The sequence below is a fragment of the Capricornis sumatraensis genome, chromosome 2, assembly GCF_032405125.1.
Source record: "Capricornis sumatraensis isolate serow.1 chromosome 2, serow.2, whole genome shotgun sequence".
Lineage (NCBI taxonomy): Eukaryota > Metazoa > Chordata > Mammalia > Artiodactyla > Bovidae > Capricornis > Capricornis sumatraensis.
In genome coordinates, this window is record NC_091070.1 from 120,746,269 (window position 1) to 120,815,379 (window position 69,111).

Sequence of the window (69,111 nt, forward strand, 5' to 3'; positions counted from 1 at the left end):
TCTGAGCTCTCAATGTGGGGGGCCCAAGTTTGATCCCTGGTGGGGGAACTAGAGCCCAGAAGCCACAACTGTTAGGGGAAACACACTGATTGAAACCGCCCACCCTGGCCAGGCACCATAGTAACCATTTGCATGAGCTGTTTTACCACAGGAGGTCCTGGTAAGGAACAGGGAACTAATAAGCCTCCACCAACCAGAAGAGTTCCGGAAAGGTCAAAAGGAGACACCACATGTCCCGCCACCTCCCAGAATCCTTCTCTCTAGCATCCATCTTGGCTGAACAAGGCATGCACCACCAGGAAGGACTCTGAGTCAGAATGATTGGCTAAAGACAACCCAGAAACTAATCCCATCACCATAAAACCCGAGACTGCGAGCCACGCGGCAGAGCAGTTCTCCTGGATTCCCTTACCCTACTGCTCTCCACCCGGGTGCCCTTTCCCAATAAAATTTCTTGCTTTGTCAGCACATGTGTCTCCTCGGACAATTCATTTCCGAGTGTTAGACAAGAGCCCAGTTTGGGCCCTGGAAGGGGTCCCCCTTCCTGCAACACAACTAGAGATTCTGCATGCCAAAACTAAAAAAAGATCACATGCAAGGGAGATTGGAGATTGCATGTGCCATACCCAAACACATAAGTAAAAGTAAATATTAAAGAAAAAGGAAATTCTTTCCCAATTTTAGTAAGCAATGTATAACAGTGCCTAAGAGCAAATTCTGAATCCAGACAGCCCAGTTCAGATCCTAGGTCCATCACTTACTGTGTAATCTTGGGCAAAGTATTAATCTCCCATTACCTCAGTCTCCTCGTCTGTAAAATAGGAATAATCATTGTATCTATCTGATAGAGTTGCTATGAGATTAAAAATGTAACATATATGAGGCCCTAGAACAACCCTCAGCACATATTAATGTTAATAAATATTTGCTGTTATTATAATGATGCTTATCAGACAATTTTTATTGTTACTTCTCAGGGCAAGGACCATCATACTGTTACCAAGCCCAATCTCACTCTGCTCGCTGCACAATAGGCCAATGAATCCAAGAGACAAGGCTAGCGCCTCAAAATCACCATCTTGTTGGGGTCTGGATGCCAGGTTGTTTTATAGATTAGAGAGAAAGAAGCAATGAGGAACTGAAGTCAAAAGGCAGAATAGAGACGGAGATGCAGTGGGGAAATAAAATGAAAGGGTCTTCAGTCTTGCAAAACATCTTCAAGGGAATGTCCAGCCTTCAGAAGGGGTGTGTTAGTCTCTTCTATTCACAGGTGGGCAGGGACAAACTAAACAAAGGCACTTTTAGTTTACAGTCAAGCAGAGGGGCAGGGTCCTCCAGGCAAGGCATTGAGTATAATTATAATAATAAAAGCAAGTCAAAGAAACAGTTTTCAACATGGAGTCAGAATTGGCTTCCTTCCTGCAACAATACCTTATTATACCTTATTCAGCTTTGTATCCTCAGCTCTTAGGCAGAAATTTGGCATAAATATTTAGCTGCCTGTTTTCCCCATCTCTAGCCTTCCCACCTCCCAACCCAACCTGGCCTTTCTACAGTGCCGTCAAAATAATTTCCCTTTCACAGCTATGATACTTTTCCTCCCTTTGCTAAAGCTTCTGATTATTCTCTGCCACCTTCAAATTCCTAAGCCAGGGCTTCTGTGGTGGTTCAGTGATATAGAATCCAGCTGCCAATGCAGGAGACACAGGTTCAATCCCTGATCTACGTGCCTCAGAGCAACTAAATTTGTGCACTAGAACTACTGAGCCTGTGCTCTCGAGCCTGGGAACCTCAGCTACTGAGCCCACATGCCCTAGAGCCCCTGCTCAGCAACAAGAGAAGCCTCAGCAATGAGAAGCCCACACAGCAACAAAGACCCAGTGCAGCCAAAAATAAATAAATAAGATTACTTTTTCAAAAAAAGAATGAAATTTGTAAGCCAGTATAATTAACCCCAAATTCTTTTTCCATTTAAAGTGCTTTACATTCCACTTTGTATCAAACAGTGGTGTTTGGGGTATCTTTCCATCAGTCTATACCCATATTTGTACATGAGCACCTGAAAATCTGTATAAATGCAATCTAGGGCAGTATTCAAGAGAATGGCCTCGGAAGGCAGAGGGACTGACTTTGGATCCTGATTCCAGCACTTACTACAATGTAACTCTGGACAAGTCCCTTCACCTCTCCAAGTCTGCTTCCTTGTGTGTAAAATGGAGGCAACAATAGTTCCTACTTCAAAATAAGGTATTTAACGTTTGGTCTGGTATCTGGCACGCAATAAACAAATAAATTTTAGCTGTTGCTAGAAAACCTTCTAGGCAGCATATTTGTATTTCTAGGCAGTATATTTGTATTTCCCCAACTCCACAATCCCCTGGGTTTGTTCCCCCAGGACCCACCAAAGCTGGTAGTAGGGAAATGCAGGCTGCAAAGGGCAATGATCACAAAATCAGGCTTCCCAGATGGCTCAGTGGTAAAGAATTTGCCTGCCAATGCAGGAGACCCCAGAGACATGGGTTCTGTCCCTGGGTTGGGAAGATCCCATGGAGAAGGGCATGGCAACCAACTCCAGTATTCTTGCCTGGAAAATTCCCTGGACAGAGGAGACTGGTGGGCTACTGTCCAGGGGGTCACAAAGAGTCAAAATGACTGAGCTGCATGAACACATGAGGAGGCATCACTGCTCTCCTCTTTACAAAAAACACAATGATGATGAGACTGGAGAACTGCAGGTCAGGACTACAAACATAGTTTTGGGTGTAATGTATCTGCTGCGCAAAACAAAAAACTGTGCATCCATTCAAAGGGTGGTTAACCTTGAGTCCCTGACCTCTTAAATTAGATGCACCACTTGGCCTGTACCTGTGTTTTCATGGCAGAAGGTTCATTGTTTTCATTAGACTCATGACCTTAAAAAGCCTTAACCAAAAGGGAGAGGAACGCTTGACCGTTCAGTACAATGTTCTCTGAAACGAAAAAGTCCAGGCGGGAATTCAGCACCCCTTGGAGAAGTCAGTCAAAATTCCATTGTTCACTAACTGCAGAACTGCTGCTGCTGCTGCTGCTGCTGCTGCTGCTGCTTCAGTCCTGTCCGACTCTGTGCGACCCCATAGACGGCAGCCCACCAGGCTCCGCCGTCCCTGGGATTCTCCAAGCAAGAACACTGGAGTGGGTTGCCATTTCCTTCTCCAATGCATGAAAGTGAAAAGTGAAAGTGAAGTCGCTCAGTCCGACTCTTCGCGACCCCATGGACTGCAGCCCACCAGGCTCCTCCGTCCATGGGATTTTCCAGGCAAGAGTACTGGAGTGGGGTGCCATTGTCAGTCAAAATTCCATTGTTCACTGACTGCAGAACTAAGGGGATGCAAAAGCAGCAGCGACTCTTTGGAAGGAAGGTACTTGCGGGAAACTAGGAAGACTAAGGGCACTTTAGCTTTATGTGGTACAGCTGCTGAGGTTAAGAGGCCTGCATCAACTGAGGAATGTGAGCTTGTGCTTGCGGGTTTCTTCAGAGTGTCTGCAAGCACGTGTTGGGTGGTGGGGAGTAGGGGGAATAGTTCAACTTGTTTTTCATCAAAAGCTGGTAATGTGAGTTTCCAGCGACTTCCATCACTACTACCTATAATTTTCTAGCTATTTTATCATCCATTGAATCTTTTCTTCCAGTAGCTCTGACTCCCGAAGGCAAAACTGAAACACGGAAGGAGAAAGCAAAGAAAGCTTCAAAAGGAGGAGAGCGTCCGGTCTTTCGTCCTGCGGTCCCTTTAAGAGAAGAACCTCTTGGGACCGGCAGTCCCAACCGACCCCAGTTTTAACCGAAACCTAACCCGGACTTCCCCCTCTTGACTCAAATAAGACCAACTTTGGATTTTCCCTCCCCTATTGACCAATCAGATTCTGTTACCAGGCAGATTTTAGCGGCCGCCGGTGCGAGCCCGGCGCCGTCTGTCTCCGGGTGGCAGCAACGACCAATCGTAGAGCAGGCCGTCCGAGTATCTAGGCAGATCGGGGCCGTTCCAGCCATTCAGAAAAAAGGAAATAAAGCAACGCACGAGCCCGCTGGGCCAGGATCGTGGGGCTGGGCTGGAGTGAAGGTGGCTACGAGGTAGTTTCTCTTTCTCCCTTACCTTTATTGTTGCTTGTTTTGGAAGGTGACTGTTCAAAGGTAGGGAGGGGGCAGTATGAGTTGGGAGGAGAGCAGACAAGATTCTGGCTGTATTTTCAACTGCTTCTTCACCCATGTGCACGTGCCCCGAATCTAGGACCCCTTTCCCGCAACCGGGTTTTCTACGCCCAGCACAGGAGTTCCGCTACCCTGAACCCCCTACTTTGCAGCAACGCGGGATTGAATGGAGGGGGAAGGGAGGGAGTGGGGGCGCGCGTCGGGAGGGGAGGTGAGGGCGATGACGTAGGGGCCGACGACGTGGGGAGGGGGAGCTGCGGGGGAAGCCGTGGCGAGATTAAGTAATGAGAAGTTGGGCCCAGTTTTTTCCAAGCCTGGAAGGGCAGAAAATGTTCGTATCCTTTCTGACCTCCCAGGCAAATTCAGTGGTGAGGAGTGTATTAGAGAATTAGACAACTTTATCTTGTGGTGGTTGTTGAGGGAAAGGAGGGCAGTATGGGGTCAGAGGCAGAAATGAAAATGTTTCTCTAACGTGGATTTCCAATCCCCCGTATCTCTTCCTTTACAGTTTTCCACATTTAGGAGACTGCAGAAAGGTGGGGCAGATAGAATGGAGATCTCTTTGGGTATATATGGGCCTGAAGAAGTAATGGAATAATTTCAAATTATAGAAAAAGACCACTGGGGAAATTCCGAGGCTTTCTTTCTGTTTTTCTGTCTTTCTGGGTAGAGAGGTGAGGAGTGCCCTGGGACTTCCAGCGGGGAAGGGAAATCTTGTTAAATCTTCTTGTCCTGTCTTCTCTCAACTCTAGCCCTCATGCCAGGATGGCAGAAGATGAACCTGATGCGAAGAGCCCAAAGACTGGGGGAAGGACTTCCTCAGGCAGTGCTGAGGCGGGGGAACCGACCACCCTTCTTCAGAGGCTCCGAGGTACCATTTCGTAAGTACTCATCACCATCTCTAAACCTTGTTTCAGACCTGGGTATAGATCCCTATAGCACTTCTCTTCCTCTGAATTAGATGACCTGCACCTCCTCAAGCGAGTGCATCTGACCAGGGGAGATTTTCATCATGGTAGCAGTTCTTGAGCACCTGCTAGGCTTTTCAGACCCCTTCCTCTCCCTGGCAGTCATCCACAGGGATGGGGAGAAATCTTTTGTATGACCTCCAGCTTTTTCCTCTTCTCTACAGCAAGGCCGTGCAGAACAAAGTAGAGGGGATCCTGGTGAGTATTTTGGGGAAGAAGGCAAGAGAGATGGCATTGGTGGGGGGGATGAAGATGGTACGGATATGGGTTAGAAAGGTTTATGCAAGGGAGTCAGTGCTGTCTACCCTGTCAGAAGATAAATGGCTTTACAACTTGTTATCGCTTTGACCTTGAGCATCTCACTTCATCTCTGTGACCTCTTGTGGAGAAGCCCAGTAGGAATCAGAGCTGATCCCCGCCACTCCCCTTCTCACCTTGGTAATCCTTAAGGGCTCCTCAGGGCACGTTGAGCACCTAGCCTCAAATCAATTCTAAGGTCCTTTGTCAGCCTGACACTCACTCACTCAGCTAGACTGTTTAGTAAGGATCAGAGGATCCTACCTTGGGTATTTCTTGACCTTATGATTTTTCCTGCCTCTCTGTTCCTCCTTACCTCAGCAAGATGTACAGAAATTCTCAGACAATGACAAGTTGTATCTCTACCTTCAGCTCCCCTCGGGGCCCAGTACTGGAGACAAAAGGTAGGTTTGGTGCTGGAATTTTAGATATCAGAGGTGCTTATTTTTAAAGAAAGGGTCCCTAGGGGTGGTCCCTGGTGGTCTAGTGGTTAAGACTTCACTTTCCAATGCAGGGGGTGCGGTTTCAATCCCTGGTTGGGGAGCTAAGATCCCACATGACTCCCCACCAAAATGTAAACACCAGGAGCAGTATTGTAACAAATTCAATAAAAACTTTAAAAAAAAAGAAAGGCTCCCTTAAAAAGGGCTTGGTGAATAGGAAAAGTCATAACAGCTCTCCTTAGTTGGGAGTAAAAGTTGCTGTCCTGCCTTGGTTTACCAGGGAAAGGTGAATTCTGGATGCACTGATTCAGTCCAGCCCTACTGAGTGATAATCTGGATGGAACCAGGGCAACTGTTGGGATGTTAGTAATATTTGTCTCTCTTATTTCTCTTGCAGCTCAGAGCCAAGTACACTCAGCAATGAGGAGTACATGTATGCTTACAGGTGGATCCGCAACCACCTAGAAGAGCATACTGACACCTGCCTGCCAAAACAAAGTGTTTATGATGCCTATCGGTGGGTGGATGGGAGGGGGTAGATGGGGTCTGGGAAGGTGGGCCTAGGACTATCCCCTCCTCCCTGGAGAGGCCCCTGCCTTTATGGAGCCTAACTTCAAGGGTTTCCCAACCTTGATTCCCAGGGACCCTCTGAACCCACCCACAAACCTCCTGCTCTGAGTATTCTTCCCACTCTGTCCCTGCCTCATTCAGGAAGTACTGCGAGAGCCTTGCGTGTTGCCGCCCGCTCAGCACAGCCAACTTTGGCAAAATCATCAGAGAGATCTTCCCTGACATCAAGGCCCGAAGGCTTGGTGGCCGGGGCCAGTCCAAGTATCCTTGACTGGAGAGGGTGGGCTGGAGGACCTGGGGAAAGAAACTTAGGATGAGGATGTGAAGAGCTGGAAGTGGAAACAGCCCAACCTTCCTACTTGGGCACCTCCAGTGTGTTGGTTACCCTTTAACTTATGTCAGATATTGCTACAGTGGCATACGAAGGAAGACCTTGGTATCTATGCCACCCTTGCCCGGACTTGACCTAAAGGGCTCTGAGAGTGTAAGTAACAACCCTCTGACTACACTCTTCTCCCCAAGGTAGATGGCAGAAGACTTCGGGAGATGTTTTGAGGCCTGACACAGCCTAGGTCGTTTGGCACAGTTTCTCAGTCTATAGGATATGCCCTTCTGCCTACGCTATGGCTGAGGCAGAGGAGGAAGAGAATTTTTGGGTTTCTGGGATGGGATGATAGAAGCTACTGCCATCCCTAGTCTGGTCTTACGGTCAACACTGGTGCCTGAGAGGGGCGGAAGGGCCTTTGTTCACAGTGTAATTGGGCGTGTCCTTCCCCTGTTTAGCCAGAAATGGGCCCAGAAGTAACCCCAGCACCTCGGGATGAGCTGGTGGAAGCAGCCTGTGCCTTGACCTGTGACTGGGCTGAACGAATCCTGAAACGGTCCTTCAGTTCCATCGTTGAGGTTGCCCGCTTCCTGCTACAGCAGCATCTCATCTCTGCCCGATCTGCACATGCCCATGTTCTCAAAGCTATGGGACTCGCTGGTGGGTGGACGCTGTATTATGTTCTGAGAAACCTTCAGCCACTTTCACCCTTAAAGGCTCTCCCACAGATGAGGAGAGAGACACCTTCTGTTCCTAGAGACCCTTCCCAGACATGCCTTAGCCCACCTCTTTCTCCTGCCTCTCTACCAGTCAGTTAATCAGAATCACCTCCCTCCTCCATTTTGTTCCTTCCTCACCTCTTTTCCTTTTCTGGCACCTCCGCAGAAGAGGACGAACATGCCCCTCGGGAACGATCATCTAAATCCAAGAATGGGGTAGAGAACCTGGAGGGCGGTTCTCATAAGAGACCAGAGAGACAGGCCCAGGTGAGGAAGCTGATGCCCTTGACCTTACTCCCCTGGGCTGGGGGTATAGTATACCCTTCGCCCAGTGGGTTCAGTACTTTTTCACGTCCTGGTCCTATATTCCCTCCATTGTCCAGTCTTCCCACTTACTATGTTCTTCTCTTTACTTTTTAGCCTCCTAAAGAGCTAGACCCCCGGGCTGGGGCTGGCCCCTCTGCACGTGGAGATCGAAAGAAGAGTGTAGTGGAGAGCCCGGCACCAGTAGCCAATAACCCGCAGGTTAATGCCCTAGTGGCGCGGCTGCCTCTGCTCCTCCCCCGAGCCCCTCGCTCACTTATTCCGCCAATCCGAGTCTCTCCACCCATCCTGGCCCCCAAACTTTCTTCAGGCACTCTGAAAATGGCTGCACTGCCTCTGCCCAGTAGGGCTGGGGGACCCCAAGCAGCTGTTCCCATCATTAACATGATCTTACCAACGGTTCCCGCTTTGCCTGGACCTGGACCTGGGCCTGGGCAAGCTCCCCCTGGGGGACTCACTCAGCCAAGGGGTGCAGAGAACAGGGAAGTGGGCATAGGTGGTGACCCGGGACCCCATGACAAAGGTGTCAAGAGGACAGCTGAAGTGCCTGTGAGCGAAGCCAGTGGGCAGGACCCACCAGCTAAAGCCACAAAGCAGGATCTAGACGATACAGGAAGTGATGCCAAAAGAAAACGGGGGCGCCCTCGAAAAAAATCAGGTGGAAGTAGGGAAAGGAATTCTACCCCCGACAAGTCAGCAGCTGCTGTGGACTCGGCCCAGTCCTCAAGGTTACCACGGGAGTCATGGGCCTCTGGAGGGGAGAGCAACTCAGCTGGAGGGTCAGGGGGGCCAGGGCCAGTGGGAGAGGCTGAGAAGGGGGTGCTTGCCCAGGGTCAGGAGGATGGTGCTGTTTCCAAAGGAGGAAGGGGCCCCAGTTCCCGTCATGCCAAAGAAGCAGAAGATAAAATTCCTCCTGTCACCCCCAAAGTGAGCGTCATCAGGGGCAGTAGAAGCCAAAAGGAGGCTCTTCATTTGGTCAGGGGAGAAGTAGACACCTCCGCACAGGGTAATAAAGACTTAAAGGGGCATGTGCTTCCGAGCTCCATTCCCCATGAGCGAAAAGACCCCAAAGCAGCACCCCCATGATAGGTATGTGGGAAGGAGTGTTTATAGCCCTATGTTAACTCTACCTGGCTGCCTAGAAGAGGCCCTTCTTTGCACTTGCTTCTCACTTGGCTCTTCATTCTCTTCTGTATAGACAGCTGAGGCACCCTGTCTTACACAGTGCCTGATTTTTGCCTCTCACCTTTCCAGCTCAGTCCCCTTCGCTTTAGAGTCACTAATCTATAGTGACCCCTCTCCTGGATCCCTGCACTGTCTTGTGCGAATATAGGGATGAAATACAATGAATGCCTAGGCTTGGAGTCTTTGGGTTTTAAGTCATAGAAAACCTAACTCAGACTGGCTTAAAAACAAAGATTTATTCGCTCATGTGACTGGCAGGCCCAGAGGCAGGGCCAGCTCCAGGTAAAGCTGATCCAGTGACTCTGTAAGTCTCTAAATACCTGATTGCTTTTTCCCCACCACTCTACCTTCTGTAGGATCATCTTAAGCCTGGTCCATCTCGTGGCAGCCAGCACTCCTGGGATTCCATGTTTCCTCTCTCATGTCCCGCCAGAAAGAGAGGGCATCTTTGTGCCAGGAATCCTAGCAATAGCCCTAAGATTCACTTCGGTGAGGTCAGCCTGGGTCACATCCCTAGCCAGTCACTGTGGACAGGAGATTGGTATAATAAATGCTAATTTGCTTATTCACGCTACATCATGGCCTGTACCTTTTGAAAAAAAAGGCAGGATCAGCCTCCTTAGAATCACATAGATTCCTCAGTGGGGACTGGGAGTGGGGAGTTCCCGGGGAGTCACCTGACACCTGGCCACTGCTATGAAGTAGGTGTGGTTTTAGCTTGCTAGGCTGAGACCAGTTATCTTCCTTCCTTTTTTTTCCAAATAGTCTTGAATTTTCCTTACAGCTGCTGTAAACCTCTTTCCTCTTCTTCTGGTCTCAAGGAATGAGAGGGAACGCTTTCTCATTTGGAGACTAGCTCTTTAGTCTCATCTGGATAACAATCCCCCTTTTTCTTCCACCTCCATCCTGAATTTTAGTTTTCTCCTCATTCCCAATTCTCCACCCTACTGCCTCTTTGACCAAGTAGAGTGAGATCTACTCCCTAGTCATTTCATTAAATTCACTCTGTATCCACCAGGTGTCAGTCTCTTGTCATGTAAGTGTCAGGATTTAGCCGGACCGGGATTGTGGGTTTAGGCTGTGTGTATGAAGGAGGTAACTTGCCTATCAGGGAGCACCAGTAGGAAGGGAATCCAGGTATATATTTGGGAAAAGCAGTAAACCAACCAACATTATTAATTAAGGACCTACTTTATCTTCTGCATAGGGTAGCTTCCATCAGGGATTCTCCGTTTTCTTTCAGGGAGCCTTCATTCATTTGTTCATTTATGTCCACCATTGCAGATTTTTAAAAATTATATGTAATGTTTGATATCTATAAAGAATATATTTAACATGAATAAGTTATGAAGCATAATAAATGACCCATTACCCAATTTGTACATTAAAATATTAGAAATACTACTGAATTTCTTGTGTTCTTCCCCTAGCCTAAGCTCCTGGCTCTCCCTAGAGGTCACCACTATCTTCAATTTTGTGTTTATTAACTACCTGCAATATATACATTATATGTATATATATATATCTCCATTTATGTATATACCCTTTAAAAATGGTTTTGCTTTTTAGCTTTACAAAATTTTATTCTCTAATACTCCCCTGTGGTTTGCTTTTTTTTCCCCACATAACATTATTTCTAAGATTCATCCATGTTGTAGATAGCTATTATTCGCTCATTTTTATCTATATAATATTTCAAGTGCATAAACCACAATTTATCCATCCGTCAGTGGACATTTGGGTTGTTGCCAGTTTTTTGCGGTTATAAATAATGCTGCTACTAACATTCTTGTACAAGTTAGTGCCTTTGTTTTTAGTAAGCTTTCTAAGGCTTCTGAGATGGTTCCTTTGGTCTGTACACCCTCTGAGTTAGAAACTGTTTCCTCTTGTCTCATTCTCTAAAAATGTTTATATTAGATTGAAATGAACCATCCTTTGATCATTTGATAAAACTTACTTGGTAAGCCATCTGAGCCTGGCATTTCTTTGTGGGAAACATCTTAACGATTAATTCAATTTCTTTAATAATTATAGGCTATTTGGGCTTTCTATTTCTTCTTGAGTCAATTTAGGTAAAGTGTTTTTCTAGAGTTTTGTGCATTTTACATCATTTTTTAAAAATGAAATTCCTTCCATGTTCTTTTTCGCCTTTGCTCCCTGGGTGGTCTTGTCCTCCTTTGCATTTCTGCTGTTTACTTGTGCCTTCTTTTTTTCCCCTTTGACCAACTACACCAGAAATTTGTTTTACTTGTTTGATTTAGCTGCCACTCTGAGCTTTGTTGATCCTCTCCCTTAAATATTTGTTTTCTACTTCATTAATTATGGATGTTATCTGTGGTATTTCCTTCTGCTTTCTTTAATTTTATGTTCTTTTACGTTGACTCTTTGCGACCCCATGAACTATACGGTCCATGGAATTCTCTAGGCCAGAATGCTGGAGTGAGTAGCCTTTCCCTTCTCCAGGGGATCTTCCCAACCCAGGGATCAAACTCAGGTCCCTTGCATTGCAGGTGGATTCTTTACCAGCTGAGCCACAAGGGAAGCCCAAGAATACTGGAGTGGGTAGCCTATCCCTTCTCCAGGGTATCTTCCCGACCCAGGGAATGAACCGGGGTCTCCTACATTGCAGGCAGATTCTTTACCAACTGAGCTATAAGGGAAGCCACAAATATTTGTTTTCTACTTCACTAATTATGGATGTTATCTGTGATGTTTCCTTCTGCTTTCTTTATGTTCTTTTACATCTTAATTTTTATCTAATTAATTTTCAAGCTGTCTTTTTTTCTATTACAAGTTTTCAAGGACCCACTTCCCTGTATTCTCCACATTTTTCTGTTTAAAAATATTTATTACCTAGTTCGAAGAATATTTAAATTACCTTTATGACTTTTTTGATTCATGATTTAGAAAAGTTTTCTAAATTTCCAAAATCTAGATATTTAAATTTTTATCTTTTTGATACTAATTTTCAGTTGGATCATTTGTGCTCAGGAAATGTGGTCTCTGTGATAGCAGTTCCTTGAAGTTTGTCAGGATTGTTATATTCTGGGGCTTCCCGGGTGGCTCAGTAGTAAAGAATCTGCCTGCCAAAGCAGGAGATGCAGGTTTGATCCCTGGGTTAGGAAGATCTCCTGGTGAAGAAAATGGCAACCCACTCCAGTATTCTTGCTTGGAAATTCCCATGGACAGAGGAGTCTGGCAGGCTACAGTCCATGGGTTCACAAAGAGTCAGACTCAACTTAGTAACGAACAACAGCAATTTTATATTCTGTAACTTACCTTGGATATCTACCTGTTTTGTTGTTTTCCGCTGATTTTCCCATAGCAGCTTGTTCTCTGGTATATTTTGTATTATTTGGATTTTGAGCTCCTATTTTGTTAAACTTAATCTAAGGAAATCCAGTGGACCTAAATTGGGGGTACTTTCGTTCAGAGAGAATTTGCACTTGTTTCTGCCAGGTGACAAAGGGTGCTCCTTACCTGGGGCTGTGTTAACCCTTCAGGAGTCCTGATTTAACTCAGGAGTCCCAGATATTCTCCCCTGCTTTGGCTGGGCCCAGGGTTTAGCCTCTGCTCATGATACTGATGCTAGCATTTGTCCCCAGAGCAAACCTGCTTCTCCTGCTGCATGTTACTTATTCTGCATAAGTGTTCAGCTCAATGTTATTTTTCCCCCGTCCTTTAGTGATCTCTTCTACTTTCTGATGAGCATGACAAACATGTTTACTCTAATTTATCCAGGATCCAGTGGTATTCTAGTGTGAGAGCCCTTTCTCTTCTCCATGCTGCCAGAAGTAGAAGTCCATTACTGTAGTTTTGGCATTTTCCTTCTTGTTAAGAGCTCGGCACTTGTTGGAAGCTAGCTGACTTAGCACCATCCTTAAGTCAATAATGATCTCAGCACAGTGTGAGTTATGTTAGCAGTAAGCACAGAGAGCGGTGGGAGCCCAGAGAAGTAGACAGGGATCAGAAATGACTTCCTAGTAGAGGTGAGTAGGACAAGGACAACTCATAAAGCAAGGACAGAACAACAGAAGACATGATACAAAGAACTGAATCATGATACCCACTCTGCTGCCTAAGAGCTGTAAATTCAAAGAGATTGAGTAATTTGGGAAGGCTTCATGGAAAAGGTAGCCTTGAGTTAAGCCTTTAAGTAGAGCTTAAGTAGATAAAAAGAAGAGGAAGTCATTCCAGGAAAAGCAGGAGTTTGGGGATGTGGGATGTGAGTAAAGACATGGCAGTCTAACCCAGTAAAAAGACCTGTTCAGCAGAAAGGTTCTGTATGAACAAGAGAGAGAAATCAACTGGAAGAAGAACGCACAACAGTTGAATGAATGGGTAAAAGTTATCCAGTAATGGAATTGAAAGTAATCCATTGATTGAATGAACGAAAGGTATGAAGTTTGCATTAGAGGATGGAGGAGCTGAAGTCAAAAAGAACTCCCCAGACAGCTGTTGCCATTATCTATGTGGGAGGAAATGAGGGACTGGACCAGGTTGCTAACAAGTTGGAGGTGATAGGCATATGGAAAAGTAAACCACTGGTGATAGGATAGAAGCTTCTATGGGAACAGTGCCCTCACCACGATTGGGTTTGGGGATATATCCATTCACTTTAGGAGACCAGACCATTGGGTGATTTTATGGCAACCCACTCCAGTGTTATTGCCTGGAGAATCCCAGGGACGGGGGAGCCTGGTGGGCTGCCGTCTATGGGGTCACACAGAGTTGGACACGACTGAAGCGACTTAGTAGTAGTAGTAGTATGGGGGTTTTAAGTAACCTATTTTATATTTTTACCCTAATATTTTAAAAATCTAACATGAAACAAGTTATTCTTTTCTTGGTCAGGAAGTCTTCAGTTGGTTAGATGAAGGGCTAAAGGAAGGTTTTGGGGACTGCCTACTGCTTCCTCTCTACCATTCCTTATTCTCTCCCCAATACCCTGTTCCCCAGTCCCATTGTTGTCTTTTTTCATTTTAGCCCTAGCATAAAGTAAGTCAGAAATAAAAATTTGTTACTTATTAAAACTTGAAATAATCTTTTGCTATTAAACCAAGGCAAACTCTATATGTCTAGTCTGTGGCCTCAAATAAATGAATGTATTGTTAATTTTTGTAGGCAACAGTCAATTTTCTTAAAAAAAAAAAAAAAGCAAATACCACATTGACTCACATGCTAAACTGGGGGGTTAATATCATTATATATTTGTCTGTATGTTTTTTTTTTTTGGTTCATCAGTAGGCCTATTCCTACTTTGTCTAGGATCATTCTGCTGGTTCCATTTTATGAGATAAAGCTAATTTTATGTGTATATATATGTACATGTATATATACATGTGTGTGTGTATATATATATATATATGTATACATATATGCAGTATTTCTTAAGACGTGTGTGAAGAGGCATTTTACCGGAAAGAGCATGAGTTCAGTTTTAATCTTAACTTTACCACTTTCTATAGGATTTTGAACATTATTTAGTCCAGTTTTTTTAAACCAGATTCAAAAACAGATGGCAACTCTGTAGTTGGTTATGAAACCAATTTAGCAGTATGCAAAGCTAAATGTTTTGGGTCCATTAGTTAAAACTCCATGCTGCCAATGTGGGTGGGGTGGGGTGGGGTCAATCCCTGGTCATAGAACTAAGATTCCATATGCCTTGTGCCGTGACCAAAAGATAAAGTAACTTTAAAAAAGTGAAATAGAGTAGAAAGTATCAATGTGCATTGCGTATAGTACGGTAGTTGCATATCAGTTCCTGAAACTTATTTCAGTGAAGACCATGTCTATGTGCTCTTCAATGGTCATGATTTAAAAATTGATTTCTTATTGTGGGTTGAAGTAAAACAATTTCAAAAACCAACGACTTAGCCATTCTGAGGCTCAGTTTCCATAAAATAACATCTGTTTCACACAGATATACTGAGGAATAAATGAGGTAGCATTAGTATTTATACACAGTAGGAGGCCAAGTAATAATTGCTAGTAGCTTCTTTTTCTTTTCTCTGGGGAAAAAAAGACAATATCTATGGTTCAGGAAAAAAAAAATACTCTTTATAGTTTGTTTAACCATAGGGGTGTTTAATATATAATTGGAGCTGTATTATGACCTGGGTCCTCTAGTTTTACCAACTTTTGATGAATAAGACAACTTCTTTCCTCAATTTGATGAGATTTAAATAAATAAATGAAATCAACAAAGCTAAAAGCTGGTTCTTTGAGAAGATAAATAAAATAGACAAACCATTAGCCAGACTCATCAAGAAAAAAGGGAGAAGAATCAAATCAACAAAACTAGAAATGAAAATGGAGAAATCACAACAGGCAACACAAAGAATTATAAGAGACTACTATCAGCAACTATATGCCAATAAAACGGACAACTTGGAAGAAATGGACAAATTTCTTAGAAAAGTATAACTTTCCAAAACTGAACCAGGAAGAAATAGAAAATCTTAACAGACCTATCACAAGCACAGAAATCGAAACTGTGATCAGAAATCTTCCAACAAACAAAAGCCCCGGACCAGACAGCTTCACAGCTGAATTCTACCAAAAATTTAGAGAAGAGCTAACACCTATCCTACTCAAACTCTTCCAGAAAATTGCAGAGGAAGGTAAACCTCCAAACTCATTCTATGAGGCCACCATCACCCTAATACCAAAACCTGACAAAGATGCCACACAAAAAGAAAACTACAGGCCGATATCACTGATGAACATAGATGCAAAAAATCCTTAATAAAATTCTAGCAAACAGAATCCAACAACATATTAAAAAGATCATACATCATGACCAAGTGGACTTTATCCCAGGGATGCAAGGATTCTTTAATTTCTGCAAATCAATCAATGTGATATACCACATTAACAAATTAAAAGATAAAAACCATATGATTATCTCAATAGATGCAGAGAAAGCCTTTGACAAAATTCAACATCCATTTATGATTAAAAAAACCTCCAGAAAGCAAGAATAGAAGGAACATACCTCAACATAATAAAAGCCATATATGATAAACTCACAGCAAACATTATCCTCAATGGTGAAAAATTGAAAGCATCTCCCCTAAAGTCAGGAAAAAGACAAGGGTGCCCACTCTCACCACTACTATTCAAAATACTTTTGGAAGTTTTAGCCACAGCAATCAGAACAGAAAAAGAAATAAAAGGAATCCAGGTTGGAAAAGAAGTAAAACTCTCACTGTTTGCAGATGACATGTCCTCTACATAGAAAACCCTAAAGACTCCACCAGAAAATTACTAGAGCTAATCAATGAATATAGTAAAATTGAAGGATATAAAATTAACACAGAGAAATCCCTTGCATTCCTATACACTAACAATGAGAAAACAGAGAAATTAAGGAAACAATTCCATTCACCATTGCAATGAAAAGAATAAAATATTTAGGAATAAATTACCTAAAGAAACAAAAGACCTATATATAGAAAACTATAAAGCACTGATGAAAGAAATCAAAGATGACACAAATAAATGGAGAAATATACCATGTTCATGGATTGGAAGAATCAATATAGTGAAAATGAGTATACTACCCAAAGCAATTTATAAATTCAATGCAATCCCTATGAAGCTACCAATGGTATTTTTCAGAGAACTAGAACAAATAATTTCACAATTTGTATGGAAATACAAAAAACCTCGAATGGCCAAAGCAATCTTGAGAAAGAAGAATGGAACTGGAGGAATCAACCTGCCTGGCTTCAGACTATACTACAAAGCTACAGTCATCAAGACAGTATGGTACTGGCACAAAGACAGAAATATAGATCAATGGAACAAAATAGAAAGCCCAGAAATAAATCCATGCACCTGTGGACACCTTATCTTTGACAAAAGAGACAAGAATATACAATGGAGAAAAGACAATCTCTTTAACAAGTGGTGCTGGGAAAACTGGTCAACCACTTGTAAAAGAATGAAACTAAAACACTTTCTAACACCATACACAAAAATAAACTCAAAATGGATTAAAGATCTAAACATAAACCAGAAACTATAAAACTCCTAGAGGAAAACATAGGCAAAACACTCTCTGACATAAATCACACCAGTGATTTATAGATCCTCTATGACCCACCTCCCAGAATAATGAAAATAAAAGAAAAAATAAACAAATGGGACCTAGTTAAACTTAAAAGCTTTTGCACAACAAAGGAAACTATAAGCAAGGTGAAAAGACAGCCTTTAGAAGGAGAAAATAATAGCAAATGAAGCAACTGACAAAGAATTAATCTCAAAAATATACAAGCAGCTCCTGCAGCTCAATTCCAGAAAAATAACCCAATCAAAAAATGGGCCAAAGAACTAAACAGAAATTTCTCCAAAGAACACATACAGATGGCTAACAAACACATGAAAAGATGCTCAACATCACTCATTATCAGAGAAATGCAAATCGAAACCTCAATAAGGTACCATCTCACACCAGTCAGAATGGCTGCTATCAAAAAGTCTACAAACAATAAATGCTGGAAAGGGTGCAGAGAAAAAGGAACCCTCTTACACTGTTGGTGGGAATGCAAACTAGTACAGCCACTATGGAGAACAATGTGGAGATTCCTTAAAAAACTGGAAATAGAACTGCCTTATGACCCAGCAATCCCACTGCTGGGCATACACACCGAGGAAACCAGAGCTGAAAGAGACATGTACCCCAATGTTCATCACAGCACTGTTTACAATAGCCAGGACATGGAAGGAACCTAGATGTCCATTGGCAGACGAATGGATAAGAAAGCTGTGGTACATATACACAATGGAATATTACTCAGCCATTAAAAAGAATGCATTTGAGTCAGTTCTAATGAGGTGGATGAAACTGGAGCCTATTATACAGAGTGAAGTCAGAAAGAAAAACACCAATACAATATACTAACACATATATATGGAATTTAGAAAGATGGTAATGATGACCCTATATGCGAGACAGCAAAAGAGTCACAGATGTAAAGAATAGTCTTTTGGACTCTGTGGGAGAAGGCAAGAGTGGGATGATTTGAGAGGGTACCGTTGAAACATGTATATTATCATATGTGAAGCAGATCACCGGTCCAGGTTCGATGCATGAGACAGGGTGCTCAGGGCTGGTGCCCTGGGATGACCCTGGGGCATGGGATGGGGAGGGAGGTGGGAGGGGGGTTTTGGATGGGGAACATGTGTGTCCCTGGCTGATTCATGTCGATATTTGGCAAAAACCACTGCAATATTGTAAAGTAATTAGCCTCCAACTAAAATAAATTTATTTAAAAATAAATAAATAAATGGCATTACTTGACCCTGTTAGGACTTTCCTGCCCTCACACCCCAAGGTGCCATATGCATACATGCTTTCCCATCAAAGTAAGAGGCTTCACACATATATAGGACAGTATGGGTTCCTATAGGGTCACCGTGTACAGGTTACCCATGTACATCTATACCTGTAGTGACTCCCTAGGACCTAAGACAGAAGTGTTTTGTTTTGTTTTTTTTTCTATGAAGACAGAATATAAAAAATAGTTTCAGTGTGGTGAGGAATTTTGGATAATATTATGCTTTTAAATATGGGAAACAGAATAGTATTTAGTTTTGTAACTTAACAAAGAGACTGAGGGAAAAAGAAAAGCAAATAGGAAGCGGGGGAATAATTTAGTCAAAATATTTACAAATATTTTTATTTTATTAATTCATTTATGAAAAATAACTTTTACCAAAACAACAATAAATCTGATAATTGGCACTGTTACACATTTTTGGAAATCTGCTTAATGCTTGACTGGATTCTCATATCTGCTTCTGCATTCAATTTGTTGCTACATAAACAAATATAAACATTTTTTCCTGTGGTGGAAACCAAGGATACGGCTAGGAAACAAAAATAAATTCATTCTTGCCTTGAGGAGCTCAGATTAGAGGGAGTTGGAGACCCAGATACAGAGGGAACCAAATAAAACTCCAAAAGAAGACAGAAAGCAAAGTCATAGATGCAAAGAAACACATAAAGGCCCTTAGAAACTTGAAACAAAATCTACCTCACAATAGGGTGTGTGCGTGTGTGTGTGTGTGTGTGTATGAGGATGAGGTGGGTCTCAGTTAATAAAGGACTTACAACTGCCATACCTACAAAAAGTTCCTACTTTAAAGTTTGAACAGAGATGTTACTGGAAAGTAGAAAAACTTCCTCCAATAAAAAGTAAACTGTACGTCTCTTTTTACAATGTTTCAAAAAGCTAGTCCTTCAGACCTTGGAATCCCTATCCTTTGAGGGGATGGACATGTGACATTTCAAACTCTAGGCAAAGCAGGGTCATCACCTCTCCATTCTTGCTCCACAGCTGACTAAGAGCTGGCCAAGAGCTGCTGGGCCTGACAGGTGGACTGGTGATTCCCCACTCCAAACCAGTGGTGACAAATTTAAACTATCTTTGGCACTCTTGGCCTCTTTCTCTGCTCATCTTTCATTACTGTACTCCTGCTTTAACCTAGCTTATCAGCTTGTCTTCTCATGAGCAAATTCCCTTCAGAATGCTCCCTCGTCTTTCTTGTTCCACTGGATCATTTCCAGTATCTCTATGACCCGGCTCACAATATTGAGAAAACTTGCATACATTATCATACACAGAGCGGCCTTCTGTATTAACCATATGTTCCTTTAGCAATCAGGTACCCTATTTGTTCTTTTATAAATACTGCACATTTTACATAGGTATTTTCAAGCTTCTTTCATTTATATTATTGTCCCTGTGCTGGCATCACTAAGATGATGGACATGAGTTTGTAGGCTCTGGGAGTTGGTGATGGACAGGGAAGCCTGGCATGCTGCAGTCCATGAGATCGCGAGTTGGACATGACTGAGCCACTGAACTGAGCTGTGCTAAGTCATTTCAGTCGTGTCCAACTCTTTGCAACCCCATGGACTGTATGTGGCCTGCCAGGCTCCTCTGTCGAGGCAAGAAAACTGGGGTGGGTCACCATTCCCTCCTCATATTATTGTCCCGATCATAGTAATCTGTCCTCTCTTTTAGTCCTCACAAAACCCTGTAGGGTGTTAATATACCTGGATCTACTTTGTACACATAGAAACAGAGGTTCACAGAGGATAAATCAGTCATTTCAAATCAAACAACCTTCAAGTGGCAGGGAGGGTGGCGTCCAGGATCTGGGCTCAAATACCTAGCCTCAATGTAGACTATTAAGTAAGGTCCTATGAGGGGCAGAGGTTACGTCGGGACAGAGGTTCTGATGGAAAGGGTTCCTAGTCAGTAAGCTAACTGACAAATAGAATCACACAAGACAACACCAGAAGTCCATTTGCAGGCCGATTTTTGTTTATTTGTTTAGATTTTACATGGTTTGGTTTTGCTCGGAAGGCGTGATTATGCCCTCCAAGCTTTTGTCATTTCACTCACCTTTCCCAACCTGGCCCAGTCCAGCCCCTCCCAGGATGGATCGAGGTCCGAAGGCTGAAGGCCAAAGGCTGCCCAGGCAGGTGGTGACCTCGGAGGCAGAACCGCAGCCTCGAGTCGCGCCGCTAACGGCGAAAGATTGACGCGGTTGGACAGCGCCATTCCCCAAGCGATAAGGGGCGTAACCTTGGCGTCGTCCTTAAACATGAGTAAGAATAGGATAGTGAAGGTGACTATCTTCCCAGCCTGTCCTCTTTCTGCTGTCCAGCTCGGCCCCCAGCGTCCGTCCCCCGACCTGATTTACTAAAGGAGTCGTGTGGAATAGGGGAAAGTCACTGACTGCCATTACGGTAACTCTCGGTTGCTAACTCGAACAGGCTCATTTACGTATAATTTGCACATTCCAGTGTTTACTGAAGTACGCGGCAAGCCTGTACTTCTCCTCTAGCAGGGAACCCACGCCCGCCCGCTACACCGCCACCTTCAGCTCTAAGCCGGGAGCCCCTGCCCCTTTATCCAGAAAATCTTACTTCCCTTTCGGCTTCCTTAGCTTCGCAAAAGCTGCCTCTTAGGTCCGCCTCCCAAGGTTTGGCCCCTCCTCCCACCCGTAAGCTCCTCCCCTGGTCCTCTCCTCCTCCCCGGCTTCCAAATCTCTCTTCCCGCCCCCTTCTCTATTTCTGAACAGGCATGCTTCAGGCAGCTTACCCGACTCCTTAGATTACTATGGGATCCGTAGGGTCCTGAGCGTTGGAGTAGCAAGAAAGCACAGCCCACGAAGGGCCTGAATTCAGAAGAAAACTCGAGATCTACTGAGGAATTTATTTATTTATTTTTAATCCTGGTGGTGCGAGGGAGGAAGAGAAGGTTGTGAGGCCCGGTCGAACGCGCGGCAGCGCGAAGGCCCCCTCAGGCGGCGCTGAGGGCAGCCCCGCAGCCGGGGCCTGGTGCAGCCGCCGCGGCCGCTGTCAGGGAAGCGCAGGCGGCCAATGGAACCCGGGAGCGGCCGCTGCTGCTGAGGCGGCGGTGTCGGCAGCCCGACCCCGACCGCCCGCACCCCCTCCGCCGGGGTCCCCCGGAGGTAAGCGACTCCTACCCTGTGAGTGCCCCTTGCCCTGTGTGTGAAGGGGTCCCTCTCCCACCCTGTCCAGCACAGCCTCCCCCGCCCCCACACCTGGGTTCGACTACAAAACTATTCTCCCGGTGGCACCTGCACTCCGGGTTCCTTCACCCGTTCTTCCCGAACCTGGGGTCCTCCTCTGCGTTTTGGCTTCCTCTTCTGTTTAGCTCCTCCCTCTGCCGGGGATTCCCCCCTCCCTCACGCTTATCCCTGTTGCCTCCGTCCCGAATTATCTTAAGTCGTCAAGCCTTTCCACATCACGATGCCTTTTATAGGGTCCATCCTTGTTTGTCTTTCCTCATTGTCTGTGCCCCAGCCCCTTTCCCCACGGCCTCCGCCTTTATCCCTTTTCCTGTTTTGCCCCTTAACTCCGATGTCTCTGTGCATCCCCAGCCCCTGGTTCCCGGGCCTCTGTGGCCGGCTCTTCCTCTGCTGCTTCTGATTCCATTACCTCACTGCCACCCACCCACCCAGCTCCTGGCTTCCAAGAATTGTCTATTCCTTCTCCTTAAGGGATCTCAGGCCCTCACCATCATTCCCAAAGTACTGTTTACATTCTGCTTTGACCTTAATCCTTTCTTCTCTAGAGTACTTAATGATTCCTGTAACTTTCTTTAGCTTTTCTCGACCCTTCCTCAGATCTCCCAACCTCTGGAGGTTTGTTCCTGTAGAAGAGAGATCTGACAGTGCTCCTTCCCATGCAGGATTTCCAACTTTGACACTTGCCTCGAGTTTCAAGGGTTTTGCTGATCCTTGTGGTATTGTTTTGCCTGTGGTCTTTATGTGTTCTCTGTCCCTCTGCCTTTACATACCACTTATTTCAGGATCAGCTAAACCTTGAGCTAAGAAGATGTGTTGGGAGGAGGGGGGAGCCTCAGCGGTCTCAGGCTTTTCTCTGGACAGAGGGTGTTTCAGAAGGATGGAGCAAGTTTTGAAGCAGTTCCTATCAGATTACACTTTGCTGGAGGAATGAACAGGCCTGCATGGAAACTGAATGAGGTTGTGAGAAATTTTGTTTTGGATAATTTAATTTTAGGCTTGTCTTAGAGGGACAGAGTATAATGTCTTCCCACCCCTAAGAGGAATCGGTTTACTCTCTGTGGCTTTACTAGAATGGTCTTGGTTAATTCCGTAAGAGCTTAGGCCTGGAGTGGATTTGGTCAGGGGGTAACTGGGAAAAGGAACATGAGCCAATGGAAAGAGCATGTATATTGCAAATCAGGACTCCTGGGTTCAGGATGTGACTTCTTCACTTGACCTTTAGCGTGACTTGTTTTGGGAAAATGGTCCACTTTATAGGCATAGGTACAGTAATAGGCGTATAGCACAATGTGGGGGAAAAAATTTGACTTCATTATTTGTTTACAAAACACAGGGTTCCTCAGACACAAGGTATTTATTAGTAGTGATTCAGTTCTGAGAATTTTCCTTCATTCTGGTCTCTCTGTTGAACCTTTCTAGTCTCCAACCATGGGAGTAAATCAGTTTGAAAGGCAAGCTCCGGGCCTGACTCTTTCATCTGCCTTGATTTGGTTCCCCACTGCTTTAAGTTGCTGACCAGCTTTGCTGTTCCTCTTGTTCTTGAGCCATAACTCCAGATTCTGTAGGCGTAAAGTACGTTTGTGGGAAAATCCTTTGAGGAATCTGGCTGGAAAAGAACAGTTGAATTGAGCTGGGACTTAGGAAGCTAGTTGCTCACCTGTATGCCATGTCTCTCTCTCGGCCTCCAGTAGTGAAAAGAACACGTGAAGTTCCCTTCATCTTCCTACTCTAAGCCTGTTTGAAAGTAATCATGCTGCTTTGTCCCACTTCCCCCTTTGTCTGCCTCCTCGTTAGCCAGCCAGTGTCCGATCTCATAAGTCCCCTTTTTAGGAGCAGCTTTGCTCCTTGGGAGCACCCCTAAAGAGAAGTCATATTCCTCCTAGTTTCTCTGGTTCCTTCTCAGAGCTGGGTCCACACTGTGTGAGAACACATTTGCTGAACACTATCCAAAGCAGAAAATTGAGATTGTCTAATTTGGGGAAGAAGCTTGAGAGGGACCTTTCAGTAAGTGGCATGAGACTGGAGAGAGCCTAGTTCAAGTGCATTTGGAGCTTGTGGAGGAACAGTTCAGAGAGAGCTGAGTGTACAGGTTGCTTTCTTTGCCATCTGTCAGTTACAGCAGGGGCTCCCAGAGCTGGCTTGGGCTGTCTGGCTGGTATCTGCTTATACCAGCTCTAGAGCCCTGAACAGATTTCTCTGCCTCATTCAATATTGACTTAACTTCCCTGAGACCACTGTTCTCCCTTCCCCTGATGCCACTCTGCCTTGGGGCCTTGGGTAAGCATTTACCTGGTTCCTGGTAGGGCTTGAGCTTGTTTGATGGCTTGGTTCTGTGTTTCTAGAAGGGAAAGGTTGTACTCAAACTCCATTTTTACCATTGAGGTTAAGAGGGAAGGATGAGCTGAGACCTCCTTAAAGAAAGGTTTGAGTTAGACTTTGAGACATGAGGAGGGAGTCCTCAGGAGCAGAACAGACAGCTTAGGATGATTAGAAGTCCCTTTTGAAGAGCAGCTTCTTTTTCAAAATTATTATTAAAGACTGATGTGCATTTGGAAACAAATCCGATGGTACTTAAAGAATTTATGATGAAAATCAGTAGTCCCTTTCCCTTCATCCCTACTCCTAAAGATAACCTCTTAGTTTAGTGTTTCTCTCTGAAAGTTATTGCCAGAGCTTTAGATAAAATTTTTGTTCTTGTTGTTTGGTTTATGAATTATTACAAAAGAAGACTGTCTTTTAGAAGATTCATACCTCGTGTTTATATGTTTTTGTTTCTACTGGAAGCCTGAATACCTTTAAATGACATATTTGAACCTCCTTTCCGTTAACTTTTTAAAAAATTATTTATTTTTAATTAGAGGATAATTGCTTTACAATGTTGTGTTGGTCTCTGCCATACATCAGTGTGAATCAGCCATAGGTATACATATGTCTCCTCCCTCCCACCTCCCACCCTGTCCATTAACTTTTAATAGCGTCTCTTAACTACCTCCCTTGTAGGATGAAGATATTGACTCCACTACTCTTTTTCCCAGTTCATATGATCCATCTCTCCATCTCAAAGGGATCTTTCTTTTTTTTTTTTCCAGAGGGATCTTTTAAAAGGTGATGGAAAATTGAGCTCACCTTTCTGTTTGGAGGTAGAGCAATAAATAAGATGATCTCTTAAGGGTCATTCTATGAAAATACAGGAACATATTAAAAACATGAGGACTGATCTGAAGCAGTCATGCTTATCTAATTCATGGAAAAAGATTTCAAGAAGGGGATGGTGATTAACTATGTGAGGAGATTGATCTGGGGCCCTTTACACCTTGTCCTAGCAGAGACCAATCCACCAAGTCATTTCATGGAGGCCAGTGGAGGGTTGTTTGTCTAGATTCTTTTGAGGTGATGAGAAGCAAGAAGCCAGGTTAAGTGATAGCATTCCCTACCCCCAGAACCTTCTGCAGACTTGGATGCTCCATCACAGAAGACATGCACGTGTACCTCCTTCCCTGCTGTTCTCTGCTTGGCCCTGAGCAGCCCTCTGATGCTCACCTGAGGATTCCCTTCTTTGCCCAGACATCAGGTGTGGAGCCAGTTGGTTGTCAACATTCCCCGTCCCCCTCCCACACACACCCCTTTCCGAGAAGCTAGCTGCTGGTCTGGGCCATGGTAGACCTCTTCAATTCCCTTCTAGCCTCACCGGAAGGCCACTTTAGGCTCCCAGTGTGAAATGTGGAGCCTCAGTTGTCTGTGTCCTTGAGAGCCATAGGAGTCTTTTGATATTAAAGGTTTGGATTTTCTTCTCTGGGGTTTTTCTTGTTCTCTGACTTTTAAAAGGGGAAAGGTGGTGAATACAGAAACCGTTTCTTCCTGTTTTGCTTTCTAGTCCTTTCACTCTCTTTAGAATAGTTACTCATCACAGCTATATTTTCTTTGCATTTCAGAAGGAATTAACTGATGTTAAACACCATATCTGGATTTAGGTTTTAAAAAATCCATTTATTTCTTATTGCCTAAATTGCCAAAACAACCTGCATTTCCTTCAGCTCCTCCTTCTCCCCATGACTTACTTCAGAGGCAGGCAGTTCCTGAGACTCAGGAAGGCCAGGAGGGAGGCCAGGCTCCAGTTTGGTGGTTTCTAGTGGCAGAGCTGCCCTTTACAGGAGAGGAGTTTGCTTTTCCTCCTCCTCTTAACATTATCTGTTCCCTGGGGAGTAAAGGCTGTCAAATGGGGGACCTGTTCTGTTCAGTGGGCAAGTCCCCTAAATACTGTGATATGGGATTTCCAGCTCAACCCTGGGATAAAAGAAATGATGGCCTCCTTGCCTTCCTTCTTGGTGCCAGTAGTAATCCCAGTTGTGACCATTTCCAGATCGTCTGCATTTCCTAGTGAAATCTGAAATGCTGTATGTGGGAGAATGTCTGAACTTCTTTTCCCTTGGAGGTTTTGAAAAGTGGTCTTTTAGGAACTTTTGGTGTCTTGAAAATCTCTGGAGTAGAGGAAAAAAGAATCATGTGCCAAGCATAGAGAGATTTAAAAAAAAAAGAGTTGGTTGTATAAAGTGATTTGAGTCTGTTGTGTGAGTGTCTAAGCAGACCTAAAGGGTAGTAGTGGTCCCAGCTGAATTTGAGGAATTTGAGAGCCCTCTGGTGCAGTGTGCTGCAGAGTCGCAGCAGGTACTGATTAGCACTTCCCTCTTCTTATTCCTGTGCACCCCACAGTTGCGAGTAGAGACAGGTCCACATGGGCAGAGGCAGCCATGCCGGTTCTGCTGCTCAGAGGTCACTGCCTCATTTGGGAAAGAGCATAGTGAAAGAGTCGCCACCTTCTTGCTGATTCCAATCTCAGACTGCATCAGAGAAATTTAATTGGGGGATGAACTTCTTGCTTGACAGAGTTAGGAGAAAAATAAACTGAAGTAGCCTTTTTTTTTTTAATACTCCTTGAGAGCTTAAGAGTTCTCCATCCATCTTCCTGCACAACATTAGTGGTTGACTGCTGGGGGAGAGCAAGCTGGACTGTATATGTTGGGCAGATGAAGGTGACTTTGAGTCTTAAAATTTCAGAGATTCAAGAAGAGGCACTGAAAAAGTAGTGGTGGAAACTCAGGCTTTGCAGAGTGACTAGCGAATCTGTGTCTTGAGCCTCCTTCCTCTTACTTGGGTTCTCTAGGGTCAAACCCCACTTATCAGGTTCATTGATGCCACTATCAGTTGGAAATTACCTGCCTTCCAGCTCCGCAAGTGCTTCTGCCTTCCTCTTGCTCATGCTCTTGAGTGTGACGTGGCCTCACGCTATTTGTATTTTTGTGAAGAGGCCTCTTGAGTCCTTTGCTACCTACAGCCAGACTCTGGAGCTACATCAATCTGACATTGATATAGTGTACCTCTCCCAGTCCTTGCTTTGAGATTTCCTCCTGTTCTGCACTGATTCTCCTGATCTGAATTTAGTGAGTCTCTGAAGAATCATTCTAGGCAGGCAGTGGCTTTTATCAAGTGTCCTCTCACTGACTTTCCTTCTGATCCCTCCAGAGGGGGATTGTTGGTTGTATGTTTTCTTCTCCTTTGGACATTCTGGACACGTGGCCTCCAGCCTGATACCTTTTTGTCTTCTCACAGCCCCTCCAGTTCTTGGAGTGTGTGTATGAGGATGGGGGAAAGTAGGGTTGGGATAGGAGAGGGCTCACATAAATGTTTTGGAAGAGTCTTGAGTAACAAATGTTAACTAAGTCACTCTCCGTATAAGCAACAGAGGCGTGTGCACGTGCATTGTTTATCAACCTTTTAGGTGATTAGGATTTAACTAGCACTTGTAGCAGAGAAGGCAGTGGCACCCCACTCCAGTACTCTTGCCTGGAAAACCCCACAGTGGAGGAGCCTGGTGGGCTGCAGTCCATGGGGTTGCTAAGAGTTGAACACGACTGAGCGACTTCACTTTCACTTTTCACTTTCATGCACTGGAGAAGGAAATGGCAACCCACTCCAGTGTTCTTGCCTGGAGAATCCCAGGGACGGGGGAGCCTGGTGGGCTGCCGTCTATGGGGTCGCACAGAGTTGGACACGACTGAAGCAACTTAGCAGCAGCAGCATTTGTAGAGTATTACTGTGTGCCTGTACAGACTTCCTTGTAGTTCAAACAGTAAAGAATCTGCCTGCGAGGCAGGAGACCAGGGTTCGATCCCTGGGTTGGGGAGTTCCTCTGAAGAAGGGAATGGTAATCCACTCCACTTTTCTTGCCTGGAGAATTCCATGGAGAGAGAAGCCTGGTAGGCTACAGTCCATAGGGTCGCAAAGAGTCAGACACGACAGTAACTAACACACACACACACACACGCTGTGTGCCAGGGACAGACATGTTAGTTCCTTTTGCATACATAAAGTTACTCATTCTGTTAATACACAGTGACATTAAGAAATAGACATGTTTCTTCCCATTTTACAGTTGAGGAAACAAACTCAGAAGATAGGTGGTTTGCCTGAGTTTACACACATACTGGCAGAGCCAGGATTTTGAATCTCAGCCTGTTTGAGTCCAAGTGCAGGAGTTTTTCCACTATCCTTCAGCTGCCACAGCACTGGAGGAAGGGAGCATGATGTCATGTCCTCAGACGAGCAGAGAAATGGCACACCTCAGCAGGGTTGACGATGGATGTTTCTGAGCTATTTTCTTCTCAGTAAAGCCTGGTGTGTTTGCTGGCCATTATTTTTTGGGTGCTTTGAGTCTAAAAGGGAAGGTAAGAAAAGTATCTGTAACTGGAAAAACACATCAAGATTTTAGCGCTAAATAAAGGTGAGATATTCAGGACCTGTGTATGGAGTGTTATATGAGGAAGAAAATACAGTTTAAAGAGGAAAAAATAAAGGATACTGGCAAGGCATTTGAGGGAGATATGGGAAGAACATGGAGGGAGAAGAGCATTTGAAGAGTTGGGGACAAGAGAATTAAGACCAGAATTGCTTCCCAGTCTCTCTGAAGAATTTGTAAACCTAGATAAACATAACACACATAAAGCAACATTTGGCAAATACAAGTTAAGAACAGAGGCTAAGATGAGTAACTAAGCACAGAAGGAGTGAAGAGTAATGTAGGGATCGGAGGTAGAAGGAGGGAGTCAGGGTAAGCTTCCTGGGAGGGGATGACTTTTCATTTGCGTTTGAGTGAATCCCAGAAGACTTAAAGAGGGGATGCCTGGGAAGGTTTCCTGGTGCGAGCCAGGCCTGAGGTCGGCACCACTAATGGTGTGTGTGTGTGTGTGTCTTCCTTTCTCTTCCTTTCTCCCTCCTTCCTTCTCTAGCTTGCAAGCTCCAAGTCTGGCTGTGGCCATGGGAGACACGGTAGTGGAGCCTGCCCCGCTGAAGCCACCTTCCGAGCCCGCTCCTGGCCCGCCAGGAAATAATGGGGGCTCCTTGCTAAGTGTCATCACGGAGGGGGTCGGGGAGCTCTCGGTGATTGACCCTGAGGTGGCCCAGAAGGCCTGCCAGGAGGTGCTGGAGAAAGTCAAGCTCTTGCATGGAGGCGTGGCCATCTCTAGCAGAGGCACCCCACTGGAGCTGGTCAATGGGGATGGTGTGGACAGCGAGATCCGTTGCCTGGACGACCCACCCGCCCAGATAAGGGAGGAGGAAGATGAGATGGGGGCCACGGTGGCCTCAGGCACAGCCAAGGGAGCAAGAAGGCGGCGGCAGAACAACTCCGCCAAACAGTCTTGGCTGCTGAGGCTGTTTGAGTCGAAACTGTTTGACATCTCCATGGCCATTTCATACCTGTATAACTCCAAGGAGCCTGGAGTGCAGGCCTACATCGGCAACCGGCTCTTCTGCTTTCGTAATGAGGATGTGGACTTCTATCTGCCCCAGTTGCTTAACATGTACATCCACATGGACGAGGACGTGGGTGACGCCATCAAGCCCTACATAGTCCATCGCTGCCGCCAGAGCATTAACTTTTCCCTCCAGTGTGCCCTGTTGCTGGGGGCCTACTCTTCAGACATGCACATTTCCACTCAGCGACACTCCCGTGGGACCAAGCTGCGGAAGCTGATCCTCTCAGATGAGCTGAAGCCTGCTCACCGAAAGAGGGAGCTGCCCTCCTTGAGCCCAGCCCCTGACACAGGACTGTCTCCCTCAAAAAGGACCCACCAGCGCTCTAAGTCAGATGCCACCGCCAGCATAAGTCTCAGCAGCAACCTGAAACGAACAGCCAGCAACCCTAAAGTGGAGAATGAGGATGAGGTAAAATTCCCGGGCGGGACAAAGGGGCAAGCCAGGTGGCATGGAGACAGGATGTCTGGTTCAGGGTTACTCTCCGTTTCACTCCTTCCCTCTGTTTCATTTCACCAATTAAAGATGGAATGTTAGAATGGAAAAAGACCTTAGGATTCATGTATTCCAGCTGCCTCATTTTACAAAGGAAGAACTCAGAGACCCAGGGAGATAAAGTGACTTGCCTCAGGTCATATAGCTTAGTAGCAAGGCTGATACTCCTGACTGTCCAGTGGGTTTTTACTAAATTGCACTGCCATCCTCTTACTTCCTGAGAACTGAGGCAGAGACCCTCCCCAGCCTGACTTGAACCCTGGGATATCTACCAGGACCTCTCAGAGCAGCAACCATGGCAGGAAGAAAAAGGGGTTCTGTGTGTGAATTCTGTGTGTGCTGGGGAGGGGAGATGATAAGCAGACCCTCAGCTTCATTCTCCTGGCCACTGCTCTTCATAATCCCTCTTCCTCAGTCCCTGGAGATCCTGCTCCTTGTTGACATAAGGGTAAGGTTCATTCCCTATCACTGAGGCATCTGCAGAATGCCTTCCCGCCTGCCTTTCCTTGGGGGAAGGGCTGTCTTGCTTGTCTCTTTCCCATATCATTTGGGAGAAGCACAGAAGGGAGACGGAGGCATTCCTGATACGGAGTAAATCTTGGGCACACCCAGTGTTGAGTCAAGGACCTGAAGCCTGAGAAGAGAAAGCAGCAGTTGGGGTGTCCCATTTAGGATACAGAGTGGGGTAAGATAAGCCATCAGCTGGTCACGTTGTTCAGTGTCCGACTCTAGGCGACCCCATGGATGCTGCATGCCAGGCTTCATGCACACCATTTATTCCACATCTGGACAGAGAGCAGGGACACTTGCCCTGTGAACAACCAAGTGTTAGTGACCTACCTGATGTCCCAGCCAGAAAATGGTCCGCCAGTCCCCAGCCCACCCCTGACTCCCCACCCCCCCAGGCTTCCATTTGGCTGCCAGCCTAGCCTTAGGGAAGAAGGGAGAAAAGACCGAGGCGTTTGCACTTGCTGGAGAATGCGTGTAGCCATGGTGCTGGCATCTGCCTCTCTGGGGCCCACAACCCACCCACAGTTTTGATACAATGGGACTTCTTTCAAGTAAAGAGAGGTCAGAGTGACTGGGGCAGGGAAAGGCAGGAGGGAACGAGAGTACAGAGCCTGGTCTGTCTGGAAATTTGGTGTTGTAACGATAATGGGGAAACTAAAGGAGCTAACATTTATTGAGCACTTAGTGCGTGCCAAGCACCATGTCAAATATTTTACATGTAATCATCGCAACAGCCTTAAGAGACAGGTATTATTTTACCACTGAGGAAACAGAGAGGTTGGATGATTTGCCTCAAGTCTCTCAACCAGTGTCTGTCACACCCAGCCTCAGCTGTCAGAGTCCATACAGGGAAGAACAGCCTAGGCCTTAGCCATGAACGTTTCCACGCCCATGCACAGGCAGGGCCCAGCTGTTCTCAGAACCAGAATGGACCATTTTCATTTCCGGTTGAGCTTGGCAGGAAGCCCAGGGTCATGAAAGGAGGCTGTGGCAGAGCGAGAAGAATCATCCAGAGCTGGTGGGACTAAGGTCGTGCAGGGTTTGGGAGCTCCTCTTGGGGTCAAGCCTGTAGTGGTATGAGTGTGAGCAGCTGTAAGTGAATCCCTCGGTGCCTCGTGTCAGGCGCCTCTTGGCTTTTCTCCGCAGGCATTTTGTAGTACTCATCCTAAGACCAGGAAAATGGAGGCCTCGGCCTTTTGTCCTCCGTGCTGATCCTCAGTCCCCCTTGCAGCCCACTGCTGCCTAGGATGGGGTTTGGGGTGACGCTGAGACACAGGTGTTCTGTGGATGCTAAAGTCCTCTAGATCGGCCCCTCCAGCTGCCATTCTTCCCAACCTGGCTCCTGTTTCTCGGGTCAGTAGATCCAGGACGAAAGGAGACACCACTCCCGGGTTATACGACGCTAGCAGAGAGAGACACCAGAGTCCCCTGTGGCTCCCCAGGAGCTGCGAGAGAGTCACCAGGAGCCTAAGCGTTGGAGCCTTCAGCCAAGAGGTCTCTCCAGACCCCTTTGACTTTTCGAAGATACATCTTTCAAGGCCTTTGTCTCCCAAGCACTGGTTTTCTTTCTTCTGATCGTCCCCCTCCCCTGTCATGCAGCATTCGTTTACCCAGCCTGTAGTTCTTGAGCTTGTCCACAGCAGAGCCTGTGCTGAAGGCAGCAGGGGTGTAGGATAGAATGCTGTCCTTTCCTCCGGGAACTTAAAAGGTAGTAGGGAGATCCCATTATCCAGGAAGTTGCTTGGTTTGTGACTCTTCAATTTTATATCCTGAAACTTTACTGAATTTTTAGTTCTAGTGGTTTTTTGGTGACTCTCCTGAAATGTTGATTCCTGCACGTGAGGAGGAAGTATACGGCTCTCTGAAACAAAACACATGATTATCTAAGGTCTGAACAGAGACTCTCAAAGGAGAGACACCCTGCTCGCCCTCTCTGGCTTTCCCCGTGGGTTCTGAGTTTAATACTGTGCTCCCACCACCAGCAGGGACCCTCTGGAGGGTGAAGTGAGGCCTCCAAGAAGAATCCCAGGTGCTCATGCAGTCTCTTCCTGCCTAGGGTCTCCCAGCAGAGTGCTTCTCTGCCCAGATCTCACAGAGGCTTCTATTTTTTAATGAGGAATCTACACTCTCCCCTACAAGTAAAGGGCTCCAGCACTGATTTCTCCCATCTCCTCCCATTCCCGCTCCCACCCCCCGCCCCAGCCCAGCCCTTCAGTTTTTCTCAGCCTCGTCAGGGAGCTCTTTAGTGGCACAGGTAGTTTTCCTTTCCAGTTGTACCCACTTGGTAAATCTTTTGGCCTAGGGTGGGGGCTCAGCGAACAGAGCGATTTAGATCCTACCCCCACCCGACACGTTCCCCCTGTACTGTAGATCAGCCTTGTCTTCTCAGGGCTGTAACCTTTGTACAGAGAAATCTGCGTATCACACTGGAAGCCCAGGAGGCCTTCCAGCCTGAGAGAGTGTGATGTCAGCTTCTTGGCCTCGAGCTTCTCTCCTTAGAGCTGACTCAGTTTGAGTGACTCAAGTCTCCAGAGGAGAGAGGAGCAGTTCACGATATATCTCCCTGCCCCCAAGGCTGTTAATGAGTCAGACAGGACCATCCTGTCTGTAGAAGCAGCTGGAGCGGGGCTTGTGGAACCCATATCCTGCCTACTGTTCCTTCCCCACCCAACTCCTGGGTAGAGATTGAGCCCGCAAGTCATCATCAACTTGAGCATCCTCGCTGCCTTGGTGCCCCCTCCCACCACCACTCCCCCTCAAGCAGAAGAGCTACGGCCTTGGGAGAGTGTTCAGCTTGACTTCTCCTTCAAAGTGCCACTCTTCCCAGATTCTTTAAAGAAAGACCCGACAAGAGGGCCTCCAGCTGGAATCGAATGTAAACCGTCGAGTTGAATTAAGTGGCTGCTTGAAATTCTGATTGCAGAGTAGCTCAGTGACCACTGCCCTCCTGCCCTGGGAGCGGCTTTGACTTTGTCTCTCGAGTCCAGGACCCTCCCTTCCTGTGTGCCGTGTACCCACATTGCCCCTCTCCCTGTCCTGGGAGACCTTGGTGGACAGAACCCAGGGTGGGCCTGTGCACGAGTGCCCCGGAGCCACTCAGTGACTTGCAGCGCCAGTCCTTGGCCCTGTTTTACTCGCAGACGCTAGTAAGACATAGGAATGGGGTGGGTTTTAGCTAACTCTCCTGAACTGGGGCTAGGACGGCTGCTGTGGAGCAGCCAGCCACTCAGCTTTCTCAGATGGATTCAGCTGGGACCTGGCTTCTCAACTTAGATCCAAAAATTGTAGTTTATCAAGTGTCACATGAAACAGCCTGATCGGAGGCCTACAGAAGTTTGGTAGGTAAGAGAGTTACTCATCCTTAACTCCCAGCAGCACCTAGCACAGACGTTTCATGCTCCTGGGTCCCTGCTAGCCCTCATCACATGATTCAAGGGTGGGATTGGGTTTCCCAGGGTGATAATGAGGCTGATTAGAGAGGAGATGTACCTGGCACTGAAAGGTTAGCTCTTCTGCTTCCTCCTTGACGTCTCCAAGAAGCTGGAGGAACGTGGGATTTCTGGTATGGGAGCCATGCAGCTTGTTATATTCAGTCTCAATGGTGGTCTCCATGGAGAAGGGGTTGGTTGAGAGCATGTGGGTGAATACCGAGGAAGCAGGAAAGCTTTGCAGCATCGAGGTACCTGCCTCCCTGACAGATCCAGCTGTAGGAATTTTTCCTAGAAGGAAGACTTGTGCAGGCAAGAACAGAAGGGCAGGAAATGAAAAGCAGAGGCCACTACCTCTTCAACCCTTCTGACCTCAAGGTCTATGCTAGCTTTCTAGTATCTTCCACAATGTCAAGAATCTGGGCAAGTGGCATTTGTGGGCTGACTTTCTTTCATTAAAGCAGAAAGGTAGAGCTACATAAGAGAAACAGTTATGATCCAGGTTGGAGCTAAATTCTTTGCCTTTGTCTCTCTCCCTTCCCTCCCTGCCCCTTTCTTCTCCCCTTGCCCTCCGGCCCTTTCCCAGGAGCTCTCCTCCAGCACCGAGAGTATTGATAATTCATTCAGTTCCGTAAGTGGGGCCAGGCTGGGACTGGGTGGCAGGCTCCCCCCATGGCCGCATTTCCTCTCCGTCCCCAGGTCTTCTGAGTCCCCAGGTCAAGGCTGGAGTTAAAAGTTGCCTTTTCTTCCTGGGACTCCAGCCCCTCACTCCCAGGCCTCTGAGACCTGGAAGAGCCCCTGTTCTTCATTGCCACTGCTGAGGGGGCTCAGTTGATCCTTCTCCCAGGACAGCTGGGTTGCAGTGCAACGCAGCCCCCAGCTCCTGGTTCTCTAGAGCAAACAGCTGGGAGAGAGGTAGAATTTACCCCTGGATTAAAGCCAAGAGCAGCTTGGCAGAAACCCCCAGGATCCTGTTTCTCCCACCCAGCACCCTTTCCCTGTGGCTTCTGCCGTCAGACCATCAAATACTTACTCAGTGTCTTCTGAATGCCAGGCCCCATGCTGGGTGAGCTGACTGGAGAAGCAAATAGGATTTGGCCTGAAGGAACGTTGCGCCTCCCCACACCAGTTTCCTTTTTAACTTCACATTTCTTCCAGGTCTGAGTTCTTCCCTTTCCCAGCCCCCTGCCCAGGATGTTTCGTAACCCTCATTCTCCTTTCTTGTTCCCTCTGGACTAACCCCTGACCCTCCAGTCCCACAGGGTCTCGGACCTTGTTGCTGGGCAGAGACGTGAGAGGAAATGCTGGACCCTCTGGGAGTTTGGATGATTCTTTTACATTTTACTTTTGATTTGTCTTCCCAATCGGTTTTCTCTGTTCTGTGCTGATCCCCTTTCAGTCATGACTCCTATCTCCTCCCATGTGGCAGTGCCTCTCTCTCGAGGCCTGGGGTCATATTTCCAACATGCTGACATAACAAAGGCTGAATTGAGGATGGGAAGGAATTCTGTTGTTTCTAATCTGAAATAACTATGAATTGATTGGGGTGGAGGGTCTCTGGGACCATGACCGTTTGCCACCTGAGTGGATGGATTAGGGGATCAGGATGAATGAAGGAGTGAGTCTCCAGATCTCCTCTTCTGTTCTTTCTCTCTCTGAAGCCCCTAGGATATTTCCAGGGACCAGAGGGCTAGTTCTGTTGTCTTCCTGTCTTTATCTCTTTTTCGACTCTGCCTCCCGAAGCATTCCTGACTGATTCAGACACCCGGGTCTTCATTACTGTGTGGGGCCCTGGGCCGGTCCCCTGTGGGTAGAGCCTGAGAGCTGAGCTGTGCCTTTGAACCCTGGCTCTGAGCCCATGCAGAGGTGGGCCTGGTACTGCCCAGCTTTCCAAAGAAGCTCTTTATGGCAATATGAGGGAGTGAGGGTAGAAATTCTCACTCGGGAAACTGAGCTTGACACACAAAGAGGGAGAGAAGCCTGGTGAGTGAGATACTACTGTTTCTATTTGAGGAAGAGATATTGTTCTTGCCTAGCTGAGGAGAGATGGGCCAGGGAGCTGGGTGCCCATCTTGATAAAATGCCTCTTAAGGTGGAAGGACTTAGGCTAGGAAAGGAGCCCTTTTCCATGTCTAGCTGAGCCCATCTCTTTCCCCATCCCCACCTGACTCCCAACACTGACTTTGCCCTTTCTGAGAATGCAGTGCCCAGCGTGAGCAGCCAAGCCCACAGAAGGGAGCAAATGTGGGTAGCCTAGTGCCTGAGAGGTAGGGGAAGAGGATCCAAGGAGGAATCACTGAGAAAGACAGGCCTTCAGGGCCGGCACCAGGGCCTGAAAGGAGCTGTCTTCTCCACCCACCTGTGCACACCTCCCAGCCTCCATCTGCTTTTTCTTTCCCCGTTGATGGTTCCCTCATTAGTGCAAAGTCTGCTCATCCTGCCTCATACCCTGCATGCGCACTGACCCTCGGTGAGAGATTGTAGGGTGGACAGGGGGGTGCCGTGGAAGCAGCGAAAGTCACTTGACTGGACTGAATCCTCCTTTGAAAGGGGAGGTGCTGATTCACAGCTCCCCTCTGGAGCTCTGTGGGCCTGCTGGACAACCAGCCCAGGGATCCTGCAGGGAGAGGGATGGCCTCGTTGCTGAGATGGGTGAAGCGCTTCAGGTGTGAGCAGCATTTCCGTCTGGGTCCCTGGCTGACCTGTCTGGATGCCATCCTCCCGTCCGTCTGGAAGCCTTGGGACAGTTCCTCGGGAACTCAAGTCCAAGAGAAGTGGGGTGCACCGAGTGGCCTGGAGTCACATACCCCCTTCCCGTCAAGAAACAGCCTGCGAAGGAGGGCAGTGCTTGCTTTTCTGCCTGTTCCCAATTCAGGTTGATGGGCATGGGTGGGATCTCCTGAGAGGGCCGAAAGGTATCCCTTCCCTGGAGTACTGGAGACACTGGGACCCCTGGCCTGCGGGGCTAGTCGTGACTGAGTGGGAGGACCACTTTTTTCTATGGTTTCTTCACCATCTTTTACTTCACCCCACCCCCTGTAGCCCGTCAGACTGGCTCCTGAGCGAGAATTCATCAAGTCCCTGATGGCGATTGGCAAGCGGCTGGCCACGCTCCCCACCAAGGAGCAGAAGACACAGCGGCTGATCTCAGAGCTCTCCTTGCTCAACCATAAGCTCCCCGCCCGAGTCTGGCTGCCCACTGCCGGCTTTGACCACCACGTGGTCCGTGTGCCCCACACCCAGGCTGTCGTCCTCAACTCTAAGGACAAGGTAGGTGGGCTTGGGCCTCAACCAGACCCCTCATCTGACTCTACTCCCGTGGCTGTGTACAGGCCTAGGGAAGCCCCCCTGGCATCCTGGACTCCTCCATAGCTCATATGCACCTGTCAGCCTTGACTTCACCTCTGCTCTGTTGTGATTCCAAGGGCCCGCCTATCCCTGTTCTTGGGCTTTGTTTTTCTGGACCAAAGAGGCCTAATGTGTTCAGCTTGCCTCCTGCTCTGTCTCAGAGGAGAGCCACTCCTCACCACCCTCTAGTCCTTCTGGGAGCTCTTCTGCAGCCCTTCCATAACTCTTAGGCTTTCCAGGTACAGCAACAATAAAAGTAGAGAAATGTTTGTTTCTAAGACCTTTTCTGATCACAGTGGGCAGGGAGAAGGAGAGAAAGGTGCCCAGTTCACGTTGGAGAGAATTAGCTGAAGTAGTATGCTGGTTGAAATGAGTACTAATGGTTCAGATGTTTGTTTGTTTTTTCCAGAAGACGTATTGAAGATTAGAATCCTGTTTGGCACAGTGCCCAGCTTTTTCCTAGTCTTTCTGTTTTGAGGACAAGCCCACAGAGGCATTCAGGCCTCTCTGATGGGTGATAATTGATAGTTTGGGGTGTTTTGGTCAGGTGTACCCTCTGTACATTTTGAAGCTCAGCTGAACATTTGCTAGACTATATACTCTCAGCCAGACTCTTACATATGTATTCATAGGATCCGTTCCTGCCCTCAGTAGGACATTCCTGATGTCTGGGGACTGAGGGAGGTGGGCTGGTGCAGGGGTCAGTGGCAGGACAAACTGTGTTACCAGGGTTGTGGTCTTGGGGAGCGGTGGTGGAGGGACATTACAAATACTGTTCTCACCACCCCAGGCTCCCTACCTGATCTACGTGGAGGCCCTCGAATGTGAAAACTTCGACACCACTAGCGTCCCCGCTCGGATCCCCGAGAACCGGATTCGGAGCACCCGGTCTGTGGAGAACCTGCCCGAATGCGGCATCACCCACGAGCAGCGGGCAGGCAGCTTCAGCACTGTGCCCAACTATGACAACGATGACGAGGCCTGGTCGGTGGATGACATAGGCGAGCTACAGGTGGAGGTGAGGGAGCTCCAAGGAAGTAGTACTGGGCATAGGACCTGTTCGCCAGGCGCTTTCGATGTATTTGAGACAACACAACACTCCCTGAGGCTGCTGCTGCTGCTGCTAAGTCGCTTCAGTCGTGTCCGACTCTGTGCGACCCCATAGACGGCAGCCCACCAGGCTCCTCCGTCCCTGGGATTCTCCAGGCAAGAACACTGGAGTGGGGTGCCATTTCCTTCTCCAATGCATGAAAGTGAAAAGTGAAAGTGAAGTCGCTCAAGTCGTGCCCGACTCTTAGCGACCCCATGGACTGCAGCCTACCAGGCTTCTCCGTCCATGGGGTTTTCCAGGCAAGAGTACTGGAGTGGGGTGCCATTGCCTTCTCCAAAGAATGAGGCTGGAGAGGCCAAAATGGGCCAGATATAAGAAGGATCCTGTAAGGTGCAGAAAGAAACTGGGATTTTGTTCTGGGGTTGTAGGGATCCAGAACAGGATTCTGTTAGAACTATGACCCAACCAGATTCCATTTTGTGAAAAGGCAGACTCTACTTGAGCTGGCAGTCCAACTGGGGAGACCAGATGCAGACATTTAAGAGAAAAAAAAAATCTGTGTATAAGATACACAACACAGCAGTGTGCAGAAATGGCGATTGGGGTTAGGAGAAACGCACTGGCACAAGGGAAGGAGAAAAGAAGGGGCTTGACATGGGCCTTGGAGGCTGACATTGTATAGAGAGAGGTGAGGAGATAAGATTGAATGGCTTAAGGCTTCCCTGATGGCTCTGTGCTAAAAAGATCCACGGCCAGTGCAGGAGACACAGGTTCAATCCCTGGTCACGGAAGGTCCCACATGATGCGAAGCAACTAAGCCCCGTGTGCCACAGCTGTTGAACCTGTTCCCTAGAGCCCAGGAGCCACAACAAGAGAAGCTACCGCAGTGAGAAGCCCGAGCACCACAGCTAGAGAGTGGCCCCTACTCGCAGCAACGAGAGAAAGCCTGCACAGCAACAGAGACCCAGCACAGCCAAAATCAATAAAAGATGGGATGGCTTAGTTTAAAGAAATGCTCAGAGGAACCTAGCCTGGAGAGTGCCTGTTCTGGACCCTAAGGAAGACTGCATTCCTGGTCTGGGGAGCTCTCAGTATAAAGCTGAAAGTTCAGCTTTCTGTGATGGTCCTGGCAGTGGTTTGCAAACTTGAATGCATTGGAAGTCTTCTGGAGGCTTTGTTAGGAATTCATATTTCCGGATCCCATTCCCAGTCATTTAAATTCAGATCGATGGTGGCTTGGGATCTGTGGTTTAGCAGCATTCCAGGTCATTCTGATGCAGCTATAGTTGACACATTGAGAAACACTGCTAGAGGGTCTGGGGGCGGAGGGGGGAACCTAGGTAGTGTAGGGTCCAGGAGATGCATGACCTGGGGAGGCTTCTTGGAGCAGAGTTTGAAAGGGAGGACTGGTCATGCTGTGGAGAGGGCAGCATGAAGGGTGATCTGAAGAGGAGGTGGAAGAGGCAGCCTGTGCTCAGCGCTTCTGACCTGCAGTGCCCTGCTCTCCCCAGCTCCCTGAAGTGCACACCAACAGCTGTGACAACATCTCCCAGTTCTCCGTGGACAGCATCACCAGCCAGGAAAGCAAGGAGCCTGTGTTCATCGCAGCAGGTGACATCCGGTATGGCCAGACCGTGCGGCCCCTCCTTTCTCATCCCTCTCTTAGGCGCCACCTGTCTCTTTGTTCCATCCTTTCTGTCAGCCTATAGCTTCCCGCTTCTCTCTCACTCTGTTCTTGTCCTGAGGCCACCAAACTAGAGGGAGTGAAGGTGTGGGTTGGGGAGTTACTGGGCTACTACAGAAAGTAAATTTTATAAGGACTCCAAAGGAATGAAAGCACCAGAGGAAGGTCTGAGCATTTCCCAGAGTGGGTCTGGGAAGACGCATTGCTCAGAGAAGGAGGAGATGGTGTGGGAAATACAGATGCTGGAGCTGTATCTGTCCTGATGCAGAATCCTGGTAGGAAAATGGGGAGGGGCTGCTAATCTGCATTTAACATGATTACAAACCACCAGGTGAGCAAAGCTATCAGTGGTTTGTTTCCTTCCATGAGTCTATCTTAGCCCAGATTTCTATCTCTGTGTGACCAGAGTTAAGGAAACAGTGCAGGAAATGCCAGCATAGACAGGGACAGGAGGCTCTGGGGTAGCTCCTCCAAGCAAATGATACAGTTTCTTCCTGCTAGACGTCGCCTTTCGGAGCAGCTGGCTCACACCCCCACAGCCTTCAAACGAGACCCAGAAGACCCTTCTGCAGTTGCTCTCAAAGAGCCCTGGCAGGAGAAAGTGCGGTGAGTTGAGTGGGGATCCACCCTCCATATTCTGTCAGTCTCCTCTGAAAAATCCATCAGGCCTCAGGCAGTCTGAGTCCTTACCTTGAGGGGGGTTTGATTTGAATTTTTCATAGAAGTTGTGTCTCTGTCCTCAACCTGGCATCACCCCCTGCTCTTTTTTTTTTTTTAATTTATTTTATTTTATTTTTGGCTGTGCTGGGTATTCATTGCTGCACGTGGGCGCTTTCTCTAGTTGCAGAGAGCAGGGGCCACTCTCTAGTTGTGGTGCGCGGGCTTCTCATTGCAGTGCCTTCTTTTGTTGTGGAACACAGGCTTGAGGGTGTGTGGGCTTCAGTAGTTGCTGCACATGGGCTCAGCAGTTGTGGCATAGGGCTTAGTTGCAAGATCCCACGTGGGATCTTCCTGGACCAGGGACCAAACTGATGTCGCCTGCATTGCAAGGCAGATTCTTAACCACTGCACCACCAGGGCAGCCTGGAATCACCCTTGACAGTTTTTTGCTTCTCTTCACAGGCGCATTAGAGAGGGTTCCCCCTATGGCCACCTCCCCAATTGGCGGCTCCTGTCAGTCATTGTCAAGTGTGGGGATGACCTTCGGCAGGAGCTGTTGGCCTTCCAGGTGTTAAAGCAACTGCAGGTAAGAGAAGAGGGGGAGAAAGAAAGGAAACTCAGCCCATCTACAGATGTGTGAAGTGATCACACAGGTCCTTCTGCAGGAACTCTGCTGGGGACCAACTTCCTGCCTAGGCTGAAGTTGGATTTCCATTAAACTAAGCTGGTGCTTCTCCCTAGAAGTAAAGCCCCAGGAGCAGCTCCACAGCGCTCTCTTGTGGCCCTTTTGTGGCTGGCACCTGTTCTGATCACAGATCAAAAAACTCCCAACTGATTTGCAGCAAGTGGTTTGCGGTGGGCTGAGATGTCAATCCCTGACCCCGAGGGTGGATGCCTACAAGCAAATTCACCTGTTTAATCAGTTCTTGATATAAATATTTTCATTTTCTGGAGAAGATTCCTCTTTTTCCCAGTTGTTTGAACTGGGATTAACAGCTCCCACTTGCCCTGCCTGGGATGTGACAGTGAGGTCTCCTCTCCCCTCTCCCTCTTTTGAACTTCTCTCTATAAGATGCCTTTTCCTACATGCCACCCTGCGTCTGGTCAGACCCTGGATTTCCTTTCAGAACTTCCTGGTCCTCAGTGGGATAACAGGGTTTTACTTACTCGATGACCTAGATTCCAAGGCCACCAAGGATGGGAACTGTCTGAGGTTGGGAACAGAAGGGATGTTGGCCTCGTCCTCTCATTTAGAGTCTTAATGCCACTGTGTGCTTCCTCACAGTCCATTTGGGAGCAGGAGCGAGTACCCCTGTGGATCAAGCCATATAAGATCCTCGTGATCTCAGCCGACAGTGGCATGATTGAACCGGTGGTCAACGCTGTGTCCATACACCAGGTGAAGAAGCAGTCGCAGCTCTCCCTGCTCGATTACTTCCTACAGGAGCATGGCAGCTACACCACTGAGGCCTTCCTCAGCGCCCAGCGCAATTTTGTGCAGAGTTGTGCTGGCTACTGCTTGGTCTGCTATCTGCTGCAGGTCAAGGACAGGTAGGTGAATTCCTGTCCCTCATCCTTAGCTTTTCTCCAGGGTTCCTGTCTCCTCATTTATTCATCACCACCTTCCACTGCCAAGATATGAAGATGAAACAAACACATGTTTTAGGTCGAGACAGATGTATTCCTGTGCTGTTAAGGCAAGGAGGCAGACTGACAAGTACCAGGGCAAGGGGCAAAGAAGTGAAGCATTTATGGGAGGAGCAAGGGTCTGAGCATGCAGAGTCTTGAAAGACAAAGGAGAATGAAGACAGAGAAAGCTGTGGATGGAAAAGGAAGGATGTTCCGGGCAGAGGAAACAGCTCAAGATCTTTTAAGCACGAGCCACACTGCATGGCACAGTAGTAGCAGTGACGTCACATAAGTTGAGGCTGGATTAGTAGGGCCTTCATGAGGCCCAGGAGGTTTATTCTGCAGGCAGAGAAAACACCGTGAGCCAGTCTGTGTTGAGTGAGTGTGCCCTGTGGCACTGTGGGCAAGGGTGGATCAGTGGACCTTCAGCTGTCAAACAAGAGGTGATGAGGCCTGGTGTGAGGGCAGTGGTAGAGACTGAGAGCAGAGAGGAGCAGATGAATGTGAAAGACACGGTGGACACAAAGTTGAAACTCCCAGCTCTGAATTCTCCTCTTGCGGCATATGATTTCCAAAACTCAAGTTGTTTTGCCCAGAGCTGCCATTTCTGCCAGTATCATGTGACCTTTAGGAAGCTCGTCTTTGCACATAGGTGAACAACATACCACACAAAGGTTGTTACACCCTTGAGGCCCTGTTTTTAAGACTGTCTCCAGACAGTGACTCAGGGTCAGTACTGGACTGCAGCTGTGAGTTGTGCCTCTCAGAGGGCACAGGGCAGCTGTCCTGGGAAAGCACTAGCTCAGTGGCCTGTGCTTCCAGGGTTCCCAGTGGCATGGCAGCACATTAAGGTTAGCCAGCGGAGCCGCTTATCAGAGATCTAGCATCTGTTAGGTGCCTGCGTTGCCTGACGTTTTTTAAGATTGAAGTATAGTTGATTTGCAATATCATGTTAGTTTCAAGTATACGGCAAAGCGATTCAGTTATGTATATATATGTATGTGTGTGCGTGTATACACAGAAGCCTGGTGGGCTACAGTCCATGGAGTTGCAGAGTCAGACACGACTTAGTGACTAAACAACTGTGTGTGTGTGTGTGTGTGTGTATTGCTTACTCATGTCCAATGTGTGTGTGTGTTGCTTACTCGTGTCCAATTCTTTGCAACCCCATAGACTGTAGCTCACGAGGCTCCTCTGTCTATGGAATTCTCCAGGCAAGACTACTAGAGTGGGTCGCTTAGGGCATCTTCCCAACCCAGGGATTGAACCCAGGTCTCCCACATTGCAGGCAGATTCTTTACCATCCAAGTCACAGGGATATATATACACAAGACACACATATATATTCTTTATCAGATTCTTTTCCATTATAGATTAATACAAGATATTGAATATATTGCCCTGTGCTATACAATAAATTCTTGTTTATTTTATATATAGCAGTGTGTATCTGTTAATCCCTCCTAATTTATCCTCCCTTCCCCTCTGGTAACCATTTATTTTCTGTGTCTGTGAGTCTGTTCCTGTTTTGTAAATAAGTTCACTTATTACTCTACCATAATATTTATCTTTTTGTCTGACTTATTTCAGTTAGTGTGATGATTTCTAGGTCCATGCATGTTGCTGCTAATGGCATTATTTCATTCCTTTTTTATGGCTGAGTAAAACTTGGTTGCAAGCTTTAGACTGTCCCTCTAGAGTCAGGATTTGGAACCCAGGGCCCAGAGAGCCTAGAGCCTAGAGCCTGAGCCCCTACGTTGAGTAAGTGGGGGCAGGGAAACAGGTGATACTCAGGCCTCTGGGCTTTTCTTTAGGAAACTAATATATTTAAAAGATGAGAGTCCATCCTTTAAAAGTGGAGGAAGAGAAGGGCAGCTGGTAAATCTTTCATAATAACTCAAAAAAGAATAGAGGTAGTTAAGTCCTGAATGGACTCCTCCACTGGAGAGAAGCCTCAGCAGTGAAGGGGCCCCTGTTTCAGAATGAGGGCCCTGCAGCAGTGCAACAGTTAAGGAGGGAAGCGTGACTGCCCTTCATCCACTGGCTTGGGGCCTTTCACAAGTCAGTCGTTTCTTCTCTCAGGGCTTGTCTCCTCACCTGTAAAATGAGAGGCTAGACTAGGACATCTGGGGCTTTCTGGCTCTCAAGACTGAGTGTTGCTAAATTTGTTATGCTTCCCCAGAAGGGTACAGACTCAGGTGGGACTGGGTTATCCCTCTGTCCCTCTTCTTTTGGCCACTCAAACCGACCCCAGAGAAGGTGGCCTCAGACCGTGAGCTCTTAGCCTAACAAAGCCTCTTTTGACTCTGAGGAGGTCCCTTATGGGCCAGGCCTCACATGCTTAGCATGTTAATTTTTCCCCTCCGACTGGCCATTCATATAGGAATCACAAAGACCTGGGATTTCTCTCTCTCTCGTCTTCTTGCAGCTAGCCTGTAGGAATTGCCTCCTGGGAATTTTTTTACCTAAGTGGTTTTACCAGACAGTTAAAGCTGACTCTTTGAAGCCCCCACACTATTTTACATTTAAACTCCACTCAGCCTGGGATTGCTGTTCCCTTCCAGTGGGGTTTCTGATTTGCAGTGGGCCAACAGGAATTGCAAACAAAACACAGGTAATTAGGTTGTTAACTGGCCGCCTCCCACTAAGCCAAGTGCTTGGCCTCTGTGACAGCTGGCCAGAGTGCAGAGGCTGGCTTTTCTAGCTTTCCAGTTCTTAACTAGATTGGGATTGGGTGCTTAGAAGCGCGATTATTGGGAAATGGGGATAATCTTAAAACTCTGTTATTGTTAATGATAGCAAGTGAGACCCCATTGCCTTTGTTAGCAGTCTACTTGTCTAATTTCCTTTCTTCCTCCTGCCAGCTTTGGGTTCTAGGGGTTGGACCCAGAGTTCAGCAGGAAAAGTGGCAGGGCCCTTGCCTGGTGTCGTGTGGCCAGTGTGTTGCAGCTTCAGCTCCCACCTCAATCGGACTTGCTACTGTCTCTTCCTCCCATCTGCCCCCTCCTCAGACACAATGGGAACATCCTGTTGGATGCAGAAGGCCACATCATCCACATCGACTTCGGCTTCATCCTGTCCAGCTCACCCCGAAACCTGGGCTTTGAGACATCAGCCTTCAAGCTGACCACGGAGTTTGTGGACGTGAGTGAGGAAGGAGAGGTGCCTCACTGTGGTGTCATGGGAGGGGGAACTGGTAGTCTCTCCGCAAGTGGGGAACAAACAGATCAGAAACGGGAGTAAGTCAGGGTGAGGTTGGATGTCCTGGGAGGCTTCCTGCCTGATAAGAGGTGGGTACGTAACAGTTCGGCACATTTACCTGCGGGAGGAGTTGTGAGCTCCCTTGCGCACACAGTTCTCTCCTCGCAGGTGATGGGCGGCCTGGATGGCGACATGTTCAACTATTACAAGATGTTGATGCTGCAGGGGCTGATCGCGGCTCGGAAACACATGGATAAGGTGGTGCAGATCGTCGAGATCATGCAGCAAGGTGGGCCGGGGAAAAGCCTATGTTCGGGGACAGGGTGGGACCCATAGTGCCTCGGGATTCCCTCTATGTTGGGGCCCTGGGGCATGGAGCCTCCGGAAGGTTGATTCCACCTCAAGACTGGGGGTGGGGCTCCCAGCTCTGATCCAGTGCCCTGCTTCTCCTTCCACATATTCCTCCTGATTCCTGACAGCTAGTCCTGGGGGTGGGAGGGCCGAGGCAACAGAAACTACCTCCTGTGTGCACTAAGAGGGGGAAAAAAAAGGAGTCCCATCTCCAGCCTCCTGGTCTCTTCCTGTCTCCCCATCCTTTGTCCCGCTCTGAGTGTCTCCTTCCATTGCTTGGCTCTTCACCAACTCAGGTGTTTTCAGTCACCACCTTGCTCCCCCTGGCCTCTGACTTCTGATGGCCCTATCCTCAGACCCCTTCCCTGGGCCATACTCACTCCTTCTGCTCAGAGCCGAGCTGTGTTCCTCTCTCCTCTATCTGCTCTCACTGCTGTTTCCTCACGGCCTTGCCATCTATAGTCTTTTGTCCAGGATCTCTCCTCTCCAATCTTCTCTGGGCCCTCATCCCCATTTCCCCCTCAGGGCTTTGGTGTCCACCCATTCTGAGCTGCCAGTCTCCTCCTCCCCATCCCTGCTCCCACCCCACAGGTTGTCGCCGTTGCTCAGGAGCATCCCCGTCTGGCCCCGTGATGACGGTGGCCCAGGTCATCTGTGAGTGTCAGACGTAGCATAGGCAGAGGCCTGCAACCAGATAAGTGCCCAGCTCAGGGCCCGCTCCCCAGACTTCCCGGCCTTCCTTCTGGGTCCTAAGACTGCTCCCTCCACCCTTCCTGGAGGAGATGCGGTGCTGACTCCCTGCCCTCCTCTGCCCTTGTGCCCTTACCTAGAGGCACTTAGGAGTGTGGGATGAACAGGGACTCAAGACAGGGCCTCTCGCCGGCCCTCCATTCTCTGCCCAAGCAGACCTGCACGCACGCTGTCAGGGATCTGAGAGGGAGGGCAGGGCAGCAGGCAGCCTGGCTCTCTCCTGTTACACTGCGCCTCCCTCCTTTCCTCGTGTGACCCTGTTCCTCGCTGCTGCCCCCAGGCTCTCAGCTCCCTTGCTTCCATGGCTCCAGCACCATCCGCAACCTCAAGGAGAGGTTCCACATGAGCATGACCGAGGAGCAGCTGCAGCTGCTGGTGGAGCAGATGGTGGACGGCAGCATGCGGTCCATCACCACCAAACTCTATGACGGCTTCCAGTACCTCACCAACGGCATCATGTGACGCCCTCCTCTTCAGGCCCCAGCGCGATGGGGGGTTCAGGGGACCCTCCCTGGGAAGGCCCTTGGAGAAACCCTAAGCCAGGAAGCCCCACCCCCGCCAGCCACCCACCAAGGGGAATGGAAGGCAAGACATACAAAGGCTCATGTGGTAACCGTAGAGCTTGCCGGGGCGGGTGGGGAGAGCCAGCTGCGGGGTCCAGACTGACGGGGGCTTCCTTGCCGCCACCCCAGGTGTGTCAGTATTACCACCTGATGGACTCCAGGACTCACTGCCCTCCAGAGAACAGAAGTGATAAGTGTGGGGGGCGCTGGGGCCTCGCTTCTCACCAGGGTCCGAGAGGTTCTTTCCACAGGCCATCCGCTTCATGTATTCTGGGTCCCAGGAAGAAAAGAGTAGGTTCTTGGTACTGAGGACTTGATCCTGTGGTTGGCCTTTGGCCATGCTGCTGCCTGACTGTCCCCTCCCAGGGACTGAGCCCTAGCCCGAGTTCCCCGGGGTAGGTGGGCTTTGGCATAGGGTCCTGCCCTTGCTGAGGTGCCCCATCCCAGAAGTGAGGAAGGGAATGATCACGGCCCCTCCAGTCTGAGGGTACTGGCCTAGCCTCGGGGAATTCCTTGCCCTGATCCCTTCCCCACACCCAGGGAGCTAGCTCTCAATTTTTTATTTTTTTGTTTGAAATAAAGTCCTTGGTTAGCCATCTGTGTCCTTTCTGAGATGTGTTTTTTTCAGGGGTGGGGAGTGGACATGCCTGTGTTTAGGTTACAAAAGGACCTACACAGAACAAGGGGGAGGCTGCCCCTGCCTGTCTTGGTCAATAACCACCTCATCCCCCAAGAAGGGCCTTCCCAGCTTTGTCACTCACCTCCCTCCCAGACCCGTCCACATTGTTACATAAAAAGAGGAGCTTGAATGGGGATTAAACCACAAGCAGTTTTAATGGTCTGGTTTTCTCCCTCCCATTTCCCCCACTGTTAGTATTATTACTACAAGAATAAAGGATTCCTGAGAGCCTGTCCCCTCCTCTCCCTGGGACCCCCTTGACAGGACTCACCCCCACCAACCCCCCTCCCCCCTGGATTTCTGGGGAAAAAAAAAAAGTGAAAGGCACTGCAGGGGTCGGGGCTGGAGTGCCGGTGAGTCTGAAGGGCATGCTGGGACCGCCATCCGTGCCCACAGAGGTGAGGAGTGTGTCCCTGACCACCCCAGTATCAGGCCTTCCCATCCTCCCACCCCCACCCCCCCAGTCCCACATGGGGGGGCTGCAGCAAGAAAATAATTAGTGTTGGGCTCAGAAAGAAGGAATGGAGACCCACTCTACTAGGACCCAATGGGGGACCGCAAGTAACTACCATCCTCAAAAGCTGGTTGTCCTTGGGGGTTAGCGGAAGAGGAGCTGAACAGAACGTGAATTATAATGGAACTCCCCAGCCCAGCGACCAGGAAGCAGCAGTGACCCAGGGCTCCCGAGGCAGAGGGCAGGGGCTCAGTCCAGGCCTGGGCCCTAGTTGTCCCCACTGCCCCCTTGCCGAGCCCTGATGAACGCCATGCCATGTGTGCGGAAATGGGTCTTGAGGTTGAGAGGGCTGTCGCAGCTCTTGCCACAGACCTTACAGGTCAGCGGGCCTCCTGAAGCAGGCAAGGGTGACTCTCCACCATCTGGGTCGGACCTGGAAGGAGGGGGGGCCTCTTCCTCCCCATCCCCCAGGCCTAGGGCACTGGCACTCCCCACACCCCGTTTCTTCTTGTGGCTGATGAAACGGTGACGGCTCAGGGAGCCAGGTGAGGCAAAGCACAAGCCACAGTCGAGGCACTGCTGGGCGCCACCGTCCACCCTCAAGCCCACCACGAGGCTCTGTTCCGCTGAGCCGCCACTCCGGTAGCGCAGGGGGCCGTGGCCGCCCGACCCGGGTGCGCCCCTGGGGGACTTGGCTGGCGGTGTTGTGCTGTCGGGCTCCTCACTGCAAGAGTCTGAGGACTGGCGGCGCTTGCGTCCTGGCCCCTGGAGAAGAGGAAAGGAACTGGGTGTCCGGGGCCTCCCACGGCCCCAGCACCCCCACCCAGCACCCTGAGGCCGCGTCCACGTCCGCGCGGCAGCGTGGGCCTCCGCCTACCTGGGCTCTGGCACCAGGGCCCCGAGCCAGGGCGCTCCCCCGGCCAGGGGACTGGGCCCCGAGCGGCAAGCCGTGCCGGACCTGGACGTGTTTCTCCAGGATCAGGCGGCTGCTGAAGGTGCGCTTTCCCTCTGTGCAATACCTAAAGGGGAGAGCGGGCGGGTGGGCGCCGGGGCACAGCCCAAAGACCAAGGCTCGCGGCTTGAGCAGAGGGAGGCCTCAACCGTCAGTCCACTCAGACCTAAGAGGCAGGCGGGAAGGTTGTTTTGGGGAACCAGGGTTGGGGGCACCCTGCGAGACAGAGAAGAGGACAGGGGCACAGGAGTGAAGGTTACCTGCAAGGGTAAACTCGCTTGATACCCTCGTGGTTGACCCTGACGTGGCGCCTCAGGCTGGGGGCCGAGCAGAAGGACCGCTCACACAGGCGGCAGGGAAACTTTTTCACTGACTAGGAGAGCAGGGGGTGGCGGATCTCAGAGCCAGGCTCCCATCTGGGACCCCACCCCCACTGCCACACAGGTCAACCCCAGTGCAGCCCCTCTGGCTCCCAGGGGACACCCCCTCACCTTGCCATGCTCCTTTTTCATGTGACCCACATACTCGTCACGCTCAGGAAACCAGGAGTGACAGAGGCCACAGGTCCAGCCGCCAGGGCCCCCGCCCCCGCCCTTGATGCCTTTGCTCCCCAGTTCTCGCCGGGGCCGTTTGGTTGGGCGAGGGGGCTCGGGGGAGCTGGGCGGCTCCTCCTCTTCTGAGGTTGAAGACGATTCCTCAGTAGGGGCAGCGGTTCCTGCCCGAGACACAGCCAGCTCCTCGGGCTCTGTCTTGGGGGTCAGAAGAGCACCCCCAGCTCCTTTCCCAGCGGTCTCCTCCCCTGGGCGCCCAGACTGATGGGTGTTCTGTGAGAGGGAGACAAGGCATGTGGCTGTTGGGGGAGCGGGGGGAGGGCCTGGCTTTGCCCAACTCCTGGCCTCTCCCTTGCTCCCATTTCCAGAGGGGTATGTTATCTTAACCCCGGACTGATCCAGCTGAGCACCCCACCTCTGTCTCTTGACTCCTGTACCTTGAGATGTTCCAGCATGGTCCTTTTTTGGGCGAAAAGCAGAGGACAAGATGGGCACTTAAAGACGCTGACACGCTGGGGCAGCAAGTGCTGGTCAAAGTGTGAGGAGAGGAGGGGTTTGTGAGTGAAGACCGTGTCACACATGGCACACTTGTAGATCATCCTGTGCGGAAGGAGAGGACAGTGCTGACATCCTGCCCCATCAAGGCCCATTCCCACCCCACCTCCCACCCCACCCCTATGCTCCCTCCCCAGGTCTCACTTGGCCTGCTGCGTGTGGAAGCTGGGATGCTGGGTGTAGAGGTGGGCGTGGGCGCTGGGTGCAGACTTGAAGGCCATGGGGCAGATGGGGCACTTGTGGAAAACCTCGCAGTGTGACGTCTGGATGTGGGACTTGATGGAGTTCACACCCCCAAACACCACTGCACAGCTGGGGCACCTTGGGGAGAAAGTCAGAGGCACAGTGGTGAGTGGGGGGCGTCCCTGCAGCCACCCCCAACCCCACACTCATTCTTGGGGACCGGGTGACCTGAGAAGTTAATCGGCAGTGGAACATGAGCAACTGGAGGAAGTAAGGAGCCACAGGACCCGGTCCTGCAGGGGAGGCCTGTGGAGGTAGAGCTGGTGCTCCAGAGGTGGCCCTGCTCGCCCGCTCCGTGGGGCCCACCCGCTCCGTGGGGAGCGACGGAAAGGCAGGGAGCTCAGGCCGCACTCGCCAACACAGCATGGCTGCGTGATTCAGCAGGAGAGACGGGCTCGCCTTCTAAAAGGCTGGTCCCAGGAGCTACGAGACCATCAAGTACAGGAGGAAAAGTGTCGACATATGGGGAGGAGGTGTGGGAGGCACCTGTATCCTACGCGGCGAGAGAAATGTAGGCAGGCCTCCCGGAGATGGGTCTGAAAATTGGCTTGCAGAAAGTTGCCCCCACACTCAGGACAGACGTGGGGAGGCCGGTTCTTATGCATGCGCTGGTGGGCGCTGAAGCTGCAGCGGTTGGGAAGCATCATGGGGCAGGTTGGGCACACCTGTCGAGGGGGTCGAAACAAGGTGAGTCTGTGAGGAGGGCCCTGTCCCCCATTCCTTCTAACCAAGCCCCCACACCTTCCTAGACCCTGTCCCCATGGCACCTGGCTGTCCCCTTCCCAGGGAGGGGCTGTGAAAGGCAACTCACGTTGCTGGTGGCCCCAGGGGCGGGGGGCCCGAGCTGCTGGAAGTGGGCAGCCATGCCGGCCTTGTCGCGGCACTGCTCCTTGCACTCCAGGCAGCGGAAGCATGTGTAGGTAGAGGTGGCAGGGGTGGCGGGTGGCTCCGTTGAGAGCGGCAGCACGGGGGCCTCGGCGGCAACTGCAGTAACGGCGGAGGTGGTGACGGCCCCTTCACCCTTGCCCAAGGCGGGCAAGGCTGGAGGTCCGAGGGCAGGTGGGACAGCCAGCAGGGGCGTGATGTCCGGCTGCCCCACCATCTGGTCCAGGGCCACCGGCCTCATGACCAGGTGTGAGCACTGCATGACGAGCCCCTTGTCCTTGTGCTCGCGGGCATGCAGAAGCAGGCTGCACTTGTTGAAGAAGACCAGGCGGCGGGCGCAGTGATTGCAGGTGACCTCAATGCGCATGCTCCGGCGGTCATAGTGTCTCGCCAGGCTCTTCTCCAATGAGAAGGCATCCCCACACTCGAGGCAGCGGTAGCCTGTGGGTGGCAGGGCCAGCCCGGCCTCAGCCGGCGGACTCAGGTTCGGCCGGTAGGCAGGCAGCAGGTTCTTGCTGTTGAGGATCTTGTTGAAGGCCTCCACCAGGCTGGACTGGGTCCGTGAGATCACCGTGCCACCTGCTGCCCCCGGCCCAGTGGCCGGCTTAGAAGGCTGCACCATTACCACCGAGGCGCCATTCACCTTCTGCCCCCCTGTCCCCAGCCCTGTCCTCCCCTCAGCCTTGGGCAGGGCTTGGGGCACCAGACCCAGCACATTCTTAGGCATCATCTTAGGGCTGGTGGCAGTGCCCCCAGGCAGAACCACCGCTTTGCGGGCCACGCTGGCAGCCATCAGCATGGCAGTACTTGCATTCTGAATGGTGGCCACAGGCAGCACGGTGCCCTTGAGCCTCGTGCCATCACCCAGTTGGACACTCACCACCTTCGGACCCTCGGGGGCTGGGGTTGCTGGGGACAACTTCAGGAGGTTAGCCTCCGCCAGGAAGCCCCCCTCAGCCAAGGGGGTAGGGGGATCAGGGTCTGAGGGGACCCGGGTTACAGTCCTTGTGATATTTCCGCAGGATGTTTTAATGGTCTTGATCCGCACCTTGAGAGGCCGAGAGGAGCTGGAGGCAGGGGAGTCATTGCTGTCCTCATCTGCAGCCTCAGCTCCACTGGAGGGACTCTGGGGACTTCCCGGGGAAGACTTGTCTACTGGTCCCTCATCCTCCTCTTCCTTCAGGGGCTGACAGCTGGGCCCTTTAGGGGAGGCAAGAGGGCTCTGGTGCCCCGGAGACTTCTTGAAGAAGGACACCCCTGCCACCTGGGAAGGGGAGGCACTGGCAGGGACTCCCGTGGCCTCAGGGCTAGCGCCTGAGCCTGGCTGGGCGAGGCTCTGGGGATGAAGAGGGCTGCAGCTTTCCTGCTTCAAGGCCCCCAGCAGTGGGGGAGAAGAAGGGGGCAGCAAGGCTGGGCCATTCTCCCGGGTCAGCTCAAAGGGAGAGGGGAAAGCAGGTGGGGTCAGGGCCCCTTCCCGAGGTGGGGAGGGCGCAGAGGGAGGAAGGGGATCAGGGTGCTCCCCTGGCTCAGGCCCAAAATGAGCAAACAGATCCAGCGGAGCTTTGCCTTCCAGGGATTTTTCTTTCCAGGTACCCCCACTAGGAGGAGCTGGAGAGCGTGGGGTCCCTGGAAGGGATGGCTCAGGGCCCCCAAAACCATTCTGCATCAGACGAGGTCCCAGAGGGCCTTCCTTCGTCACTCCCCCCGCCCGGGCCCCTTCCCCTCCTGAACTCCCAGCCAGGGACTCTGACTGCTCAGGACACACAGTGTTCTTGACGATGACGCTGACTGCTGAGACGTCCGGCGGTGGCAGGCTATGGTCAGAGGCCTGGGTGGGCCCCCCAGGGCCATCCCCGGCAGGAGCTGCTGTTGCTTCTCCAGATTCACCTCCTACACTGGGTTCAGGCTTCCCAGAGCCTCCTGGCCCCTCATTTTCTTCTGGCCCAGAATGGATGGCTTCATTTGCATCAATGTCAGGGATGTCAAAGGCAGCAAGGAGGTCATCAAAATCAGGGGTCTTCATGTCCCCCATGGCAATTGGTCCCAGACCTGGGGAGAACAGGGTTAAAAGTGAGAAACAGAGATGTCTGAAAGCAGGAACTCTGGACCTCCTCCCTCAGCATCTCTACATACATTCCCTCTCAGAAGCCCATGCACACTAACAGGTACACCTCCATTATAGTGCAAATCCTAGAGTGCTGGTGGAGGCACCTGTTTTGTCAAACCCTAAAACTGGAAAGGAAGGTAGCATGCACATTCCAGAGAAAGATCCAGAGAAGATCCAGAGAAAGCAAAGGAAAAGAGACTTCTCAGAAACACAGCTGAGAGATAACAGAGTAGAGACGGAGGGAGCTCTGTGAGCGTCCTGGTTGAAACCACCACAACCCCTCCTGTGCCCAGCACAGAATCAATCAACTAATCAATACGACTATTAAGGAGGCGAATGTACACGATGCTCTAGGTTTAAAAGCTCATTCACGGCAGCATGGGATCCATTGATACTCTTAGTGGATCTTCTGGGGGTCCACAAAGATCTGAAAGGCCATATGCACAAAAAGGGCAGCAACTTAAGCCAAGATGCAAGGATTGATTCCAGTTCCAGCCTTATCAACAGCCTGCTGTATAAGCAAGTTACTCAACTGCCTTACTCTTGCTGTCTGAAACAGCGGGCAAGTAACTGGTTTATCATAGGGTTGTTCTGAGCATGATATGAATCCTAAACCTGAGAGTCAGAACCCAAAGAATAACTGATTATTACAGCCAGGACAAGGACATGCCAGGCCAACAAGGCGCTGGGAGAGAATAAGCACTGGAAATCTAGGGCTGGGGTCAGAGATGAGAGTCAGGGGTCAGGGAAGGTCAAGTCTGGGCCACCTGGGGTCATTACTAGCACTTGGAGATCTAGCTGGGTTAACAGGGAGAAGTGGGTTCAGGGAAGTTGCCCAAGAGACCAAAATGGAAAGAATAAGACACAGGAACAGAAAGAGACAAAGAGAAGCAGCAACGGAAAACCGTGACGGCAGCCTGGTCACAAGGGCCCCAGCCTAGGCCTCAGCTGTCACAAACACCTGCTGCTCCCTCACCTACCTTCCCAGGAGTGCCTGGCCTTCCCCTAGCCAGCCCCGCCCCTGCCTCCCCATCTTGCTCTCTCAGGACTAAAACTCCAGGGTATGCGCTTATCCAGCACAGCTGCCACAATGGGAAAAGTCAGGCTCCTCACGCCTCTCATTTTCCCTCTGAGCCCCTCACCTCAGGTTATCCCCAACTCACACTCCTCACCCTAACCCTTTTCCCTTGGCAACAGTGGCCCAGGAAGGTTCACCCAACCCCCACCTGTCCCAGTACAAGAAAAAAAAAATCCCAAGAGACTAAAGCAGTACTAAACCAACAAGGTCGGTTGAGAGCCTGTGGGGGACCCAGGCCTGTTCCCTACCTCTCTCCCCACAGTGTTTCTGTATCTAGGAAGAAGCAACTGAAGAAGTCTCTTTCCTTCCACATTCCCTGCCCAGGATGCAAGCCATTTCCCAGGCCAATTCTCTCACCTCCTTCCAGCCTTTAGACTGTAACTGGAGAGAGTCCCAGCAGGTGGCAGCTGGCATTGCTGGGACCAAGGTGGGGGTGGAGGGAGAGGGTACCAACTAGAGAAAGAAAGGGGAGTCCTCCCTTCATCCCCCTCTACTTAATTCTGCAGGCTCTGGGTTTAAACAAAGCCCTCCACCCTTGCGTCTGCCCTGCTGGATGGCTGCAGCCCTCCCCTGCCCCGGCGCCCTTCCCACCCTCAGAGGCCAGAGCCACCTTCTGCTTCCGCGCTCAAAAAAGTGGGCTGGTGGAGCACAGATCAATGGAGGCTATGAGAATACACCTACGAACTTGCCTCCCCCAAGGAACTCCCTCTTTGACGTCCAAGTGACTTAGAGGTCATCGGATAGTCAGGAACAGGCAGTAGATCAAGCAGCGGAGCTCAAGGCCGTAGAGGCTTCCCCCGCCCCACAGTCCAGGCCTTTCTGCGGCTGCTGCGCCCTGTCTCTTGGGCTCCAGCCCCCCTCCTTCCCTCCATTCTTCCCCAAAAGCCAAAGGAAGGGGTTGAACAGGAAGAGGGTGAACTGGCTTGGGTCGGGTGGGGGCCCCGCGTCCCCTTCCCTGGCCCGGGGCCTGCTGCGCAGAGGAGGGAGAGGGGCCGGCGGCCGGGGGCGATTAGGCTGCCGCCAAGCTGGGCAACGGGCTGAATTAAGTCTCTGCCATCTGCCGAGGACCTGCGCGGGGAGCATGTCCAGGGTTGCGGGGAGGGGGCGGAGTGTACATGGGAGAAGTCAGAGGGGAAACTGAGGCGCGCCGCCCTTCTCTAGTTCTCACCCGCGTGCGAAGGGAAGGACGGGCCTCCGCCAGGCCAGGCCCTTAGGGAGCTGCCGCGCCGCACCTCCCGGCCCAGGACTATACGGGAGTAGGGGAGGCGTGGAAAGAGAGTGGGGAGGGGACAGTCTCTGCCTGAGTCGCAGCTCTCCAGCCGGGGTCCGTCCCAACTCCGACCTCCCTCCCTCCCTGCGCAGCGCAGCCTCCTGCCCCCGCGGACTCCCGAGGCTCTCTCGAGACCGGAGAGGAATCGGAAGGCGCGTCGCGGCCCGGGGCTCGAGCCTGAGTCCCGTCCGGGCCCGGACGCTGACCCGCGCCCAGGCGGGGTGCAGGCTCCGCTCCGGCCTGGCCCAGTTCCCCCGCCCCCACCCCTGGACACGGACACCATTTTAGGTCGCGACATCCCGCAGCTTCCAGTCCCCGGGCCGCGCTTCGGACGCCTCTTGGGCCAGGGGCGCCAGGAGTTGGGGACCCCGACCCTCCCTCCACGTTTACCCTGCTAGGGGCTGTGCTTTCAACAGGCTGGGAGTTTCGCCTACCGGCCCCAAGGAACCGGGGCGGCGTCGGGGCCACAGTAGAAGCCATCCCGGGGGGCGGCGCGCGGGGGGGGGGGGGGTAGTTGACCAAGTGGGGGAGGGGCGGGGGTATTTACCCGCCCCCCCAGGGGGCGGGGCCAAAGGCGGGTATTTACCCCAGACACGCTTTCTTGTTCCGCTCCCAGTGCGGGCCGAGACCCGGCGGTCTCCCCACGGCTCCGGCCGCTACCGCCGCCGCCGCCGCCGCCCTCTCCACGACCGCCGCTACTTCCTGCTTCTCTCCGGTTCAGCCTCCCCCTCCCTCAGCTCCCTTCGCGTTCCCGGTCTGGGCTGCCCGCTTTCGCACTCGCCATTGGTCAATGCCCCCGTCGTTCATTACTGCGCCCCGCCCAGCTCCACACTGGGTTGGCCTAAAGGGCTGCCGCTCTGAACCAGCTCCGTCCAGCCTTCCCGGCATCATTGGGCAAGAAGCTTGGTCCTTCTGGAGATGCTTCTCCTCATTGGTTGCGCCGGGGCCCACCTGCCCCCATCTGTGCGTCTCAAAAATGATTGCCCTCCGTGACTGTCGCTTAGAAAGAAACCAATCTGATTCCCTGCTTTCCTACTGGAGGCGGCGACTAACCCAGGTGCGTCTCCGCCCCTTCACTCCCTATTGGCCGCGATCCAAGAAGCCTACAGTTCACTTATGCAAATTTCAGAACCACTTTTTATTTGTTGGGCACTTTGAGGAGAACCTCGTTGGGCCTGAGTGGAACCCGGATGTGTGGGTTCATTTGCACTGTTTTCTCAAGCAACACCCCAATGTCAGTTTTTCCGTGAAGAAGTCATAAAGTGGGACGTCACCGAAAGCATCACGTCATCTGGTTGACCATTTCCTCGCGGTTTTCCCACTATCTAAACCGTCATATAATCTACTTGGATGGGATCCTCGCAAGGGCTAGCTCTGGGGCGATGGCGTCAACCACTGCTCCTCCCTCTGCAGGAGGGCTCGTAGCGGGGGCGGGATTCGTAGTGTGGAAGGAACGGGCACCTGAAGCCTGGGACGGGCTTGCAGACCGGAAGTAAGGGAGAGGTGACGTTAGGGTGCTGGCGTGGCCAGGTCCATTTCAAAAGGGATCTTAAAGCGGCACTGTAGTAGGCTTCCTAAACACGGAGATAGGGGATGGAGAAACCCTCCCCACCTCCGTTACCCATTTAAAGAGCTCTCGTCTTCCCCGCCCCCAGCAGGGGTAGAGGCTGGAGTCGTGGCCGGTTTTCCCGCGCTTTGTGGCCCCGCCCCCTGAAGGCGGAGGAAGAGGAGGGATACTCCGAGAGTGATACTCTGTAATCGGCCTGGCGGGTTACAGTCCTTGGTGGTGGCGGGGAGGGGGTGGTGGTTTCCAAAGAGTCAGACACGACTTCGCGACTAAACAACAGCAAGTCAGCAAGCGCTCGCTGAACTCGTTTGCAAGTCCAGTATATCACCTCATGCATACCCCAGAGCCGGCCGGCAAGCCTACCTATTCCGCCTTGCACACAGCCGCTGGAAGCCTTATTAAGATGTTTCTGTTGTGCTTTCCGAGACTCCCGGACCCAGGACACTATGGCGCTCCCTGAGAGAGTGGGTAATAGCGATTGTATTGAAGTGTGAATCAGAACCTTCGGGTGGGAGTATAGGGCCACCATTTGTCAAATGGTTCCATCGGGCAAGTTGCTCAACCTCCTCAACCAAATTTTCTCATGGATAGAATTGGGATTTTAATGCCCACCTGACATGGTTTCTGTGATGATTTTAACGGTTTAGAATGTCAAAGTGCTTTGTAAAGCCATGGCAAATGGGATTAGGAACCCCCTCTCCAGCTCTGACTTTCTCAACGTTGCCTGCAGTTGTTCCAACTCACAGCTCCTAGTCCACTTCTGAACAAACTAACTAGAATCGCATACTGAATGTATGGGAATGCCCACCGGCATTCCATTCTGCTCTCCTCTGAGTCTTCCCGTGCCGCTCTGCTTGGTCGCTCAGTCCTGTCCGACTCTTTGCAAACCCCATGGACTGTAGCCTGCCAGCTCCTCTGTCCAAGGGATTCACCAGGCAAAAATACTGGAGTGGGTTGCCATGCCCACCTCCAGCAGATCTTCCCAATCCAGGGACTGAACCCAGGTCTCCTGCACTGCAGGCAGATTCTTTACCACTTGAGCCACCAGGAAAGCTCATGGAACCATAATTACGACTCATACACTGGTACTATTTTTGTTGTTCAGTCACTAAGCCAGGTCCCACTCCTTGTGACCACATGGACTGCAGCACACCAGGCTTTTCTGTCCTTCACTATCTCCGGGAGTTTACTCAAACTCATGTGCATTGAGTTGATGATGCCATCCAATCATCTCAGCCTCTGTCGTCCCCTTCTCTTCCTGCCTTCAATCTTTCCCAGCATCAGGGACTTTTCCAGTGAATCAGTTCTTCACATTACGTAGCCAAAGGATTGCAGCTTCAGCTTCAGCACCAGTCCTTCCAATTAATATTCAGGACTGATTTCCTTTAGGATAGACTGGTTGGATCTCCACGCAGTCCAAGGGAGTCTCAAGAGTCTTCTCCAACACCAGAGATCAAAAGCATCAACTCTTTGGCACTCAGCTTTCTTTATGGTCCATCTCTCACATCCATACATGACTACTGAAAAAACCATAGCTTTGACTAGACAGACCTTTGTCAGCAAAGTAATGTCTCAGCTTTTTAATATGTCTAGGTTTGTCATAGCTTTTCTTCAAAGGAGCAAGTGTCTTTTAATTTCATGGCTACACTCACCATCTGTAGTGATTTTGGAGCCCAAGAAAATGAAGTCTCGCACTGTTTCCATTGTTTCCCCACCTATTTGCCATGAAGTGATGGACTGGATGCCATGATCTTTGTTTCTTGAATGCTGAGTTCTAAGCCAGCTTTTCAATCTCCTCTTTCACTTTCATCAAGAGGCTCTTTAGTTCTTTGCTTTCTGCCATAAGGGTGGTGTCATCTGTATATCTGAGGTTACTGATATTTCTATCAGCAGTCTTGATTTCAGCTTGTGCTTCATCCAGCCCGGCATTTCTCATGGTGTACTCTACATAGAAGTTAAATAAGGAGAGTGACAATATACAGCCTTGATGTACTCCTTTCCTGATTTGGAACCAGTCAGTTGTTCCATGTCCATTTCTAACTGTTGCTTCTTGACCTGCATACAGATTTCTCAGGAAGCAGGTAAAGTGGTCTGGTATTCCCATCTCTTTAAGAACTTTCCACAGTTTGTTGTGAATCACACAGTCAAAGGCTTTGGTATAGTCAATAAAGCAGAAGTAAGTGTTTTCTGGTGGATACATTGTGGTATTTCATTGTGGTTTTCATTTGTATTACACTGTTTAAAAATGTTAAGCACCTTTTCATTACTCTTATTGACCATTTGTATCATCTCTTTTGTAAAGTGCTTTGTCCAGAATTTAATTGTTAGTCTGTTTATTTCTTTGTTTTGGGCCATGCCAAGTGTCATGTGGGATCTTAGTTCCCTGAACCCACCAGGGATGGAACCCACGCCCCTCTGCAGTAGAAGCGTGGAGTCTTAACTACTGGACTGCCAGGGAGGTCTATTTTGTTTGTTTTTGTTTTATCTTGTCTTGCTTTTTGATTTGTAGTTTTTTATATATTCTGGACACAAGTCCTTGTCAAGAATGTTAATTTCAGATTTGAATTGCACTTCTGCCATCTTTTCAGCCTTCAGTCAGACTGGCAGAAACTCTCTGGGAAGTAACATCATGATGGCTGCCCAAGAAGAACCCCAAGGTTCAGTTCAAACTTGTATTGGTTGGTGATGGTGGTACTGGAGAGCTACATTCAAGAGCTGACATCTGACTGGTGAATTTGAGAAGTATGTAGGTGCTGATTGGAGACCCTAAGTTGGTATTTGTTGCCATGCCTACTCTTGCCCCACCAGAGGTGCAGTATGAGCATGATCTAGAGGTTGCTCAGACGACTGCTCTCCCGGATGAAGATGATGACCTGTGAGAAAGTGAAGTTGGGGTCCAGAATCAGAAGTCCAGTTTTATAGGCAACTGTACTGTGCTATCAGTGGTACAGCAAGTTTGCCACTTTATTATGTAGCTAAGTAGAACAAGTGCTTAATCTTTGAATGCTGAAGGAGAAGAATGGGCTTTGGAGTGAATGTGGCAGGTAAAAAAATATATACCTTCATTTTTGGACCTGTATGTTTAGGTCCTGTGGGACACAGTTATTTCCTCCTTGAGTTTCAAATATGAGACTGTCATAGGACTTCCTTGGTGGCGCAATGGATAAAAACCCACCTGCCAGTGCAGGGGACACAGTTTCAATCCCTGGTCCGGGAGGATCCCACATGCTTCGGGATTACTAAACCCATGCACCGAGCCCACGCTCCAGAGCCTGTGCTCTGTAACAAGAGAAGCCGCCGCAAGGAGAAGGCCGAGCACCGCAACGAAGAGCAGCCCCGCTCCCCACAGCTGGAGAAAGCCGCCTCACAGTGACAAAGGCCCAGTGCGGCCAAAAAACAATATATATAGTTTTTAAGTTTTAAAAACAACTGCTGTAGTCACATCATAATGTTGAGAGGTGGAATCTTGTTTGTTACTGTCGTTCTCACTCCTTTTTGTTTAGAATCAGAATAAAGTAGTTCAAATATAAAAAAAAAAAAGAGAGAGAGAGAATGTCAATTCCAGACATTTTCTTCCTGGCTGTAGCTTGCCTTTCTATTTTCTTTCTTTGTTTTTGGCTGCGCTGGGTCCAGGTTGGTGTGCTCAGGCTTTCTCTAGCCTCGGCGATGAGGGGCTACCCCCTAGTTGCCATGCTGGGGCTCCCATTGCAGTGCTTTTCTTGTTGCGGAGCACAGGCTCTAGATAGAGCATGGGCTCAGCAGTAGTGGGCATGGGCTTAGTTGTCCCAAGGCATTTGGGATCTTCCCAGGCCAAAGATTGAACCTCTATCCCCTACCTTGGCAGGCAGGCTCTTAACCACTGGACCACCAGCAAAGTCTGCCTTTCTACTTTCTTAATGATTTTTTTTTGGTGAACATAAAGTTTTAATTTTTTGTGGTAAAATTCACATATTATAAAGTTAACATTTTAAAGTGAACAATTGAGTGGCATATTCATATTGTGTAACTACCACAGCTATCTAGTTCGAAAACATTTTCATCACCCCAGAAGGAAACTCCATACCCATCAATCAGTTGCTCCCATGCCCCACCCTCTCAGCTCTTGGCAACCACCAGCCTCTGTTCTGTTTCTATGGATTTAACTATCTAGATATTTCACACAAATGGAATCATGCAATATATGACCTTTCATGTTTGGCTCCTATCACTTAGCAGAATGTTTTCCAAGTCCATCCAAGAAGTTTCTTTTTTGGGGGCTGCTCCACATGGTTTGTGGGATCTGAGTTCCCCAAGCAGTGATTTTACCTGAGCCATAGCAGTGAAAGCTCAGAGTCCTAAGCATGGACCACCAGGGAATTCCCAGAATTTAAAAATTTTTAATAAAGCTCAATTTATGAACCTTTCTTTTAGGTTAGTGTTTTCCACCTCCTGTTTAAGGTCAAGAAAACTTTTTTTTCCCTAGAAGGCTTGTTTAACTTTTAAGCTCATGAGTGTTAGTCACTCAGTGGCATCTGACTCTTTTCGACCCCCCACCAGGCTCCTCTGCCCATGAAATCCCCTGGAGTGAGTTGCCCTTCCATTCTGTAGGGTAGCTCCCCAACCCAGGGGTCGAACCCAAGTCTCCTGCATCACAGCAGATTGTTTACTGTCTCAGCCACAGACCTATTGTAAATTAATGTTTATATGTGATATGAGGTTAAGAATCAAAGTTCCATTTTTCCTCCATGTGGATGTACACCATTTATTGAAAAGATCATCCTCTCCCCCCCTGAATTGCAATGGAATAGTATTGTGTTCTTTTTTTTAAATAAGTGGTACTAAAAAATAATAATAATAATAATAAATGGTACTTTTTTTTTTAGGGTGAGGGGCTATGCTGGGGATCTTAGTTCCCCAACCAGGGGACAAACCCATGCCCCCTGCATGACAGTGCAGAGTCCTAACCACTGCACCACCAGGAAAGTCCCAGTATTGTATTCTTGGACTGGATAGTTCCAATAAATCTTCTGATAGCCTCCCAGCTTGACTTGTTCTGAGAATTATTCCTGGAAGCCCAGAGTAGAGCCCTCTCCTACTTTACTTCTAATAACTTGGTAAAAATCTAATTCAATAAATTCCTTTCTCCTCAAAATACCTAGGCTAGATTTTCTTTACTGTACGGAACCCCGACCAATCCAGTCCTCACAGTTGTTTGATCCCAGCGCTATTGGTGGCTTATTATTGTTACCTGGAACTTTAATTTATCTCATTTCCCAGGCAGCTGTCTTGCTAAAGGGTAGGTGGGACTGTGGTAACAAAGAGGGAAAAGCTTTCCTGTGGTTTATTTTAAATTGTGGCAACCTAAGGGAAAACTGAGCCACTGAAACTGCCATAAACGTGTATATACAGAGTCCAACCAAAAGTCCCCTCAGGGGCTTCCCTGGCAGCTCAGTGGTAAAGAATTTGCCTGCCAATGCAGGAGACACTGGTTCGATCCCTGATCTGGGAAGATCCCATATGCCACAGAACAACTAAGCCCGTGCACCACAGCCACTGAGCCCGTGCCCAAGAGCCCGTCCCCTGCAACAGGAGAGGCCTCCCCGGTGAGAAGCCCTCACGCCACAACCACAGAGTGGCCCGCACTCTCCACAACTAGAGACAGCCTGTGCCACAACAAGAACCCAACGCAGCCAGGAATACATAAACAAACAATTTTTTTTTAAAGTCCCGTCAGCCTCGTCCTCCCCAACTCAACAACACTCTCATTCAGGTAGACTGACTCTTCAGAAATTAGAAGCCCTCACACCCCTTACCCTAACACTCCCTCTCCAATCCACACCCTCTCCCTGGGTGACCTTGTCCACAAACATTTATCACCTTGGCCTAATAACTCTGCATCCCTCACTCAGATCTTCCACCTGAATTCCAGGGTGCCGCCAAAAATACCAGACACTTCCAAGGCCCCATAATGAGGACCAAATTCACTGCTTTCTACCAAACATTTTCTTGTTCCTGGATTTGCATCTCAGGGAAAGTTACCACTACTAACCCCCACACAGAAACCTGAGAATTGTCTTTTCCTCATCCCTCTTTCTTATCCCCTGTCATGACCAAAGCTTTTCAATTCCACCTCCTTAATATCTCTCAGAGTCCCCCCTCAAGCCCACCATCACCACGTTTGTTCCAGCCACCATTATATCTAGCCTGGGTGTTTTCAACAGATTCCTCATCCTTGCCCCACCCCAAATGAAACTAATCATACTCAAATGCCTAAAATTCTTCACTCTCTCCAATTGCCTGCATGATAAAGTCCAAACTTCTTGGAATGTGTGAGGGTGAAACAAAGACATTTTATGTCAACAGGAAGAACTTTTTACCAGATTTACTCCTGGAAGAATAAAAATTATCCCAAAAAGTAGATCTGTAAAGCAAGAATTAGTGTGGAAAAAAACTACTAAACTCATGAATAAAGTTAAATCAACTGCTTATATATGAAAATAATGATAATATCCAATTTATGTAGTTTTAAAACAAGATAGACATTTGGGTATAGAAGGCACATTGAATATGCTTTATTTTTTTTCCTTCCTGAAATTTACGGAAATGACAGGAAAGAGTTTTGTTTTAAAGACAGAAGCTCCCAAAGACAAGAAGACTGGAAAAGACAGCAGCATTGGATGCTTAAAAAGCTGATAAATATGTGTGACTGACTAGACAGATCAAAGAAAACTGAATTCTAAGTCAGCAGGCAAAGCTGAAAAAACAAACTGATAACACTGCAGATGAAGAACCCCCTGATTATCAGGAGTCAGCAACACCAGATACCTCTGAAGTGGTTGATAAATGTGGGATGAGAAACAGGAGAATATCTGAAACTCTGTTTGAGGAGGGGTGTATCCCAGGTTCACACAGCAATTTGACTGCCTCTCCTCAACCACAGTAGAGACCTGGAGGTTCATGCTCCAGAGAGGGCTGAGAGAACATTTACATCCAGTATTCTAAGAACCCCAGCCTTTCCCCCCAGCTCAGTACCCAGCATACTGGCAATCAGGACTATCGTCTCCAAGTAGGAGACTGGAATAGGTTTGCTTTGGAGAATCTGATCTAAAGATACTGACATTTGGGGTTCCCTCAAGAAAAGACCTGGCTAGATCATCCTACAGAGAATCTTACAGTTAACAGCTCCCCAGAAAGTCTCAGAAATATCTTCTCCCACATACACTGAGAAACTAAAACGTAGCTGTGACTGAGAGAGTCAGTCCACCCTGCCATTCATCAAGCTGGGATAAGAGACACAGAAAGCCAGCAAAGTTAACAAGAAACACTGTTTTCCCCAAGCTATGTAGCAGAGACGTTCATAACAACCCCCTTCTGTGACGATTGCTTTCTTATGCACTGAGAAACCCTGTTCTCTAAAATCATAAACTATAAGAAACTTTGCTGTTGGAAAGCATATCAGTAAGAATGAGTCATTCTCCTTTTGCCTGGAGGATCCAAGTCACCCTGAGACGGAGGAGCAGCACTGATTGTTACAGCCCAGGTGCAGAGCTTTAGATAAGGGGTTTCTGGACATATCATTCCACATCAGCGTTGACTTCAGACTCCAGACGGGTACTAACCTCTTTAGACAGATCCCTATTTCCTTTGAACCTCCAAGAACACTGCCTCATTTAAATGTCATCTAAGGCTCACCCTTGCCCCCAATCCTGGAGCACACATATCTTGCCCTTTATTTCATGAAATGCCTCACATTTTCTTCGGTCTGTGATCTCCTTCACTGCCACAGGCCAATAAGGTCATGCTGGTGGTTGGCTGGTTGGGCTAGAATAACTCTCTCAAAGAAAACTGGGGGCTTTGGTCCACCAAAGCAAAGAGGAGACCAAGAGGGAAGTCCAGTGGAATATGGGGAATAGGATCCAGGCTTCCCTGGTGGTCTACTGGTTAAGAATCCGCCTGCCAATACAAGAGGCATGGGTTCCATCCCTGGTCTGGGAAGATCCCACATGCTGCAAGGCAACTGGACCCATGCACCACAGCTACTGAGCCCACACTCCAGACCCCACGAGCCATGACTACTGAGCCCACATGCCCTAGAGCCTGTATCCTACAACAACAGAAGCCGCTGCAATGAGAAGCCCGTGCACCGCAGCTAGAGAAAGCCCCTCGCACAGCAGCGAAGACCCCGCGCAGCTAAAAATCATCCATAAATTAAAGGAATAAATGAAAATCTCAAAAAAGGATCCAAAGAAGTTCAGTAGGATTCAACGTAGAGAAGAAGTCAGGAGTTTGAATTCCCAGGATAAGCAAGAAGGGAGATCAAAGAGGAAAGGGCAAGGAGGCCAGACAGGCACCAGCAGGAGGCTCAAAGGAAGATGTCTGTGAGAAAGTGAGATTGACAGATACGTTCAGATGAGATCCAGACAGCTGGAGAGGAGCTTGGGGTCCATTAGTAAGGATCATAGTGACTCATCTATGAATATTATCTGCATAGTCAAAATAATGTAAATTCTGAATAGTCCTTTAACCAAAATTGTTATATATAACTATATGGAGGAAATGGGGGAAGAAGGCAGATGTAAAACAGCTAAGCCCTTTTGTCTATTTTAGAAATCAGTGCCTAGGGGCTTCTTTGCTGATCCAGTGGTTTAAGAGTCCAAGCTCCCAATGGAGGGGGCCAGGGTTGATCCCTGGTCAGGGAACTAAATCCCACAAGCCTCACAGTGTGGCTTTAAAAAAATATATCAGTGCATAATGCTATTAAGTAAAAAATCAAGTAGTCACTGTATGTTACTTAGATATATGAAAAGAGATAATTAATAAAGTACCAGATACAAGATTTGAAAGTGGTTGCTTCTAGGTAGGGGGAAATGGGGAGAGTAGACCAGAATGTTTTGTTTATGCCTGTTTACGAATATTAGAACTGTTTAACTTGAGGAATTCTCTGGTGGTCCAGTGGTTAGGACTCTGGGCTTCCATTGCAGGGGAACGGGTCCAACCCCTGGTCACAGAAATAAGATCCCCAAAGCCATGTGTTACCTACCCCCCACAAAAATTCAGTAAATTAAAATTCATACCCATTTATATGTTGATTACAAGAGACATACCTAAAACATAAGAAATAGCTTAAAAGTAAAAGAACAGAAAATATATATGTGCCAAGCAAATACTAAACAAACAAATAAAACAGCTGGTGCAGGTATGTTACTACTCGATAAAATAAAATTTATGACTGAGAACATGAACTGGAGATAAAGAGAGCTGCCACATTGATATGTTTTAATGCACCAAGAAGATATAATTATAAACCTTTCTCCAGTTTCTTAATAACACAGCTCCAAATTTATAAATTGTCAGAACTCCCAGGAAAAATTAATAATTACAATTGTGGGAAATGTTAACATATTTCCCTCAGTTGATTGATGGATCAAGAAAAATGTGCTTTGGACTTCCTGGAGGTCCAGTGGTTGGGAGTCCGCCTGCCGGTGCAGGGACGTGGGTTGGATCCCTGCTCTGGAAGGATTCCACATGCTTCGGGGAACTGGGCCCACACACCAAAACTACTGAAGCTTGCTCTCTAGAGCGGGAGAGCGGCCACTGCTGAGCCCGTGCGCCCTAAAGCCTGTGCTCTGTGAGAGAAGCCGCAACAACGAGAAGCCCAAGAGCAACTAGAGAGAAGCCTCCGCTCAGCGCAACTAGAGAAAGCCCACATGCAGCAACAAAGATCCAGCACAGCCAAAAACAGAGAAAGTTTTTAATAAAAATAAAAAATGTGTTTCAGTAAGAATTTGGGAGATTTGAACAACATAATTGAAAGTTTGACCTATTATCTAAAACCCTGCAGCCAATAATTGGGGGCACATATTCTTTTTGCATACACATACAATATTTTTAAAAGATTTGTTGAGGTATAACTGACATACAATAAGTGGTACATATTTAAAATGTACAATATAGGGGGACTTTCCTGGTGGTCCAGTGGCTAAGACTCTGAGCTCCCAATGCAGTGGGCCTGGGTTCAATTCTTGATTGGGGAACTAGATCCCACATGCCACAACTAAAGAGCCTGCATGCCACAACTAAGACCTGGCACATCCGAGTATATAAATAAAAATAAATATTTAAATTAAAAAAATGTGTACATTGAAAACCAGGTGGCGCTAGTGTAAAGAATCCACCTACCAACACAGAAAACCTGAGACATGGATTCAACGCCTGGGTTGGGCAGATCCCCTGGAGGAGGGCATGACAACCCACCTCTCCAGTATTTCTGCCTGGAGAATCTCTCAGATAGAGGAGTCTGGCAGGGCACAGTCCATAAGGTTGCAAAGAGCTGGACACAACTGAAATGACTTAGCATGCACATACATATGCACTGCTGCTGCTGCTAAGTCGCTTCAGTCCGTGTCCGACTCTGTGAGACCCCATAGACGGTAGCTCACCAGACTCCCCCGTCCCTGGGATTCTCCAGGCAAGAGTACTGGAGTGGGTTGCCATTTCCTTCTCCAATGCATGAAAGTGAAAAGTGAAAGTGAAGTCACTCAGTCGTGTTCAACTCATAGTGACGCCATGAACTGCAGCCCACCAGGCTCCTCCATCCATGGGATTTTCCAGGCAAGAGTACTGGGGTGGGGTGCCATTGCCTTCTCCTGCATTAAAAAGGAAATAACACTCTGCTTAGGAAGGGGCTCTTTACTTCAGGCACACACAAAATCACGAATATAAAAGTTGACTGAGAGTCTTATTAAATGGAGCCTGCTGGACTGAAAGAGTCAACTGCTTCTCTACCCTCCAAATGGAAGCAGTTCAGAATGGTAGCTGCTAAACAGTCACCCTACCAAGATCTAACACAGATTCCAACCCTTTCTCAAGCACCCTATGCTCAGTTCAGTTCAGTCGCTCAGTCGTGTCCAACTCTTTGCAACCCCATGGACTGCAGCACACCAGGCTTCCCTGTCCATCACCAACTCTCGGAGTTTGCTCAAATCAGCTCCATCGAGTTGATGATGACATCTAACCATCTCAGCCTCTGTCGTCCCCTTCACCTCCTGCCTTTAATCTTTCCTAGCATCAGGGACTTTTCCAATGAGTGGGCTCTTGGCATCAGGTGGCCAAAAGATTGCAGCTTCAGCTTCAGCACCAGTCCTTCCAATTAATATTCAGGACTGATTTCCTTTAGGATTGACTGGTTGGATCTCCACGCAGTCCAAGGGAGTCTCAAGAGTCTTCTCCAACACCACAGTTCAAAGGCATCAATTCTTTGGCACTCAGCTTTCTTTATGGTCCAACTCTCACATCCATATGTGACTACTAGAAAAACCATAGCTTTGACTAGATCTTTGTCACCAAAGTAATTTCTCAGTTTTTAATATGCTGACTAGGTTTGTCATAGCTTTTCTTCAAAGGAGCAAGTGTCTTTTAATTTCATGGCTACACTCACCATCTGTAGTGATTTTGGAGCCCAAGAAAATAAAGTCTCTCACTGTTTCCATTGTTTCCCCTTCTATTTGCCATGAAGTGATGGGACCAGATGCCATGATCTTAGTGTTCTGAATGTTGAGTTTTAAGACAACTTTTTCACTCTCCTCTTTCACTTTCACCTTGAGGCTCTTTAGTTCTTCTTTGCTTTCTGCCATAAGGGTGGTGTCATCTGCATATCCAAAGTTATTGATATTACTCCCAGAAATCTTGATTCCAGATTGTGCTTCATCCAGCCCAACAT

The 69,111-nt window shown here is 49.0% G+C and overlaps 3 protein-coding genes across 7 annotated transcripts; 2 read left to right on the plus strand and 1 right to left on the minus strand.

The window, feature by feature from the left end:
• Positions 1-4,090: 4,090 nt before the first annotated feature.
• RFX5 (regulatory factor X5) lies at positions 4,091-10,367 on the plus strand. The gene is made up of 10 exons (XM_068965470.1): positions 4,091-4,108; positions 4,939-5,067; positions 5,319-5,352; positions 5,773-5,855; positions 6,292-6,411; positions 6,606-6,725; positions 6,867-6,948; positions 7,248-7,449; positions 7,675-7,775; positions 7,929-10,367. Exons 2-10 carry the CDS (start codon positions 4,952-4,954, stop codon positions 8,916-8,918), a joined length of 1,848 nt encoding a protein of 615 aa, XP_068821571.1. The 5' UTR covers positions 4,091-4,108; positions 4,939-4,951; the 3' UTR covers positions 8,919-10,367.
• Positions 10,368-21,428: 11,061 nt separating this feature from the next.
• Positions 21,429-47,608, plus strand: PI4KB (phosphatidylinositol 4-kinase beta). Of its 4 annotated transcripts, XM_068991596.1 has the most exons (13): positions 21,429-21,512; positions 28,877-29,813; positions 34,422-34,466; positions 36,878-37,105; positions 37,974-38,201; positions 39,746-39,855; positions 40,420-40,524; positions 41,041-41,164; positions 41,864-42,129; positions 45,219-45,351; positions 45,577-45,697; positions 46,351-46,413; positions 46,790-47,608. In XM_068991596.1, exons 2-13 carry the CDS (start codon positions 28,905-28,907, stop codon positions 46,969-46,971), a joined length of 2,514 nt encoding a protein of 837 aa, XP_068847697.1. In that variant the 5' UTR covers positions 21,429-21,512; positions 28,877-28,904; the 3' UTR covers positions 46,972-47,608. The 4 variants fall into 4 exon arrangements, with proteins under 4 accessions (XP_068847697.1, XP_068847704.1, XP_068847708.1 ...); XM_068991603.1 differs by lacking the exons at positions 21,429-21,512; positions 46,351-46,413 and adding an exon at positions 22,546-22,553; XM_068991607.1 differs by lacking the exons at positions 21,429-21,512; positions 34,422-34,466 and adding an exon at positions 22,546-22,553.
• ZNF687 (zinc finger protein 687) lies at positions 46,397-56,557 on the minus strand. Of its 2 annotated transcripts, XR_011146317.1 has the most exons (10): positions 51,318-53,067; positions 50,993-51,171; positions 50,408-50,584; positions 50,146-50,308; positions 49,649-49,981; positions 49,418-49,530; positions 49,083-49,224; positions 48,578-48,970; positions 46,586-47,342; positions 46,397-46,443 (listed from the first exon to the last, which is right to left on the minus strand). XR_011146317.1 is itself a non-coding variant. In XM_068991582.1 (9 exons), exons 2-9 carry the CDS (start codon positions 53,421-53,423, stop codon positions 48,473-48,475), a joined length of 3,711 nt encoding a protein of 1,236 aa, XP_068847683.1. In that variant the 5' UTR covers positions 53,424-53,440; positions 56,433-56,557; the 3' UTR covers positions 48,238-48,472. The 2 variants fall into 2 exon arrangements, 1 of the variants encoding a protein (XP_068847683.1); XM_068991582.1 differs by lacking the exons at positions 46,397-46,443; positions 46,586-47,342 and adding an exon at positions 56,433-56,557 and having other exon boundaries at positions 48,238-48,970; positions 51,318-53,440.
• Between the last annotated feature and the right edge of the window lie 12,554 nt (positions 56,558-69,111).

Coding starts and splice junctions, on each gene's coding strand:
- ZNF687 (XM_068991582.1), bottom strand. CDS start 53,423: ATGGGGGACATGAAGACCCCTGATTTTGATGACCTCCTTGCTGCCTTT. Junction 50,309..50,407: donor TTCCACACGCAGCAGGCCAA/GTGAGACCTGGG, acceptor CCTTCCGCACAG/GATGATCTACAAGTGTGCCA. Junction 49,225..49,417: donor AAGCGAGTTTACCCTTGCAG/GTAACCTTCACT, acceptor TCTCCCCTTTAG/GTATTGCACAGAGGGAAAGC.
- PI4KB (XM_068991596.1), top strand. CDS start 28,905: ATGGGAGACACGGTAGTGGAGCCTGCCCCGCTGAAGCCACCTTCCGAG. Junction 38,202..39,745: donor TAGGCGAGCTACAGGTGGAG/GTGAGGGAGCTC, acceptor TGCTCTCCCCAG/CTCCCTGAAGTGCACACCAA. Junction 45,352..45,576: donor TGACCACGGAGTTTGTGGAC/GTGAGTGAGGAA, acceptor CTCTCCTCGCAG/GTGATGGGCGGCCTGGATGG.
- RFX5 (XM_068965470.1), top strand. CDS start 4,952: ATGGCAGAAGATGAACCTGATGCGAAGAGCCCAAAGACTGGGGGAAGG. Junction 6,726..6,866: donor GGTGGCCGGGGCCAGTCCAA/GTATCCTTGACT, acceptor AACTTATGTCAG/ATATTGCTACAGTGGCATAC. Junction 7,450..7,674: donor CAAAGCTATGGGACTCGCTG/GTGGGTGGACGC, acceptor GCACCTCCGCAG/AAGAGGACGAACATGCCCCT.